At 37.1% G+C, this 69,811-nt stretch overlaps 6 protein-coding genes across 23 annotated transcripts; 4 read left to right on the top strand and 2 right to left on the bottom strand.

The window, feature by feature from the left end:
* Positions 1-2,324: 2,324 nt before the first annotated feature.
* On the top strand, positions 2,325-7,284 carry LOC112287426 (uncharacterized). 5 transcript variants are annotated; one of them, XM_090253549.1, is made up of 11 exons: positions 2,325-2,677; positions 3,101-3,335; positions 3,663-3,823; positions 4,327-4,406; positions 4,575-4,637; positions 4,756-4,848; positions 5,173-5,334; positions 5,635-5,759; positions 5,842-5,904; positions 6,304-6,458; positions 6,669-7,284. In XM_090253549.1, the coding sequence occupies exons 1-11, from the start codon at positions 2,560-2,562 to the stop codon at positions 6,989-6,991; spliced, it is 1,578 nt and encodes a 525-aa protein (XP_090109675.1). In that variant the 5' UTR covers positions 2,325-2,559; the 3' UTR covers positions 6,992-7,284. The 5 variants fall into 5 exon arrangements, with proteins under 5 accessions (XP_090109675.1, XP_024386150.1, XP_024386149.1 ...); XM_024530382.3 differs by having other exon boundaries at positions 2,410-2,677; positions 6,657-7,284; XM_024530381.3 differs by lacking the exon at positions 4,327-4,406 and adding an exon at positions 4,117-4,262 and having other exon boundaries at positions 2,410-2,677.
* A 1,392-nt stretch (positions 7,285-8,676) lies between these two features.
* Positions 8,677-10,349, top strand: LOC112287939 (26S proteasome non-ATPase regulatory subunit 6 homolog). Its single transcript, XM_024531593.3, has one exon. It carries the CDS (start codon positions 8,921-8,923, stop codon positions 10,079-10,081), a length of 1,161 nt encoding a protein of 386 aa, XP_024387361.1. The 5' UTR covers positions 8,677-8,920; the 3' UTR covers positions 10,082-10,349.
* A 9,166-nt stretch (positions 10,350-19,515) lies between these two features.
* LOC112287796 (uncharacterized) lies at positions 19,516-28,102 on the top strand. 10 transcript variants are annotated; one of them, XM_090253542.1, is made up of 11 exons: positions 19,520-20,007; positions 20,219-20,273; positions 20,525-20,647; positions 22,179-22,373; positions 22,619-22,762; positions 23,508-23,679; positions 24,265-25,464; positions 25,580-26,079; positions 26,318-26,719; positions 26,963-27,174; positions 27,479-28,102. In XM_090253542.1, the coding sequence occupies exons 7-11, from the start codon at positions 24,914-24,916 to the stop codon at positions 27,644-27,646; spliced, it is 1,833 nt and encodes a 610-aa protein (XP_090109668.1). In that variant the 5' UTR covers positions 19,520-20,007; positions 20,219-20,273; positions 20,525-20,647; positions 22,179-22,373; positions 22,619-22,762; positions 23,508-23,679; positions 24,265-24,913; the 3' UTR covers positions 27,647-28,102. The 10 variants fall into 10 exon arrangements, 9 of the variants coding, with proteins under 9 accessions (XP_090109674.1, XP_090109671.1, XP_090109668.1 ...); XM_090253544.1 differs by having other exon boundaries at positions 22,165-22,373; XR_016505033.1 differs by lacking the exon at positions 20,219-20,273 and having other exon boundaries at positions 19,516-20,007; positions 26,952-27,174; positions 27,479-27,616.
* An 8,150-nt stretch (positions 28,103-36,252) lies between these two features.
* Positions 36,253-38,447, bottom strand: LOC112287316 (large ribosomal subunit protein eL13z). The gene is made up of 5 exons (XM_024530213.3): positions 38,406-38,447; positions 37,955-38,073; positions 37,534-37,667; positions 36,980-37,138; positions 36,253-36,597 (listed from the first exon to the last, which is right to left on the bottom strand). Exons 2-5 carry the CDS (start codon positions 38,061-38,063, stop codon positions 36,376-36,378), a joined length of 624 nt encoding a protein of 207 aa, XP_024385981.1. The 5' UTR covers positions 38,064-38,073; positions 38,406-38,447; the 3' UTR covers positions 36,253-36,375.
* Positions 38,448-47,946: 9,499 nt separating this feature from the next.
* Positions 47,947-54,513, bottom strand: LOC112287775 (protein DETOXIFICATION 46, chloroplastic). 5 transcript variants are annotated; one of them, XM_090253536.1, is made up of 16 exons: positions 54,011-54,500; positions 53,404-53,518; positions 53,102-53,241; positions 51,805-52,912; positions 51,385-51,479; positions 51,139-51,247; positions 50,927-50,982; positions 50,574-50,768; positions 50,217-50,354; positions 49,919-49,987; positions 49,560-49,670; positions 49,244-49,372; positions 48,925-49,002; positions 48,744-48,815; positions 48,439-48,501; positions 47,947-48,315 (listed from the first exon to the last, which is right to left on the bottom strand). In XM_090253536.1, exons 4-16 carry the CDS (start codon positions 52,886-52,888, stop codon positions 48,232-48,234), a joined length of 2,283 nt encoding a protein of 760 aa, XP_090109662.1. In that variant the 5' UTR covers positions 52,889-52,912; positions 53,102-53,241; positions 53,404-53,518; positions 54,011-54,500; the 3' UTR covers positions 47,947-48,231. The 5 variants fall into 5 exon arrangements, with proteins under 5 accessions (XP_090109662.1, XP_090109663.1, XP_090109665.1 ...); XM_090253537.1 differs by having other exon boundaries at positions 54,032-54,270; XM_090253539.1 differs by lacking the exon at positions 53,404-53,518 and having other exon boundaries at positions 54,167-54,513.
* A 3,793-nt stretch (positions 54,514-58,306) lies between these two features.
* LOC112287773 (DExH-box ATP-dependent RNA helicase DExH10) lies at positions 58,307-66,712 on the top strand. Its single transcript, XM_024531153.3, has 18 exons — positions 58,307-58,488; positions 58,607-58,795; positions 59,789-60,666; positions 61,078-61,392; positions 61,732-61,836; positions 62,101-62,169; positions 62,371-62,538; positions 62,697-62,768; positions 63,026-63,142; positions 63,467-63,691; positions 64,031-64,189; positions 64,424-64,513; positions 64,834-64,929; positions 65,107-65,260; positions 65,348-65,496; positions 65,630-65,722; positions 65,940-66,032; positions 66,209-66,712. Exons 2-18 carry the CDS (start codon positions 58,639-58,641, stop codon positions 66,317-66,319), a joined length of 3,051 nt encoding a protein of 1,016 aa, XP_024386921.1. The 5' UTR covers positions 58,307-58,488; positions 58,607-58,638; the 3' UTR covers positions 66,320-66,712.
* Positions 66,713-69,811: the final 3,099 nt, after the last annotated feature.

Below are 69,811 nucleotides of genomic sequence, written 5' to 3'. Positions count from 1 at the left end.
CTGCTGATTTTTGGATCAGTTTCTTTATCAAGCCCTGTTTGCGTATATCGTCATCTTGATCGTCACGATGTTCAGTCCTCGACAAGTCTAGGTCTCGTTATGTTTGAACTCACCAGGTTGTAGAATTGAAGAGTTGCGTGGATATCAATTGGTAACCGTTTTCCAGAGCTGGATGCTGCGTGCAACGTTTTAACTCACGCTCGTAATGTTGTCTATGTGAAGCTCTTAGGAGGTCCCTGTAGCATTATCTTTTGCAGTACCGTAGTGCTTGTTTGGACCATTATGATAGAGATACGGGACTTCACCTGCGAATCTTGGCAATGGACAAGGATGGATGGTGCCAAGTGTGATCGTAACACGTTACCGACATTGGCGGTTGAGGGGTAAACATGAGGCTTGTCATGTTGGTGCTCTTTGATGACCTTGGTTGATGAATAGAACTTCTTACGAACCTGTTGCGCAACAACGTTCACATACGAAAGACGTGCAGTGATATGAATCCAACGGGGAAGGGCTCTGCTTGAGGGAAACTGGTCCCTTCACATTATGTCCAAAGTCTGTGTGCAGCCTGTTCCCGACAATCCTACGAGAAGGCGTCAGCAAAGACTGCTAGGATCCATAGTTGTCGGTCGAAAGCCTTTCACATCGAAGGCTTGAACACAAAATCCTACTGTTTTGGTGATTGCGCTCTCTTTTTTTTTCTTTCTTTCTTGGTATTGGTTGTTGTAGAAATAATTCTTACTTTTCATGTACTGTGCTTTTTAAAACTTCCAATGCATGTTTTTTAATTGATGAGAATTGACAAGGTTAAAGGTTGCACCTTGTTAATGACTCTGTTGGGCTAAAAAATGAGAAACATGATGTATGGTGTGAATTTTAGTACTAGAAACATGAAAAGTCATTGACCTTTGCTCCACTTGTTAATGTAATTGGGTTTTCACCCTTGACCCATTTTATTCATTAAAAAGTATACCAATTTAAGAATTGTTATACATGTTTTAAATCACATATCACTACAATTTTATATGAGCATTGCTAAATAAACAACTCATTGTTTTAGATTCAAAGTTTTATTTCGAAAATAAATTTTATGTCATATTTATTAATCTTACAATAGCATTTAAATTTTTATTATTGCAATAATTATTCATATTATCAATTCATAAATTTTCTTTTCTCTTTTTTATCTGTAGTTGTTGTTCTAAGGTCAAAATCTACCCTATATAATTTTAAATCTCATTAATGCCATAAAAAAATCATCGGATTTATTTTATTTTTATATAACCATGTATATTTATTGATATATAAAAAGGAGTTTTACATCTCCTAAGTTTTTTTTAATTTTTTTAATTTTTTTAATGGTTTCATCATTTAATACAGCCTAATTAAATATTCTTTCTATCATTCCATTCATCTACACCTACAGTTTTTAAAGAACTGATTTTGAGCATTCAAAAACTAAATATTGTATAATGTTCATTCTTATCCTCATATCCACAAAGTAAGTGTTTTAATTTCTGTGAACAGAATGATTTTTAGAAGTACAATAAAGATTATTTAATACGAACACTATGACAACTTATGAATAATTGTGGATGTTATATTCAACTACTTTTATCTATATTTTGTTGGTATTTTAGTTGTTTTTAAATAATAATAAAAAAACATTCGAGACTATAAATCTTACAAGGTTATTCATAATAGCTCTTAAATTTTTAACTAAAAAAATAAGAAATTTATCTAATAAATTATTTTTTCATTTCAAGAATAAACAGCTGCTTCAATAAAATAAAATAAAGTAAAAAACACTTCAAATTAATTTTTTGAATAATAATTTACAATTGAAATTATGCATATCATTAAATAAGCCTTCAAAAAATTCTCTATATATATGTACACACACACACACATGTATACATGTATGTTTATAACTAAATAATTGTGTTTAATATTTATTATATATTGTTTTTCATATTTTAAAATGACAGATTCTCTTTGAATTTAAATAAATAAATAAATAATGATTATAATATAGGAGAAATGATAATATTTAAAAATAATTTAAAAAATAAAATGTACAAGTAATTATTTAACAAAGACTCCATTAGAACAAACTGCAACGTTTTAAAGTGGATGGAAGTTTGAAAAGACGGTAACCACGAAGCAACATAGCATCCGGCATTCGTAAGGCGGCGTCCGGAGGACGGCGTGATAACGACGCGGACGACCCAGGGCCTTCACCGCTCGCGGCCTCGCGCCGTGGAGGCTACTCGCGCTCGCAATGACGAGGCCTTGCATCTCACGGACCCAGCAATTCCCCTCACCTGCTGTTTATTTGCACTCGCACTCAATTCTTCTCTCCATAAATAACCCCGCGGTGGCGCGAGACGTCGGTTTTGATAGCATATTCGGTCAGTTCAAACTCTCGGTGCAGGAGAATGAGTTGCACTGCGAGAGGTTGAACTTGGAGATGATGCAGGAGGAGGTGATGCAGGAGTGAGATTAAAGTGAGGAGTTGATGGATGCGCGAAGAGGTTGTGCTTAGAAGCGCTGGAGATCATGAGGATCGCTTATAGCTTCGTGTGGACCTGGCTGCTGCTGTTGTTCTTGTTAAAGTCTTTTGAAGGAATTGTTGTCGCCAGTGCAATTGACACACCCAGTATCAACCCTTTTCAAGGTACATTGGCGAGAGGAAGTTGAGAGATTCTGTTTCATTTTATCGAATTGTCACTGTGGTTTGGAGATCTTGGTTTGTGTTGAGAGAGAGAGCGAGAGCGGTTGTCAGAATTCGTGTTCGAGAGAATTTTGATTTTTGCTGGGGCTTGAATTTGGTGGGAAGGTTTTTATGGATTTGAGCGTACTGATCAGAGCATAGTTCTTTGTAGCCGATCTTGAATCTTGCCTGGGTTTTTTGAATTTTGTAGTGGCGAAAAGGGTTTAGGGGCGATGGTGGGGCTCACGGGAAGCTTAATTTGGAATGTAGTTTGGGATTTTCGTCTTTGAATGGATCGGTTAATTGGTCTTCATGGTAGGACTCACATGGTTTTCAGGAGGACAAAAATAGGCTGTTAATTACAATTGTTGGTGTGTTGTATGGCAGATGTCTCGGTGGGTCAGTCTCTCACGCTACGTCCCTTGGTCGACGGCGTTTTTGTGGAAACATCACCAGGAGTGAAACCAGGGGGTCTTGTGGCGTGCATGCGAGTTCGAATTCAAGGCATTCCTCGGTTTTCAAATGTTAAAAAAATTTCCGTCATTACTCGAGTCAAGGTGCAATATGCAACTGATTCTTTGTACTGGCCTGCCGTTCCCAAGGTCGAGGTCTGCTTGCATCGGTGAGTAAAATGCTTGTTCTACGCTAAAGTTTAGCCTAATAGTTATGGAATTATGATTTGGTGGAAAAAACTCTATAATTTTAGACTCTTGCGTCAGCGTGTGACGGTATGATTGCTCTTGTATCCAAAACGGATTACATCTTTATCAAGGACATCATACTCATTCAATGCGGCATTCTTCTGGTGAGGTTTACGTAATATCGCAGGAGAGATTGTGCTTTACCACTGTGATTCTTTTTCTCGCTGCTGTTTTTGTTCAGTCTCACAGCGTGCGACCAGTAACTCTTGCTACAGCTGCAAAATATACATATGATCCATTTTTTACAGGAATGGTTCAATGGAAGTGGCGCAGTGCTCCCAGAAGAGTTGGCGATCTCTTGAGAATGGATTTTGGTCTGGGCCTACGTCTCCTTTTCTGACCAACTATGTTGATATTCGAACGAGTGAATCATTTTCGGACGTTGCTATCAGTATATCCGCTGAAGAAGGTGCAGTTGATTGATATTTCCCTCATGCCCCTGTATTCTTGACTATTTATGCTCGATTTTGTAGCCGCGTCTTGTCTCTCTTTATGACCAAGTATTTTTCAAGAATAAGTATCTTTTAAACTGTGTATTAGTGTCATTGGAATTATTCGTCGCCATCAGTACTATCTAATATTTTATTTCCTACGATAGATTTCCAAGGCCAGTCTGGTGGATTTCGCTTAATTTTCAGGAAGTTGATCGGAGAGTGGTGCTTTAGCATTTCGTTACGACTAACTGTCATTTTATGTGTGCAGAGAGCCAGGGTTTCCGAATTGCTTTTCTTCTTTTGGGGATGCTGTTCCTGTTTATAGCTCCCGTAGTGAGTGATTGGGTGCCGTTTTACTACAGTAGTGCCATGACCTTGGGGGTGTTCTTAGTGATAATCATACTGTTGTATCAGGTACAGTGCTGAAAACCGGTGTGCCCTTTCTTACTTATTGACTCTCCCGTATTGTGTAATATAGGACCCTACCTTGAGGTGAACTGGTTTTTTAAGCTTCAGCAGATTGGCGAGTTTTGCAAATTTTTTGATGATTCTGCCAAGGCGAGTTGATGATAATAATGAATGTTAATTGGATTTTGAATTTTTCCGTGCTTATCTGATACTCAGTGGCTTACTTTGACGTATTTGTTGTTCAGATCTTGTTGTGTATTTATCTCTGTTTTGGAACGATTGCTAGTTAACATGAGATTTAATGTGTGGTTTTTTCAGGGGATGAAGCTGCTACCAACTGGACGAAAAAGCTCACTCTGGCTTCTAGTTTATAGTACTTTGGTATTCTTCTGTACATTAATCTGTTGTTTTAGCTATATTTTTTACATTATTACATGTGGTATAGTACAATGATCTTTTGGAACAATGGACTAAAGAATCTGTTGCTTGCATTTCTCAGCTAGGGTTGGGTTCTGCAGTCGTACATTATTTTGGTGGACTCGTTAGTACTTTTCTGAAGGATCTTGGACTTGGTGATGATATGTTCAACCCTGTAAGTCCTACAACCTCTTATTACGTGTCTGAAACGCGTCTCAAGTTTTTCTCCGTCGTATAGATCTCTTTGCCCAGGTGCTGACATTTGGAAATGTGCTGTCCCCCATCCTGTATGGATTTCTGGATATTCCATCACACGCAATTCATTTCGGTTAGTTGTATTGAAATATAACATGGGAAGTTCGATAACGACTAATAGTAGGAGAAACCTGGATTTCTGTTTATGAATAGCTATTTGCTGCCGATTTCATCATCAAACTTCATGTTGTTTTCTGCGTTATGATTTATCTGATTTATGCTTTGTGTTTTTTCTGGCGGGCAGGTGGCGGTGTTCTTAGGGCTTGGTGTTCTCCTGATTGGTGCCTGGCTTGGGTTTTGGGGAGTACGGAAGTTTGTCCTTGCAGAGGATGGAAGTGTTGATTTTGGTGTAGCCAATTTTGTGAAATGGGCAATTCGCCTAATCGGTTGTACAATGCTTCTCCAGGTATTAATTTACTCAGTTCACTGAAAGGAGTACAGTTATTAATCCAGCTAATATGATATCCTTCTGTAGTAATTATCATAATCTTTTCATGTAGATATTAAGTGGAACAAATCATTCCACTGCACAGATATACATGTTTCATGCATCATCCCCCCCCAATAAATACCCCAATAAACATCAATTTATTGTTTCATATTAATATTAGGCATTGGCTGTCACCATTGCACGCCCATGGTCATCTTGTGCGATGTCGTGTGGTCCGTGATTTATTTCGCTGACACATATTGTTGTATATGGCAGGCTTCCTATGACGTCACCTTTTCGGTTTTGGCACTTGCACTTGGATCAGCAGTTGTGTGGCTTATGGGGAAGCTCGACCTACAGAACTTCGAAGTTTCGGAGTCTATTAAACATCAGTGGATGGAGTGAGTACGATGTCTCTGCACTTTCTTCATACCTTGGTTCATTATTGAAGGATTCAGTATTGACTAATCTGCCGTTGCATAGGTACTGGAATTCAAGAGGAGTTCTTGCCTGGATAGAAGAAATACTACACGAATTCCGGTTCAAGTAAGTTTCTTACACCATTTCTTACCAATGTCAGCTGAAGTGCATATATCATGTGATTAACTTCAGCATTAGTTGAGCTTTTTCATGAGCAATATCTACTGTTGTTAGACTATGCTGGCATGGTGGTGGCCACTGCGCTGATGTTCCAGCTAAAAGCTACAGGAGTGTTAACCAAACACCCTTGGTTTCTTCAGCAGAACAATTTTAAGATGTGGGCGATTTTTCAGCAATCTAGTAGATTCTTCAGCAATCTAGTAGATTCTTTGGTTGTGAAGCACCAGACTTCATTTAACAAAAGAATCTGGGTCTAATTCCTTCCTGATGAAAGAGGTGAAGCGGTTTGAAATTTCTAACGTGTTGGGAAGTTTTTGTAACTAATTTCTTGTGTTTGGAGGATAGGTCACTTCGGAACGCCTCCCGGCCCTCTTTGACGCGAGGTGCCATCAAGAAGCCATTCACTAGAACTCAGGCAAATTCTCTGCAGAATCTCCCTGGTAAGGAGGCTCTGACTAGGTGGGAGCAAGTCAATGCATTGTCAAGAAGACACTTAAAAGGTAATACGCATGTAACTATATCTGGAATGACACAGTATTGTCCATAATTTTCATCGCCAAACGTTTAAGATTAGAATAATGCAGTAGAGAACGATTTTACTTCTTGTGCTGTAGTTTTGCGTTCGGAACATTTTATTCTGTTTTTATATCACAATTGTTAGTATTCTTTTGTCAAGATTGTTTCACTGATGAATGCAGCACCTGCAGCAGATCTGGCATCTCCATCTCCACCTCGTCGGAAAGAATTTCCATCCACGTTTCACAAGACCCCAGATCGTACCCCATTGAGCAGCACCGAGTACAAAGCTACGGACATCACTGAAGAGGCAGTTGGTGAACTGGTCAGATCCAAAGATTTCCAACTGTGGTGGGCTACGAATGTTGTCAGCAATGACCGTGTTTCCATTGCTCCCAATGAACACAGGGAGGAGAGACCAGAACACGAGGTTGAGGCTACAGCATATTTGCCCCAAGATAAAATTCTCTTGAGCAGGAATCCTGATTATTTAAGAAGGTATCAAGGCCCCACTTAATTAATTTTTTTGTACATAGTATTATACTGGAGTCATTCCTAGCCCCACGGAAGAGTGGTGATGCAGTGACCTGTAGCTTTTTGTTCATTTTTGCTCAGACGATACAGTTTCATTTCTGGCTTCCTTTTTGATAAGCTAGGAGTTTTTACAATATTTTCAGTTTATAGCATGGATCAGTCTCAAGGTTCCTTCACACACCTTTTCCAGTTTATGATTCAGGTTAGGATTTGTCATTTTTGTAATTGCTACATCAATCAATCTAAGCATTGACAGTTTTAGAATTTATAGATAAACCACTTGATAAAGGTTTAAAAAATTTGGTGGTTGGATTGAAGAAAGGTTAGAAAATTGATGGAGACATTAAAATCAGGTTGGAATTTATTCTTTCGCAAATTAATTTTATTGGAAAATGATATCATGGTTCTGAGTTCTTGATTTTGCTAGAGTTGTATGATTATGGTCAAAAGATATATGCAATATTAATTGTGTAAAATCAATATAAAAGTGTTGACAAAAGTTTGCAGCATATTAATCTAGGGCTTTAAAGTAATTCTAACAATGTAAATGGATTATAAATATCAAAGCTACCTATTTATATAATTTTTTACAATTTAATTTTATTTATTTTATTTGATTTTATTTTTTGACTTGGTGCATACTCATTGGTCAAAATTGTCACTCCTTTAGCTCATTTGAAATAATTTATATGTATATATATAAATTATTTTTTGATATCCACATAAAGGATATTGTAACTTGGACCTTTTAACACCAAAGATTTAAGGTGCACTCCTACTAATAAAAAAAATTAATTAAAATAGAAAAAATATTCTAATTATATTCTAATATTCTATGTTTCAAAAGAACATTTTGTGACCTAATGGCTTACATACCAACCAAAGCAATATAATATTTTTTTTAATCTAAGTGAAGATTAATAAAGTGTTTTTTAGTTCTTTTATTATACAAGGACCCAAATAAGTAAAAAAAAATTTATCTTTACAATTTGTTTGTTAAAACAATTTTGAACATTTTTTTTCATCACGTGTTAGAATATTTTTAAAACTTTTATGGAAAAAAAATAAATTTCTATAATAATAATATTTTTTATTTTTTATTTTTTTAAAAAAAATCTTTTGCAAGTTGAACCTTGTAGGGTGAATAATAGTATGTCCATTACTATTTTTCTAATAGAATATAAAACGATAAGTACATAGGATTCAATCATAGTACATAGTACAGATTACTTTTTAAAAAAAGAGATCAGGCCCGTTTTAAAAATTGATCTATACTCTAAACCGCATTATTCAAATACATCGTTTTATTTATTTTATTTTATTTTACTTGACCAATGTATATATCAAACACACCTTCAAATTTTCAAATTTTTTTTAAAAAATAAAATATGATAATTTTCTAAAACCTAAATAAATTTTTAAATTTTTTTAAAAATATAAGTTTGAGAGACATACAAAAAAAAAAAAAAAAAAAAAAAAAAAAAAACTCAAGTGCAACCTAAGGTGGACTCTTTTACGCTTTGATATGAGCCTTGGACGACTTCATGTAGTTTTCAACGTAGCGTTCCGTTTTCGTCCACTTATCGTCTCGAGGAAATGTTTTCGTCGAATTGGGCGACGAAGAAACGGGGGCCCTCCTCTGCAAAACAAGGGGGAGGTACTCTCCGCTTTACGGAGCCTCGTCTCCCAGCGCATCGCATTGCTCGCTCGTTAATCTTTGCTTGCTGGAGTGGGATTACAAAGAGCTCTTTGTAATCAGACTTGGAAAGCAGTAGAGCCGCTGTTTGTTGGCTGGTTTCCAATCTGTTTTTGCGGAGTTATGAAGTGTCAATTGCACTGAAAGTAGTTTCATAGCTCTTCGGTTGTAAGCCCTAAGCGTCGGTGGAGGGTGGTGGTGAAGCAGGATTTAGGGATGGAGGAGAGAGTGGCAACGCAGGATCCCAAGCTAGTGCTGGCGCACAAGCTATTTCTTCTGCGCTCGTCGGATGTTGAGGACATTGAGAAGGCGTCGTTGAAGGATGAGGTCATGACGATCATCAAGTCCGACAACATGGCGGGTTTGTACCAGTCTTGCTCTCAGGAGCTTGGCTGGGAGCTCGATCAGACGCTGCTGGATTCGATTAACAGTAGCAACGCCAACGAGCTGAAGACTCTCGATGATAAGATTGCGGATGCGGAAGAAAATCTCGGCGAGAGCGAGGTGCGGGAGGCGCTCTTGGCGAAGGCGCTTTTCTACATCCGCATTGGCGATAAGGAGAATTCGTTGGAGCAGTTGAAGGTGACGGAAGCGAAGACGGTGGCTGTGGGGCAGAAGATGGACCTCGTGTTTCATACCCTTCGCCTTGGTTTCTTTCACCTTGACTTTAACCTAATTTCACGCAACATCGATAAGGCGAAGAGTTTATTTGCTGATGGCGGTGATTGGGAGCGGAAGAATAGATTGAAGGTTTACGAGGGGCTGTATTGCTTGGCAACACGGAACTTCAAGCAAGCAGCTACTCTGTTCTTAGACTCAATTTCGACCTTCACTACTTACGAGCTTTTCTCTTATGACATCTTCATCTTCTACTCTGTCCTGACCAGCATCATCTCGCTAGACCGTGTTGCATTGCGGCAGAAAGTGGTGGATGCTCCAGAGATACTTTCTATCATAGGGAAGATTAACCATCTTTCGGACTTTCTGAATGCCCTCTACGAATGTCGTTATCAGACCATGTTTGTGGCATTTGCGGGACTGACTGAGCAAATCAGACTTGACCGCTACTTGCTACCGCATTTTAGGTTCTACATGCGTGAAGTTCGATCTGTAGCTTACACACAGTTTCTTGAATCCTACAAGAGCGTCACCATGGAGGCCATGGCGAAGGCTTTTGGTGTGAGCGTGAATTTTCTGGACTTGGAACTATCAAGGTTTATTGCTGCCGGGAGTTTGAACTGCAAGATTGACAAAGTGGCTGGCGTCCTTGAAACCAATCGACCCGATGCGAAGAACGCTCTGTATCAGTCTACAATCAAGCAGGGAGATCTCTTGCTGAATCGCATACAGAAGTTGTCCAGAGTCATTGACTTGTAAATCATTGAAAGATATGACAGGCAACCACCTTTCTTCCGTGAGATAAGCATAGGTGAGGGACTAGAGGCTAGTAGGAATCATTCAGTCATCATTACGCAATGCTTCAATTTTGATGCTTCTCCTCAAGATTGTAGGTATTCATATTCCATGGTTATCGTCCAGTTATTCAAAATTGCATTAAACTGGAGCTGGTTGTATCCGGTTTGGATGCCCATAGCCCTGCTTGGATTGTGGAATGGGGTTCGGTGTTATTTATCTCAGTTTGTAAGACGTGAGCCAGCCAATGATGTGCGTGAAAGCTTGAAATTTTTCGTATTCATATGCACCAGAAATTTGTGAATAATTTGTCAAAGTTTCGCCGCTTTTTTGGGTACTCTTCTCTTTTATCTTGCTTGGTGTATGTATAAAATATACAGATTGGTAAATTCTCTGATGTTGTTGCTTTGTCTATTTAAAGCAAAGAATCTGTATTGAAGCTGTAGGAGGCTTGCATTGCATAAGTGCGCATAAATCATGGATAGATGTTAGGCTTCTGTTACCGATAGTAGCAGTGATTGTATGGAGATGTTTACGATTGGTCGGGTTTGTACCCACCTCGCGTTAGCCCCAAGAGTATCTGCTTGCTTCCAAAAGCAATGTCATGGACTCTGTTTTTGGATCAATCTTCCGTTCACTTCTTAGGCGCTGCCAGGATAGATGCGTCGAATTCTAGTCTGGGAAGAGGAGAGAGATTGATTAGCTTGAAAGCCTTCGGAAATTTTTCTAGATTGTGGTGCTTTTAGTCTTTCACTACCATTAGAATAACAATTAGGCCTCGAAACTGTTTCTTGGAGCGATTGGAGTATGGTAATCCTGACCCTGTACTTAAGCAGTGCGAATGGAGGTAACGTAGTGGTGATAGCCTGCAGAACTATTGTAGAAGTTTGTGTTAATGAAGATGCAAGGAAGTTAGCTTTTCTGCTTTGTTGTGGAAATTCTGTTATGTATTTCCTGCTGTTGTGGACGATGTTCATACAGATCAGTGTAGGTCTTTCTTTCCCAGCTTTCAAATTTGTCATGAGCAGCTTGAATTTTCCCCCTCTAACTTTGAAACTCCTCGTATAATTTTTCAGTGTGAATTGTAACTCGAGAACTTTTGAATTGACAGATTTGTTGGTGGTCTTGTTGAATGTACGTGACTTAAATTTTTCCAGTTTGAAATATTTCGAAGCTGGTAGTGATGGTCTGAGTGAGTACGTAGATGAGACAGGACAGGAAATAGCTGAGACTTCTTTTCATGAAAAAGAGACTGCCATGTGGTGCTTTAAGTCTTTCACTACCATGATGAATTAAATTATATCAAATGGAATAAACCACATAATGTCAGGCTAGGTGATACCCTAGAACATCAACTGAGACTGGTATAGGATGATCATGTCTTGTATCAGGATCAATTGTAAGGCAATGAACCCTCTATAAGTGATAGCATGAACTGATATATTGCAGATATCTGTTAGGCATGAACACGTGTCCATGGTGTCTGGTATGATACTTATTGGTAAATGTTTATCAATATATTGTGAAACAGCATTAATTTTGTTCCAGTATGATGGAAATTGGTTTTCTCAAGAAGATTCCATAGATTCCAAGTGAAAAGCCAAAGAATCATGTTAGTTTTTTGTGAATTTTAGATATATTCAGATGTGTTGGAAATATATCATGTCTGGAATATCAAACTTCAACCCATAACTATTGATGTACATACTAGGTAGGTGGTATTGCTTCAGTAGTTTAACTTTTAAATAATTGTGATAACTTTCTTTCTTCTGATGTGGTGGTTAGGTTCATGCATGGACTTCTCTTGATGATTTTGACATGCATTCTTTTTCTTTCTTTTAAAAGTTGAAACTGTCTAGGAATTTTTCTCTGTTTATTTATTTAAAAAATAAATAAAAGGATGTGAGGATTTGGTTTCTAAATAACTGACACATTGTGTCAATCATTTTTCTGAATTTAATTATGGATTTGTTTTGAAAGTCTGGCCAATGAATTTTAAAATCTCCAAATACAACATGCTTTTTGCAGCATTGGGACTTGTACAAACTCTCCTTCAGTTGTCCTATCCACTCACTGCATAAGCACATGGTTTTCTTTTGTGTTGTACATATCATTCCTGAACCCCAAAAAAACATACTTCTTACAAAATTCACATCAACATCTTTGAAGAGCATACACACCTTGCATGTGATCAAAACATTTGAATCTGCATTATTATTTCATTCACACCATTCACATCATCACATCATCCACAAGGTTTTGCATATTATGCAGTGATTATGGAAATGGACAAACACAAACTCAGAACAACCACAAATTCCTTCACAAAGACACACACACTTATATATATATATATATATATATATTCAATCAACTCTCCGAATTCCTGTAAAAAAAGATTAACCTCCAAAAAAGGAGAAGGTTTGAACACACACACATGTGCACTCATTCAAGCATGCAAGGCTGGATCCATGGCTCACCCAAGTACAAAGCTATGCCACAATCCACAGCCTTGAAGTACAAAAAGGCTGAGAATGGTGATCTGCTTCCACAAATTGTTTGTCATGCACAGGGCAAGAGCCAGCAGCAGCAATAACAAAAGGCATGCAAGGCTTTCCAGAACAGTTTTTAAGTTAGGGAGGGAGGGAAGGAAGGCAAGGAAGGCAAAGAAGGCCTGGGGGTTGTGCTGTGCCAGGGCTACTGGAAGGCTCAACCCCCACCTCCCTTTCATTTTTCCATTCTCACTCACTTCAACAGACACTGAATCCAAGGCAAAATGGCCCTGCCTCACTGCCAGTGCCTCTCTCTGCTCTGCCCTGTCTGTCTGGACTGCTGCTCCCCTGCTTCTGCTTCTGCCTGCCATGGAATGCCATGGTGGAGAGAGGCTTGGCCCTTTTGGTTCACACTCAGTGGTGTGGGAGTCAGGACAGAGGGCAAGAGAGAGCATGGATGAGCAGATTCACAAATCTTCTTGTGGTACTTACTGCCCACCTGATTGCTTGCTTGTTTCATCTCTCTCTCTCTCTCTCTCTCTCTCTATATATATATATATATATATGTGTATCCTCTACTGATTGCAGCATGCTCATGAACCATGCCTTCTCTCTCTGTCTCTGATTCTTCTTTGCTATTGTACCACCACTACTACCACCAGGTGCTGGAATATATGGGATCTGCCCAGATCAAGCTTCCCGTGCTTGAATCCTCCATCTCTTGATTGGGGGCAAGCAAAGAGGAGATACAATCCATCCATCAATCAAGTGGCTGTGGCTGGCTTTGACAGGTGGGCTCACTCCAGGATTGCTTGCTTGCTCAGATCAGGCCACACAAGTGTCTCCAAATCAAGCTTCACCAGGCTGTATCAATGCCACTGCTTTATGACCACCTTGGCTTGGCTTGTGAGAGTGAGCTTCAAGGCTTGGGTTCCATGGGGTATAATCATGATGTTGTGGGGGGAGGGAGGGAGGAAGGTTTTTCACTAACCTTCGAAGCACTACTCAAGTGAAGAGGTCAGTAGGGGAAGGGTGATGGATGACCGTTACAGACAGAACAAGGGCCTACCTACCTTAAGAGCAAATAATAAGTTTGAAAGGCTTTGATTACTGTACCCAGCAAAAGACCCCAACTTTCCAGCTTGCTATCAACACAAAAATGTACTTCCATTGGTGGAAGTATATTATGCATTTCACGAACCCCCCAAAAAACCCTTAAGGTAAAGGTGTAAGCAACACTGTCAAAATGTAGATTTATCTGTACTATTCAAGTTTTTTTCATCCATCACTCTCCTACAAAAAACATAGAAAAATGAAAATTACACAACAATTATATATATATATATATATAGTATGAATGTTTATGCTTAAAACCCCACCTTCTAGATACTTGTACCATACTCCTACAACAATTATTTGGGGGCCTGTGTAATCTGCACTGAATGGTGAAGTACCCATTGGAGTGATTTTTACAGTATTACTTACTCAGAGTGGTGTTGATCAAAACCTCTATTATTCTTTCTACATGGCTTCTGTTCAAAGATATGGATCTTCATGGTTACTGTATCAGAGAAGTTGCTTTGTCTTAAGCCATGTTCTTTCAACTCCAGTCTGCTGGAGTTGAAAAGCTAGCCAGCCAGCCAGCCAGCCACAGGAACAAAGGATTCATTACAAAGGAATTTTTGTGGGCAGGCTTTATCTGTTGGCTTAAGCAAATGAGATGTGATTTGCACATGCTAGTGGAGGCACCCCACATGCCTCCATGCTTCTTCCCCTGACTGACACTCGGTTACTTGTGGACTTGGATTGATTGAGAGTATTATGCTTGCCAGCCTGCTTTGCTAATCAAACAGAGCAACTTATTCACAGTGCCCAACAACCAGATTCTAGTTTTACAGTTTGATCCCTGTAGTCCTCTATATTTATATATATATATATATATACACACACAGAAAAGTGGAAACATGTGCCATGGAAAATACAGACATTGTAGATCTTTTGAGAAAAGTGTATTTGCAAAAATAATGGATCTAAATCTCTAAGAATGAATTAGTCAGTCCTTTTTTAAACTTGAATGAACATTGATTGATTTTGTACATCAGTTCTTAAATTAGCTTTTGCAGTTTATCAGAACCTAAAACATGGTCCAGTTCTCAGCTAATCTCCCAACTAATGAGTTTAGTTGGCAGAGTTAATGCCCTTTCAATACTAGTGAGTGGGTAGCTTGCAATGACACAAAACAGCATGCTGGTCATTTTTTGTAGGCACAAGAGATGTGTAAGTGATCACATAGTTGTAAGTTTTAGGTACTGTGCATTTTAAGCAACATTCTTCATGAAGATGGGCCTAAGAAATTTTGTATTAAAAAAAGAAAAATCTATTTTTGTATTAAAAAATAATATGACATAACATAGTTAGGCAATTCTGATGCACAGGTGTTGTTAAAAAATTTAAAATGCAAAATAAATTTTTTTTAACAATTGTGTACATGAACAGAACTTTTCTTCACACATTATTGTACATTGGCATTGTACATCACTGTGCTCATAAGCAGGCACACATAACTTGTAAATTTCCCCAAACAGTTTTACATTTGATTTATTTATTTATTTATTTTGTCTTTCTTCTTTTTGTTGAATTGAAAGGAAATGAATAAAAATAGTTGAAAATTATGTATATCTGTGTATGAAAATATGTATGAAAGTAGTTGAAAAATATGTGGTTGAAAAATACATTGTGGTGCTTCCAAGATCTGTGCCTAGTGATCTTGGAGTGCTACTCTTTGCAATCTACAGCAATAGCAAACAGATTTTGATCTCTAATTAATCAAAAGTTGAGTTATTACTTCACTTTTGATGAAAACATTGAGATATGTAGCCAATTAGAGATGGTTTTTTATCTCCTCTAATTTATCCAATTAGTTTATCCCCTAAGATGTTTTATATAAGAAATATATTAGATATATGTATAACATTCGACAAGAGCAAATGGGAAGAAAAGGGCTACTCAACGAAGCACTCATTTCTCATCCACTTCATTCACATCATCCACGAGGATGAAAAACTGCGCCTCGCCTCCAAACACTGACTCTGTACTCACATTAGGGTACAAGAAGCTGCAGGACAGGGGCAGGGCAGAGCAGAGCAGGGGAGGCCAGGCAGTGGCTTGCAAAACACCCCCCGTATCAGGAGGAGATCGCCCACCCCCATGAGGATCCCCCTCCCCTCAACGGAGGTTCTTGCTGACCTGGCACCCTTCCCTTCCTACCTCCCTCCCTCCCTCTCTTCCCGTGGCAGCCCCCTGCGCTCGTCCCCCAACCTGCCAACCTACTCCAAACTGCTACCACTTGTAGTAGGAGAAGTAGAAGATGAAGAAGAAGAAGAAGAAGAAGTAGTGCACATGCCTGCTGCACCCTGTCTGTCCCTGTAGCAGCAGCTCGGACTCCATTATCCTCCTGCTGTGCTGTGCAGTGCAGTAGGGAACCATTTGCAAGCAAACCCCCCCCCCCCTCCCTTTTGCCCTGGAGCCTTCTTACACCCCCCACCCCACTCCCCTCCCCTCCCCACCTTGGCTGCTCTCACTCTCCCCCCAACCCCCCTCTTCCTGGAGAGCAGAACATCACATCCTTCATCCGCACGGAATCCGGCTTCCAAGTACATGGTGGTGCCCGCCTGATCCCATCCATCCATTCCAGCCAGCTCCATCCATCCCCTCCATCTATTCTAGGGAGGAGAGGACCAGTCTTCATAGAATTGGATTTGGATTTGGCAGCGACTGGGGGAGTGGGTCCCCCACTCCCCCCCCCCAATACACACCCAATCCATCACTTCTCGGGTTTGGTCAAAGTAATGGTTTTCTAATTCCCAGCGTCTACTCTACTCTAGTAGAAGTAGTAGTTCATAGGCTTAGCTCAGTCTTCAATACCCGCCCTCTCCCTCTTCATCCATGGGTTCATCCATCCACAAATACATCCATCCATCTGGAGCTCTCTCTCGATTGTAGTTGGTTTACGGTGCACGGCTTCCTTTACAGAAGGACTCCACTGCAATGAAGGTTAAGTTTTGCAACTTTTACTGTTTGATATCTATATAGTTTACACTCAAATTTTAAGCATTGTTTTATGTTTGAAAATTAAACATAAAACGTTGTATTTTTAGTAGTATACTATAAAAATCAAACATGTATATGTATATGTACATGTTTAGAATCACACACACTCACTGATTGTTTTTAGTTGTTAATTACAAATATAGTGAAACTTTTGTTGGCTGGAGTGGATGTTTCTTTTTCATCATTATTTCATCTCGATCTTTTATTTATCTAAATATCCCTTTTAGTGTGAGTTAGTTGATAATTGGATGCAATTTCAAAGAAACTTGTCCATTTTTTAAAACATTTATATTTGCTAAATGATAATGGTATAAATAATGATAATAATAACTCATCAATTCTTTTTAGATGAAGTAAATATAGAATTATGATGAACCATGAGCATTAAGAAAGTTATCAAATAAAATTAATATTACCATTTTATCATTTGTATTAAAACTTAACACTTTTATTAATATGAATAAATAAATAAAACTAGACAACAACAGTTGCCAGTCTATTTAAAAACATATTTGCAAACTCCAAATCAAAACTTTAGTACCAAATATGATATACAAACTAACAGTAAAATAAAAGGAAAAGTTTGGATGTTTTTAGTCAAATAATATGTAAAGAAAACTGGATTTTTTTCAGTAACTGACATGTGACATCTACTTATGGTTTGATTTTATGTAACATACAACATGTGTCCTCAAAAAAATCACTCATTTATTTTTTATTTATTTTCATTCTAAGTTAAGATTTTTTCATTATTTATTTATACCCTTGATAAAATAATCCAGTAACTAATCATAGTGAAAAATATTTTATAAAACATTTCGTAAAATATTTTAATGAAAGCTGCATGTATTTATTGTTACAAGGGTATTCAACATTTAATTTAAAGTATAGAAATAGACACATCCACTTGAGTCTGATGTAAAAGAATGCAAATGCAAACATGAACTTGATGGTCATACCTGCAAATGGTTATTCATTTGTTGGATTTTAACTTTACATGCTGTTTAAACATAAGTTCCAGCATCACTGAATGAATGGGAAATGGACACTTGTGCATCGCAAACCATCCAAACATGTATTCGAATTCTATCCCCCTGTCCCTATTGTTACAATAATTTAATATAATTGCACGAGAGCGTTGGAAATATCAAGAGGAGAGAAAGAGAGAATACAAATGATACTAGTATGCTGTGAACATGTCCAAGGGAACGAAGCAAAGTTCCCATGCAGCAGGGAACGTAGTTCCAATGGTGGGATGGACCCAGTCTGCCAGCTGGAGACAAAGTCGGCGGTGTGAAAAGGATCCCCTCTCCCCTAACCGGGGACTCATACAATGGGGATGGAAGGAAGGAATGTCTGTCTGTCAGTGGGGCCAAGCCCAGCAGCAGCAGCATCAAAGGAGAAAAAGGGAAAGGTGTGCCGTTCTATGGAGGAAAGGCCCGGCATCGGAGAGAGGGAAGGAGGGAGGAGGATGCCAGGGAGGGGTTTGTTCACATTTCTCTCTCATGGAATTTGAAGCTGGCCCGGCAGGGCACAAAGGGGAAGGGAAATGAAAGGGGAGTGGCACTACTTTTGTAGATTCGCTCTGTCTGTCATCAAGGTTGGTGACACGGAGAGAGGGGCTTATGATCTCCCTGCAACTGCCTCTTTCCAGAAGAAGAAGAATAAGAAGCCGAAGAAGTGGCAGAGGCACGGGCATCAGCCAGTAGCCACGGGGGCAGGAGGAGGGGGGTGGCTATTGCAGTAAAAAAGCAACAAGGCAACGATGTGCCGTGCTGCTGCTGCTCCATGCTTTTACCAAGCAAGCTCTTTCGCCTTGCCACGGTGACCCACACGATAACCCCCCACGAATATCATAGTATTCCGCAATGGCATATGGGTTGGGCTCTTCGTTCCCTACCCTACGAGCAGAAGAGCATAATGTATTATTATTATTCTTATTATTCTTATTATTATTGTTGTTGTTGTTGTTGTTATCTTTACCTCTTATTAATTGTACGCATTTTGGATCTATGCAGTACTGTGTTCAAAAGAATTCAGATTTCAATGAATCGTTAGTATCATTATATGTTGAAAAAGTGTGAACGCAATTTTTTGCAAGTCTTATCAAATTCTATTTTTAAACACATAAAAGTAAAGTTTATAATTGAAGAAAGAGATAATGCCCATATATTTATGCGCAGCAGTAGAAATCACGAAACAACGCAAATGCTAAGTTTGGTGCAAACTCTGTGAGAACTTTGAAGAATGGAGTTGGCAATAATTATTCTTTTTCGTGGTGGGTTTGGCCATATCTGAAAATTTAATGCAAAAATTAAATCCTTTACGCAATCGCCGTTACTGTTATTACCCTGAAGAGTCTATATTCGAATTAATAACAACAATAATATTATTGGCATCGCTTTTTCGAGGAAATGCCGTGAGATCAAGCTCCAAGAATCATTTCAGCAAGTTTGGTGCGGCGCACAAGCTCTGTTTTTTGTTTTTATCGGTCGCTGCGGTGATGAAGTTATTATGGTGTGGTGGGGTGTCGCTGCCCTAGCTAAGTCAGGAAGAAAACCAACGCGAGAAGCGGCAACAAACGAACAGTTATCGTCCACATCCACTCAAACGGGCGATGGAAAGGGTAGGGTGATGGGCGTGTGATGCTGGGAGTCGTCCGATCGGGTATGCACGTTAAAGCGGGATCGTCCGTGGTGCCGCGTTGCGGGTGGGGTCTCTTCCTTTGCTGCGACCTACTACCTGCTACCTGCTGCCTTCCATAGCCAGCATCTCAAACAAACGAACAAAAGGGGAAAAAAAAACCCATTGGCGGGGGGTTATTTTGAGGGGCTGTGTGTGTTGTTTCAAGTGGTGGTCCAAGGTACCGCGGAGAAGTGACCTCGCTCGCGCAGGAGATCAGTGGGAGATGCTTGTTTGAGCGGGCAGCATTGGTATCGAAGGGTGGCAGCGGGAGAAGAGAATCTGGGCTGGGAAAAAAAGGAAACTTCAAATCGAAAAAAAGGGAGTGCGGGTCGGGGAAGAGGGTGACAGTGAGTGAGTGAGAGTGAGAGAGAGGGAGGGCGAGAGATTGAGAGACGGGCTGATTTGTATGCCACGCTTCGGCTCCTTGACGGGGACGGATGTGACTGGGCCACACCACAGAAGGACAGGCCAGGCCGAAGGAATTTATTCAGCTCACCGTTTGCTGGAGAGGATGTTTTGTGATCGCGTCCTATTTCCTGATCTCGCTTGATCTTGCGGGTGTCGTGTGTCGAGGGAGACAGAGAGAGAAGCGACTGAGTTGAGGTGAGTTGAGAGAGGGTGATCGTGGCATAGGGGACGAGGAGCCATGAATTTCTTTGTTTGTGGTTCAGTTATTTATTTTATTAATTGGTTAAATTTAAATTTAAATTTAAATTTTTTTTGGTCTTTTTGAGTTTGCTGTGTAAACGGGAATTCTTTTTGTCGTTGGAGGGGCGATTTGAAACGAACTGGTTTTGGTTTGGGTTCATGGAAGGGGACACACCGTGTATTAGTTTTGCAGTTATTCGACAAGATTTTTCTTTCTTTTGGTACCCCCCCCCCCTCTCCTTCTCTTGAATTTGAATCCTTCACTTCAATGTTTGAGGTGTCTCCAGAGGAGTTATGATTCTGTGTAAGGTCTTGCATTGTGGTTTTCTTTGGACAGCGCTTCGAATTTGGCTGGGTGTTGGAACCTCTTCGTGGTTTGGGTGTTTGGACATTGGTGTGCTGATTGGAAGCGGAGCTGAAATTGCGCCCGCGTTCCTAATTTCCCGAGCTTGATCGGTTTGCATGGACGCAGAACACTTCGCAGCTGCCTTGGATAATGGAGATTGCAATTAGACCTCCTGGTAAAGGTCCATGATTGCGTTTTGCTGGGAGCCAGAAGAGCAGGCTTATTCACTTCTCAAGTTCTTTCTGCCAGGTACACGCCAGTTGTTTGTCTGTTCATATCCCTTTTTTACATTCACCCATCATAATTCGATTGAAGCTTCAAAGTTTTCCCTTGAGCCTCTAAATACAATCGCCTCTAATGTCATTCGTTCTATATACACTTGCGGCTCAGATCTTGGACCTCACAGTTTGAACTTTTTTATTTATTCTTTTTCGTTCAAGAAATTGACCTAATAGTGTCGGTTTGTTGAAGCAATTTGAACCCGAAGGTTTTGTGAGTTCCTGCTTCTGTGCATTTTTCGGTGTCAGAATATAAACTAGTTGAATATTCTTCTATGAGATTTTTCCAATGTTTTCTCGTTCGAAAGTCAGGATACTAGAGTTGAATCACACGTCATTACAACCCTTTTTTGCTTAGAATATTTCTCCAGTCTGGTGCTAGCACGTATTGAAAAATGTAAAGAATTGCAGTTTGGCCAGGTTTCAACTGTCATTGCAGAGTCTTGTCATCGACACTTCTCGCTACTTTATGTAATTTATTCAGATCATGAAGTATCAAAGTTGCATTAGAATGTGGTCAGTTGCTGACCCATTCCTACACAATTCTATTGTTTTGAAGTAGATTTCTGAAAGTGTTGCTGTCCCTGTTCCTAGCTAAGCCCCTACACCTAATAATATAACAGATTTGTCATCGTTCAAACATCCAGCGAACTCAGCACTGGATGTTCTAGTTCGCCGTAAAAGTGATGTAGAGCCTCTGGTCTTTGAAGACTATTTTTCTCTTTTGTACTTGATTCAAACGAGAGTATGGGTCATTCTCCACAGCATTTAGAAACTTCAGCAAGATTTATCTCCTGAGCGATGTTTCCTGTGTCACATTTCCTGAAGGTGGAAATGTATAATTATTTTCTACGTAGAGTTTCAGAGATAGCCTTACTTTTGGACGTTGCATAACTTGGGAACCTTGTGCTTCAAATCCTTGTGTGTACACGTTTTGCCGATCATCTTACACCCGTATTAACCATTATGTCTGTAAAAGAGGACCGACACAAAGGCTCCGTCTTTTCTCTTTGAGTCCATTGAAAATGGTAAAAGCGTCAGTACGGTGCGCCTTAGTAGATAGCTGTCACACGAATGTCTTGATGATATGCCTTGAGTTAAGAGTGTCTCAAAAACGAGGTCATATTTTTGAGTCCTCGTTTCCTACAACTACTATGACTTTTAACAAATGTTTCCATTTTTATATAATCGTTACATCTTTTGCTACGGTCTTGAGTGCTAAGCTTCTAATTTTCTTGTAATCAAGAAGCTTTTTCCTTTCCTTTTCTTTTCTTTTCCGCATACTCTATTTTCTGTAACATCTATACATCTCATAGTAAATGAAGGCGGATTTTATTGCTCAGGCCTCATAATCTAGTTCCCGAGTTAGTAGTTCTACACGATGACTTTCTTTTCACCATCTTGTCTGAAGTTCATGAGCATTTTTGCAAGAACAGTATGGATCGGTCTGTGAGTGAATATTCATTAAAAGTGATGTCCTGAAATCAGCGGGTGGTTCACAGGTGTTACTGCATGGTCGGAGGCAATCCCTTATTGAAGATCATTGCAAAAGAGGACCGCGTAACTATAGTGAACCACGAGGAAGGCAGCCGTGTGGAGAAGTCATCTGACGATCCTCTGAATGAGTCTAAACAAATTGTACCAAGATGGGAACTTGTGAAGATTGATAGCCTTCTTGATGTTTTCTTTTATTTGTGGTATGATCTAACACAGTGACAAGTTCTTGTCCGTTTGCGTATGGATTGGCGGTTGCATGATGTTCGATTTCCTTTATTCATGCATTTTTGATGTAATTTTCCCATTTGGCACTTTTTTGAGGAGTATTGCGTTTTATTTGTAGGTGTATCTTGATGTTTATTTAGGCACAGAATCTCAATCTGTTTTCTGCTTAGTTTTAGCATAAATGTGCCGAAGCTGATAGGTTCTCAGGGACATCTTCTAGGTTGGATATTTTCTGGAAGACACAGTGAGACACGTGGAGAATAAGAAGCTACCAGTTTCTTTGGCACGGGAAGATCTCCGAGATTTATCTGACGTTCACTCCGGGCTTTACAACGATGTGATGTCTTTCCATCATGTAACCAAGGTAATTCATTTCCCCAATACTTCCTATCTCATGTTTTATGCACTACGTTGCCTTGCTCACATCAGACATACTCATGTTTCCTTAGTGCCGGGCGACAGTAATTTGATGACCTGACCTTTTGGAATAAAATGCCTACTTTGTGCGTTCCTTCGTGTGGTTATGAATGTTATTATCCTGGGGCTTTTGCTTCTTCAATCAGTAGTACATGCCGTCTTTGTGTGCCAACAATGGAGCATTCGATTCACTGGTAGAACCAGAGCATAGTGATTGTTGGCGTGAACTTCATTGCATCAATTGGCGCATGTATCTGAAAGAAATTTATGAGTCAAGAGTATTCAGCTTTAACCGGTCTTTGTTGCCCTTAAGATGATCCTGAGAATTTCCTCTGCTGTCACATGTTTATTGATGGGGCCTGTCTTCAGTATGATCAATCGTTTGCTAGCAATAATTGAAACTTTAACTAGAAGAATACAGCATGATCTGGTCGAAGGAGAACAAGAATGTTGAACCATCAGCACAAGAGATCATGTTAAACCACGCTTCTGTGTCTATTTCCAATCTGATAAGCTCACTTTTATACTAAGCTATCAGAAGAACAGGAGTTAGATGTTTTATACATGATCGAGGAATGATGTTGCAGAAGATGCATTTCTTGATGAACTGTATCAGTTGAATCTTTTTGATATTTTGTAAGTCCTTTAGTTCGGTCCCATGTAATCATGTGAGGCAAACTGTGCTGTAACAGAGTCAGTTACTCGGAGTTCTTTTCAGGCATGGATCTGTACTAAGCACATGCCTTGGTCACGAAATCAAGGGACTGAGTGGGAGGCAACATCACAGCAGTTCAGAGCAATGGATTTCTGTGAGAAGATATCTTCTACAGCTTCCTGCTTAACGATTCAATGTTGGCCGCAGCGGTAACTCATCCACCATCATGTTGTTTATTATGTTGTGTACTCAATCTCTTTGCAGGTGATTGTTGCGACGTGGGTATAATAATCATGCTAATTTTGGTAGTGAAGAATGGCAACCAGGGAACTAAAACTGGAGCTTGTAAATTGGATTGCATGTGACTGTTTGTGAGAACCTCCGCTGTTGCAGTTTAAGTATTGATGTTATTCAGCTAGGGCTGCTTAGGCATCTGTAGGGAGCGTTATAGAGAATGCTGGTTATCATTCCTTGATTGTTTGAGTGTCATTGAAAATGTCGCTGCCTAATTTATGTTGGGGAAATTCCCCAGTAACTTTATTTGAAATTTAGTACTGAACGAAGTTTTTTTAATTTTTACTTTTTAAATCAAAGCAACTGATTTTGTTATGATCACTTCGATGGGGCAAGTTGTAAGTTTTAAACTTCTTATCCGGTGGTCAGGTAATGTGGTTAGTCTGTATTGCATGGCGTTCGTCCTACAGTGGATGGAGCTAAATTTCTTGTGAGTAGTGTATGCGTATGTGTTAAGCAGGACACAAGACGTCAATTGGATTGACGTGGATGGGTTGCAGGTATGTGTGTCGGAGATCTTTCAAGGAGGTTCAAGATGGAAAAAGCTGGAAATTTATACCGAGCAGTGCTACTTAGTGAAGCTAATTGTGTTCATGTATAGTCTTAAGGTTTAACAACTCGTGAAGTGATTACGTAGTCAACAGTTAAAATGAAGGGATTAGAGGTTGAGAGACATTACGTTGGGAGAAGGCTGGATCCTACCAGCGAATCCAACTGATGACAAGTCTCCCTCTGGATGCCACAAAAGTATTGGTCCTCACAACTTTCAGTTGCACCTTTATCAAGGAACAAGCTTGTTTTCTCAGCTTAAACGAGCAGGCGAGGGAGGTCTGGTTTGATCACTGAAGCTTTTATCTCAAAACTGAGTCTCCATTGGAAGGGTGCGGAAGAAGTGTTTGCCTCTATGTTTGAAGGAGTGCTTGATTTTCAAGCAAGATGCTGAGGGCGTGTAAAGATTCTTTTTCGCGTTTTTTCTTTTACACATTTTCCAACTGTGGTCATCTGGAGAGTGCAGAATTCACATCAATAATAGGATCGTTTAGGAAGGAATCAAAAAAATATTCTATGAAGAGTGCTGGAGACAATTTAAGTTTTATGTATCTTTAGGGTCACTGTAGAACACCTACTTGTTTTAAGGGCTTTGTGTGTATGGGTGCTATGGCAGCACCGGGCATTACATCCCCAGCCCGTATTAAGCTGACGGACTTGATTGGTATTGATGGGCTTCCTTCGGAGAATTATAAGCATGCTGTGGGCAGTCTCGCCCAGTCGCTCAGAAATTTTAATGCGGCCATCATCCAAATTCCTGAGTCTGATAACGTGCTGCTACGTTGTGTACTGGACTCAGTCCGTATGTTCTTCCATTCGAAGCCTATGGTGGGAGCAGATGCTCTTCATTCGGAAGACCCTCAGAATTGGAATGGTGCTGTTGGTTACTACGTTGATCCTCAACATTTCAGAGAGATTTTTGATTTTCGTCCTGGGAGGATGAATGTGGAGGGGCCTGCTATGGCCGAGCTGACTCCTACGGGTCTGCCCGAGCTGTTTGCTTCATTGGGCAGAGCCACCCGCATCATCCTGGATGCCATTGCTTGCTCTCTGGAGCTTCGGAGTTATTCGTTCACAGATCTCTTGGATAATGTTCCTCTGAAAGCGGGAGAAACGGCCACTTCAGTCATATCAAGTTGTTGCCACAACAGGTATATTGATTTTTCTGGTTTAAATTGCATTCGTCACTGAGGAAAATGGATCTGCCACTTTAATCGCAAATTGAACCAAGATTCTCCATTAGCTCAAGTTCCTGAATGTATGCAGGCCCGGAGCTCATCTTTCAGCAAACGTATTGAATCCTGAGCAAGCTGCTCTCTCATTCTACGAAGAGGATGCCGATAAAGGGCTGCTGACCCTACTTAAGTCTGACAAGCCAGGCCTTCAAATACGTGATATACAAGGTCGGTGGTTTGTTGCGGACGCAGACTTGGGTCCCCAAGACATGGTCCTCTTTACTGGATTGTCACTTTATCAAGCGACTGGAGGCTACCTTAACCCGTCGATGCATCGAACAGACAACAATACAAACCTTGGTCAGGCACAAGGTTCTATGTCGTATGGTCGGTGCACCGTGGCTTTCAAACTAATGCCCCGTGCAACTGCCATTCTACATTGTTCAGCTATGACTGCTGCGGGTCACCTTGTAGGAGGTCCATTTCAGCAGCCAATAGCTGTGCATGATTTTATGCAGCGAAACCATACCATAGACCAGCTTTCGGGTCGACCTAGTGTTCCTCCTTTCTCTTTTGCAGCTCCACTTGAAGGTAACTTTCCACATGACTGAGTTTTTGCCTAAAACTGTGTGTCGCAGGTACTGAAGGTTTTAGTGACCTTCCTGCAAAAGATACGATTCTGAAATTCTGTGTTACTGGTTGCGTTCGGAACTTTCGAGTCTTGATTGAGGTTGCTCGAGTTGCTTCATGTATTGTTGAAGAATATCTACGTTATAGAGATAAACTTACATGCAACTGGTCTTGTAAGGCTAACTAAACTACTTCGTAGTTTTTGTTCCTGCCACAGCTCAATCCAAAGCAACAATTAAACGGAAGAAGCAAGTATCTCGTGGGAAGCCCCTTGCTCCTTCAAAACGGTTACGACTTGAAGCCCAGCGCGTGCTTAAGGAACGAGTTCAAGAAATTGCAGACAACAAAGGTTTGAAGATCCGATACTGCAACTTGAAGGAATGCGAGGAGCAACATCTGAACTCAATGGTCAGTCCCTGTGCAGAGTTGCGAGCACAGATGGGTTGGCCCGCTGGTGTTCCGTTTGTTCATCCTCACGACCTGCCTAACAAAGCAAAGCAGGCTTTCTTAGAAGCATATGAACCTGGCTGGACAGCAGCTCAGGATGGTGACCTTCATTTGGTAGACGCAAGCCAAGCTCAACAAGGCCACATGCTTGCTTGTAAGATTTTAAACTCGTTGCTTTTCGATTCTTCTTTCCATATTTAGAAAATTTGACAGACATCCGACTTATCAAGTCTTGTTAAGAATGAGGAACTCATATCTAGAATGTTGAAACGATGTATTTATATTAAGTGCGAGGCATGCCTGTCCTCCAAGAGGAGCCTGATGGTGGATACGCGCTACTGAAACACTCAGGGAGAATGCGCATTGCTCGAATTAATGTGGCATAGTTCTCATGAAGTGGCAGGAGCACCGCATGCTGGTGGCGAGGACCAACGATATCCCCCCAAACCGACGATTATGGAGGATCAACGGTTCGCTGTGAAGACGGTGTTTGATTATTTGCGAGCAAAAGGAAAGCCCGTTCCGACTGGAAAGCCGCAGGTGGTCGGACACAAGGTGGATATTAGTTGTTTGGCGAAAGCGTCCTTCGAAGCAGGTGGACGAGCTCAGGTATCTTAGATTCTGCCTCTATTGTAAGATGTTTCTTTGAATAATTTTAGATACACAAAAATAATATACCCTGGTCATGTTGGAAGCATTCTTTTTTGGGAACTTTCTTGTGTTTGGATCTCGAGTTAGTGTTAGGTTGTAAAACCTTGAACTCCTTGCTTCACGGAGTTCGAAAGTTTTATTTCTGATGTGAAGTAAAGTTATGACTCCTACCACCATATGTCAGACTTTTGAGATAAAATACTTTGAACTACGAAAGGATTTATATTGCTAAACCCATCATGAATTCGTTTGGATGTCTCAGTTCGATGCAGAGGGTGGCTTTCAGCGTTTCATCGGGGATCAATTCCAGCTAGAAACTGCGTCAGAGCGTGACAAGGAGCGGGCTCTGGAGAGACTAAAAAAATTATACGACCAAGTTTTGTCTGATTACGTAGAAGACTTAGTTGCCAGCAGTCAGCAAGTTGGATAATCCAGAAAGCTCCAACAGTTGGAAGGGATCTCGCCTCTAATTTTAGCTGCCTTGATGACATCTTGAGCCACTTATCATTATGGCTATGATGCTCCCGTAGCTCAACTTTTGCTCTAGAATCTGAGGCGTAGTTCATCGTCCTCTTCTTTTTGCCCTTCGTTATCCCATCACTCTCCTCAATTGACAGTATATCAATGATTCCGATTGCTGTCTAGTGATGTCCTCACAGTCGAGAAACCTCCGCTAAATCATGCTAGCGAATGTAGAGACAACCTTAGCTGAAATCTCATGCCACTTCACTATCATTGTAGTGCATAGTTGGCCCAGCGTTGTATTAGCACATTGTTATGAATCTCTGTACAGACGGGCTTTCGGATGAGAAGTCAAACGATGTTGATACCCTTAAGAAATTTGAGGCTCGGGTCGCTAGATTGGCAGGCCTGTTTTTTCTTCTTCTCCATGTTCTTTATGTCGTTGTCCGTCTTCTTGTTCGTCTTCTCTTAGTATGTCATCAAAGTCGGATGCATGAATACTTATAATTGGTTATCGAAGACCTAATCACTTTATAAATGAGTGGTACATTTTAATCAGAGAAAGTCCTACTTTATGATGAGTTTTTGAACCAAGCTTCTAATATCGAGTTGTTCTAGCGAGTTTTTGAGTTCCTTCGGTTCTTCCTGTTTGGTATCTTAAGAGAGTCTAAGGTGGCTGGAGCAGGATGTGTAGTTGGGGATGGTGACATGAGAGTTGGTTTCATTTCATGTAGGTGTTAAAGTTTATGAATACTTTCAAAGTATCGTTCTACAAGATATACACATTTACACACAAAGTTACAAGTAGGATTATCTATATATTAATTTGTTAAAATTCTCTTCTGCTTGGATGGAACCTTATTTTACAGAAAACAAGAGTCACTTCAAAATCTGGATTTTGTCTATAATTGTCTATAAACCTGGGTTTTGTTAACACTTCAATATCTATCTCCTCTTCTTTCCTCTTGTTATTGCATGAATTCTAAACTCTAAATTATTTTTCTAAAAAATTGATAATCATGTACACTTTTAATCCAGAACTCAATATTGTTTCAAATTTAATTTCTGACCAAACTTTTGAGATCTCATGATTGACATATTTTCAAGAATTGATAGGTTTCCTGAAACTAAATGTCCACCCTTTGGTCATTCTTAAGGTATGTTAATCAATTTTTGTAGTTACAACAAGTATATATTTTACAAAAATGAATGCATTCATATTTTCGTTTCTTTTTAATATTTTTTTTATATAACTTTTTTTGTTTTTTAATAATTTTTAATCCCTATAATTTTATCAAGCAAATATCTCCAACCAAGAAGGCTTGGTTCCGTATCAATATATCTGCTTGCAAGTTCCCAAGGAAGCATTTGGAATGACGCAACCTGTACGAATCTGCAAGTCGGAGGTGATGGGGCTGAGAATGTTGGTAGAATGCACAGTTGCACAAATATCCGCCAGGAGCCAAACTGTTGCGGGAAGGATACTTTTTGTATGTGTAAAAGATCCCCCACCTCCCCACCCTCAGGCTTTCACTGTTTCACTCCAGTTGCTGCAGCAAATGTGTCCGTGGTTGTTGCGGTGGCTGGGACTTCATCTACCTTCGTTGAGTTCGGTATCAACTCCACCGACTTTAGCTCTGTGAAAGTATTCTCCGGCCTCAAGAGCGCTACCTTGTTCAAGAGCAAGACCCTGTGGTTGAGCGGCGCCGCCGAGAAAAGGCAGTCGTGTGGTGTGCATGCAGGTTTAGAATCCTTCAACAACATGTTCGAGTCGCTGTGCTACTTGTCACTAGTGTCTAAGGACGACATTGCTTAGCAGTTGGAATACATGATCCAGCATATGCTGATCTCGTGCCTAGAATTCAATCCCCTGATCACGGTATCCAGGACTCAAACAACTCCAGCGGTGTGGAAACCGCCGAACGACTCTTCTTGAGTCTTGAGGGAGATCAACGAGTGCAAGCTAGCTTACCCGCAGTACTATTTTTGCGTGCTGGATTTTGGCAACGTGAAGCAGGTGCAGATCGTCGGATTCTTGGTTTGTATCCCTCTCTTTATAGATTTGCGGACAACTTCGGGAGAACAATTGACTCAACCATGAACCCAATGTTGTAGGACTTAAGTGTTGGAACAAGAAAATTCAATCCACATCTCAATCATCGTTCATTACTTACAAATGGTACAATTGGTCCACGTCACACTGTTGCAGTTGAGAGTTCCGGATCTCAATCCATGTATTTATACCCTGTTGTATCACATTGGTTTCAAGTTGATTATATATTATGTTATTCCTCTGTTCCTCATGTTACTATTCTTAATTTGTTTAGTTTGTTCATCTTGTGTTTATTTTCTCATAGTATCAAAGCAATGTTCCTGGCATAGCCTATTTTTTGAAACTTTGAGTTCTTTTATCATTGAATCAAAGTTTTTCCTCTCTTTCATTTCTCCTTGTAAGAGTGTGCTATCTAAGTTCTACATCTAACTCTTATTTTATGATAAAACTAGCATCAATAGACATTGTTTTGTTTCTTTTTGCAAACTATATATTCTAATAATACAATAGCACTTAAGTTTCTTCTTCTCTTCTATTCCCTTGTCTCTTTTTGCATAAAACATATAGTATATCACCACTTACAAATACAAAACACCATGAGTACTCACAAAAGTATTTGTTCTAAAGAAACAATGCTAATATGACCCAAAAATTATAAACATTGGACTATGATGATGCAAAGCATTTTCAAGAAAGATCTATGGCGCATTATCAAACCTAAAGACAATCTTACTATGGAACAAGACAAGAAAGATAAGAGAATGGCAGCCAAGGATATTACCCCTACATTTGGAACCTTAGATGTTAATTACAATTACAAACAATACACTAAAGCCTTCCTCCAACTATCACTTATTCTTGATTTTGCCACACCATCATTGTCATCTAAGATCCATGAACTGCTTGGAATCATCTTAAGAAAGTAATCTTCATCAATACTATATTTGATACTATGGTTGTACTCAATCTCTAAGAATACTTACAAATGAGTGAACACTAAGATGTTACTTCTTTTATGCAACATGTAAATGATGTTATTAGAGATCTAAAAGTTGTTTTAGATTAACAACTTTTAGAAGTCATAGTTTAAAGGATATTAGATGGTTTATCAAAATATTTTGAAAAACTTATGATACACATGAAAAAAGAAAAAGACTTACCATCTTTAGATGAATTGTAGAATCAACTTCACACAATAGAAACTAATGCGCAGTTCAAAAAATCTCAAGAACCTATTAGTGAGGCATTTCTTATAAGGATTTGAAATATCTATCACAATTGACTTTATAAGGGCTCTTCATATTATCAAAGGTAGAATTAAGATCTAGTAAATAGACTTTAAGGACCTTGCCATCATCAAGTCCTTCCGTAAGAGCCTCTTATTTGTTGACAATGCAAAAAAAAAAGGTCATAGTTTGAATATATGCCATGAACTTACTAACATAATTCTTCATCAAGACTACACCAAGAATTGTCCAATTGCTAGAAACTCAAATGGAATCTCTTCCACATCACCAACATATAATAATTATAGAATTAATGTTATTAAAGAAAACTATGGTGATCCAAATCTAATTCATCTACCAAATGATGGAGCTATTGTAGAAACCTTTAAGCTACTAGCATTTAGAAGCAAAGTCAATATTGACTAGATTTTAGATTTTTATACTTCAAAGCATTTCATTGGTGACTATTCTATCTTTGATAAGATAAACCACTTCTATAGTAGCACAATCATATTGGTTGGAGGCAATGTTGATGTAATTTTAAGCAAACAATTAATCAACCTATCCATATGCATTAGAGAAATAAAGACTCTTAAAGAAGTTTGCTACATTCTTGGACTAAAGAAAAATATACTATCTGTTGGTCAAATAAAAAATAATTGCAAATTTTTCATTTTTTGATCTAAATAATATCTGCTACTAAATCACATAAGATTATAAGTAGAAGTAGACAGAATCTTCACAATAGAGTATACAAATTAGAATAACTATCTATTCACAATTTCAATACTAATACTAGTATAGCAACATCACTTACTTAGAATATAGAACTTTATAGATTAGAAGCACTTAGAAAAACTACAAATTCTCTTACATATCTTTAGCACTTATATTTGGATCACTTAAACTATAAAAGCCTTAAATGCTTACAAATATATTATCTAGTTTTAGGACTTCTTTCTTTTCCTACATAGACTCAGTATTGTAGTCATTGCTACCAAAGAAAACAAATCAAATATAGAATTCTTAAACAAACCAAGAATAGGACTATAAAACCACTAAAATTCATACACATAGATGTATGTAAGTCCTTTTCAATTTAATCCTTGATTCACTTACGTTACTTTATTTTGTTTACAAATGACTTCTCAAAGAAATTTTGGATCTACTTTATGATCTCAAAAGATTAATTTCTTCACATGTTCAAGAAATTCCATATGATAGTTGAAAAACAAATCTCTAAATACATCTTACTTCAATCTAATCAAAAAAGAGAATTCATTTTGCAAGATTTTTCTAAGTACTTACAAGAATGTAGCATCACTTATCAACTATCAATTGTCTATATATTTAACATAATGGTATTTTACAATAAAAAAATAGAACTATCTTCAACAAAGTCAAAAGTATGCTTATAAGTGAAATCAAATCTTTATTTCTATAAACTAAAGTGGCTTATATTGTTGTTCAACTCATTAATTATACTCCTACCTATATAAACCAAGGTATGTCATTTGATTATCTTTCCTATGGCATAAAACTAAATATTAGTTTAATAAAAGTGTTTGGATGTTTTTTCTTCATAGAAAAATTCAACACACAACAACATAAGATTGAATTGAGATAAGAATTTAAAATCTATCTAGAAATTGATAACAAGTTTAGAAGTTATAAAGTGTACCTTCTTGCTCATTGCAAAATCCAAATTACTTGGGATGACTTCTTTGATAAAAATATTTTTTTTCAACTTAGATCTTGCCATGACAACTCTCATTGCTAAAGAGCTTCAATCATTCTACTTCTAAAAAAATATTCTTAAAGACAATAACAATGATAAGAAAGAATTGGAGACCACACCTATCTCTAATACTACTATACATCTACTAATAGTCTAGATACCCTAAACTCCTTCATGCTCATCTTGACCTCAATTTTACCAATTTAATCTCCATTAATTCTAGAATTCTTACTAGTTTCTAAAAAAATACATACATCAGCCTCTATATCAAATTTTATGTCCTACCATACAGACTTTGATGACATTGATACTTAGCAATTTCATAACATCAATGACATCTTTTCTACTAAATTTGATTGTGTTGATAATTCAACACCAAGTCCATGACAACTCAAATGCTTAGTAGCCAATTCCGTGATATCACCTTGTATATTTTATTCCAACAAACATATTGTCAAGCCACCAAAATGGATGCAAGATTATTTTTGTGGGTTTATTACTTTGTCCATATTGAAACCATCATCCTATTTCAAAGCTATTAAAGATGCTAGTTAGAGGACCTCTATAGAAAGAAAAATGAAATCTATGTATGAGAATAACATCTAAATACTAACATCCCTTTGATTCAACAAACAATCTATCTCTATGATGTGGGTCTTCAAGGCCAAGCTCAAAGTAGATAATACCTTCTAAAAGAAAAATGCAAGGTTAGTAGCTTGCAGTTTTGAGCAATAACTTAGAATAGATTATGAAGAATATTTTGCTTTAGTAATAAAATTGAGTACAATTTGCATGATAATAGCCTTAGTAGAACAATAGAAATTGAAACCTTATCATATGGATGTTAAGATTACATTTTTCTATGGCAATTTGAAGAAGGAAGTATACATCACCCAATTATAAGGTTTTATTATAATTGGACAAGAACATCTTATATAAAAACTTTAAAAAACTTTCTATGGATTAAAATAAACATCTAAAACATGGTATGATAAAATTAATTCTTTCTTACACAAAGAAGGTTTTTCAAAAGGAAAAGGTGATTACAACCTATACTTTGCTAAATAAACAAAAAAAAAATACTACTAATGGTCTTCTATATAGATAATTTATCATTCATTAGAAATTATCAAAATTTTGTAATTTAGTTTAAATATTAGCTTATATCAAAATTTGACATGTCAAAATTGGGTGAAGGAGACATGACACTCTATTTGAAGGCAAAATGTATCAAACTTCTTGGAAGTATCTTCATGACTTAAAGTAGCTATCTACTTTAAGTATTGAAATACTTTGGTATAGAAAATTTTAGGCTTGCTACAATACAAATGCAAGAATGATTGAAGCTAATAGTTAAGATAAATGCAAAAACATATGACCTTACATATTATTATTCAATGGATGAGAAATTAAATCATCTTACATACACCGACTTTGATATCTCTATAGAAATTGGAATCTATTTAAGATTTTTTGCTTATCCTCAACAATTACGTCTAAAAATAGCCAAATAAAACATTGGATACATTAAACATATTTTAGACTATAGCATTCTCTACCTATCAAAATCCAATATAATTATCACATAATTTGTTGATACAAACTGGACAAGAGATATGGCTGATGGTTGATCTACAATGGACTTTATTTTCATATTGAATTCTAATTCTATAACTTGGCTTTTAAAAAAGCAACCTACAATAGCCATGAGCTTCTCTAAAACTAAGTATATGGAGATTATCCACTACTTCAAAAGAGGCGACTTGGCTAACTAAGCTCATCAAAGACTTTAGCCTTGAAATCACAAGACCTACTCCCATCTATTATAATAATGAAGGTAACATTCACATAGTAGTGAATCTTGTCATAAATCCCAAAACAAAATATATTAGTACTCATCATCACTTTATACAAGAAAAAATCCAAAGTGGAAAAATTATATTCAAATATATTCTTACATTAGAATAAGTTGTTGACATTTTTATAAAGGCTTTGGAAAAAAGACTATTTGAAAAGCATAGAACAAAATTGAATCTCATGACTTATTCTAAAGCTCTATACTTTTAGCTCCAACATCTACAATCTCTTATTTATAATTCCTAACTTTTGGAAATTTAAAGACACTCTCACCTTTGGAAAATTGCTTTGCATCTACTTGAAGCTATAATGAATAGGCCTAGATCATAGCATCCCACTCATTAGGATTTTCTACCATTCTTTGTACGTCTAATCTTTCAAGTCTATCTTCTTCAATCAATTTTCTCTTCTAATCTTCAACTATCATTTGCAATGAATACAAGACTCTTTGAATTCTATCACCATACTTGTGCTCTATTATCAATCTAAGTATTAATACTTCTATTATAAATAACTTTGGCACTAAAATCAAAAAATGAGTCGTTTTCTTCAATTATCTAATAGTCTCCAATAATATATGTTCTTCTTTTACAAATATTTCTATCTCTTAATAAATTTCCTTTTTCAATTAGCTACCTTCAATGCAATTGTTTTTATCAAAACAACTAATTCCAAAATTCAATGAGCTGGTATCTCTTCTTGTCTTTCCATATTCCAACACAAAATTAACTAGACACCTATAAAGACCTACAATCCTTAAAGAATCTCCATCAACCTCCTCTAAACCACTACAACTTAAATAAGAATCCAATTGTACAATATCAATAATTCATTCATTTCAAAATTCAATCAACTCTCTCTGGCATACAAAACTGTAATCTTTGTCACTCTCATACTCTTCTAAAGAATAAAGCACAATTATTAACCATGACCATAGCGCCTAACATATCAAATCAAAACACAAGTAATCAATATGGTTTGGACATATTCAATTCAATATGAAAGGAAATAAGACAACACAACACAAAACTCATAAAATTCCATCTATACTAACCTCACCAATTTTTCAAGAAAATCAAGAAGGTAAGCATCAATTCACCTTTTATAAGAGCTCTTCATTGAAAATCTTGCTTCATGTAGAAGTGACCCTATTTAGTAAGATGTAATGGAAAGGATTGTTTAGCAAGATGTAATGGAATCACCAACCCACTTCGTTGAGCTCTCTCCTTGACTTGACAAGATCAATGTAGACACAAGATTTCTCAAAATTATTACAAAAACATCTCAACTTCACTTCTAGGACGACTCACCCTTGAAGTGATGTTTGCAATAAGAAAGAGAGTTGGGACAATGATTTCAATCCACATCTCACTTCTCATTCATTACTTACAAATAGTACAATTGGTCCATGTCACATTGTTGCAATTGAAATCCAATAGTTCCAGATCTCAGTCCATGTATTTATACCTTGTATCAGTGGTTTCAAGTTGATTATATATTATGTTATTCCTCTGTTCCTCATGTTACTATTCTTGATTTGTTTAGTTTGTTCATCTTGTGTTTGTTTTCTCATCAAGATGTGAATATGGGTTACCAATATGCAACCGCGTAAAGAACAAGACGCTATAAAATTGATGATGGCAACTCTCATGAACAGCAATCTGAAAATACATACAATAGGAACACAGTGCCCACACCAGTTGCAATAAGAAGCGATACTCATTCAACTTTAACAAGCCAAAAAGCTGGCAAATTGCGGCGAACACTTCGCGCTTTTACAATCATCCATCCTCAATCAATTGAATAATCCTGGCACTGAAAAGTTACTTCTTCTCATCCTTTTCAGCCTGTTCGGCCTTCTTCTTCCGAACACCCACCAACCTCTCGTTCATCCTTTCCAGGCGGAGTTTGTAGTATCCCTTCTGAGACTTCATCTCGTCAGTGATAGATACAATCTCGGCGGTAGGTTGGGGCTTCACTATGGGCAAGACTGGTCTAGTCAGCTGGGTCACGCTCGACAGCTCTTCAGCGGTCGCGTCTCCGGCCTGAACAGCACAAAGGTAACATCCAAGCTTAAGAACAACAAATCGTGAAGTTCTTCGATTGAGACGACACAATTTCTCGAGTATTACAGATGCGGACCATTTGGAGAGCCAAGAAAAAGTAATCAGCACTAAAGCTATTCCAAAATAAACTCGTCGGCACAGGAGAATGAGGGAAAGATATACATATATGGGAAGCTCCGTAATCTGATGTAAGAAAATCCATATAGAGAATATATGTAGAATGACCATAAGAAAGTAGTAGTCCCAGTACGCTGTTTATCAAGTTCGACAAACGAATAAATTTATGCAGCATCAATCTTCTGGCAACGAGCACTAAAAAACAGATAAAATCCAGTAGTGAGGATTCAAATGATTAACGTACCTTGGTCTTCTTCGAGCGTCTAGGGAACACAACCAGCTTAGCCCTGTAAGTGTTGAGCCGATTGATGTTCTCCTGAAGACTCTCCAAACATCGATTCTTGCGGCGATGGTCAACAGCAATACCAATAGTGGGAGCAAGCTTCTTCGGGATGCCAGCAGCCTAGTAAAATTCAATTTGATTGTCGTCAGAACAACCCAGACAAAAAAAACCATAAATCATCGTACCAAGAAAGGTGGAACCCTACACCAAGTTCATCATGCACTTCGAGCGGAAACATTTCTGCGACATGAATAGAACTACGACGTTATTTCGCCGCGCGAGACCTGATTATGTCCAACCAATGATCTACGACGAGACTCTGTAAGAGATGGACTTCGACGCACACTGCTCAGAAACTAAACCATTTTGATAGGCTGAGCACCAAACTCTAAAAATTTCATTATCTGAATATTGCCTCAAATACTGCAAGTGGAGTTCAAGATTGTATGGCATGCATTGAATAAACTAGGAAGCCTCTGTTTTCCCTCAGAGTGATAAGTAAAGAACTGAACTACCTTCAACTCTTCCAAGGTGAACCCGCGTCCAGAACGGATCTTAGAGTTGTACTTCAAGGTCTGAGAGTGCACGACTGGTCGGAGTGGTCCAGCAGTAGGGCGTGGAAACACAGCGACAGCCTTCTTTTGACGTGCTGCAAAACCAGTCCATTGCAACAGTATCAGTAAGATGATCGAAACCGAAACATCAGTGTCGGTTACGTTTCTGAGTCAAGCTTTCGAAATAGTACATTGAAATCATCCCGCAGTAACATACTTTCAAAGAAAGAAGCCATTACTGCAGATTCACAGAGGTGTTCCTACAATACATTGGCTTCACAAAATTCATAGGGTTTGAGATGTTCCAGACAAAAAAATTACACTTCCGTAATAAGGGAAAGCTAACAACCAATTCAGGAAGATCCGAAAAAACTATAGTTACCCGTTCTTCTTCTTTTCTTGCGGGCGGGCTGGTTGAACCAGGTCCTCACATAGTTCTGCCAGTCCTTCTTGAAGTGACCATTGGGGATAACATTATTATGCTTCACCATGGTGCCAACCCTGAAAATAGACCGACTCCGACATCGTTATGTCATAAACCCTTAAACCCTATATGAGGAATGCGAGACAAGAACAACATCGGCACGCCACTCCATCACAATTTCACCATAGAAGTCCAACAGGTAAGTGCCTCCAATTCCAGTGAGAATCCGGCGATCGAGAATTACCCAGAACCGAATGCAGTATCGAAGACTAAACAAAAACAGTCCAAGGCAAGCAATAGCGCAAAAATTTCCAGACGCGCACACATTCCAGCGTTCCTGAACGCTACAGATCATTCTACTTGGACCAAAAACTGCAAATTTCTGGCAAGGTTATCTGATTCGATGTACCTTGAGGAGCTTGCGAGGCAGCGACGCACGATCTAGCGGGACCAGGAGAGAGAGGAATGAGCTCTCGCTTGAGGTTTCTCTATCCCAAAACTCAGCCCTAATTTTGACGGCCAGGATGGTCATTTATCCAACGGTTGAAGATAGCAGGGGAGAAGGATGGACCCTCCGCAGACCCGGCCCTTCATTTAGGATTCTGGGAGAGTACGTCCAGGGAATTATTTTTAAATATTTGGGTAGATTTTTAATGATTGTCTATTTAAAAGCATCGTGCGAATACAAAATATTTGGAGGAAAAATAATTAGTTACTTTGATACTTTAAAATTCATTATTTTATCAATTTGGCGGAATTTTTTTATTTTTGATAGATTAAAACATTTTGGAGACTCAATATATGATTAAGATTAAAACCCAGGTTACAATCTAAGATCCAAAATTAGAACAGAAATGGACGCAACTTGAATATAAATATTTTCTGAGGAAGTTTCATCTATAATTGTGCATATAATCACCAATCGGTGTTAGGCTACTTACCCACAAACTTTAAGACAACATTCATAGAAAATAAACAAACAAACAAAAAGGCATTAACAATTAGCCTTAATTCCTTCCAAAAAAAAGTCTTCAACATTGGGATTATTTTTTAAAACATAAATTAAAAAAACAAACCATTGTATGCTTTTTTTAAAACATATATATATATATATATATATATATATATATATTACTTTACTTTTGGCATTTAAATGCATTCCAATTAATACACTTACATACAGTTTTATGAAGCTTGGCTTTGATTTTTGAGTAAAAGCCTGCAAGTGAACTCAAACAATTTCTATCAATGAGCAGTGTATAAATTTATTTTTTTATTTTGAATTTTGAATTTTCTCAAACTAACATCAATTCTTTGTTATATTTGTAAAGGTATTCATCATTCACAAAGACTTGTGAAGGCTACTTAAATAATTAATTGGAGTTTTATTATCCAAAAAATTACTATTTATATTTTTATTAATATATATATATATATATATATATATACATACACATACACACACCATACATATAGTAAGACAATATCAACATTTTACACATTTTAATTAATTGGTTTCATAAAATGGGGTGAAAATTTTCACTCTTAAAAATTAAAAAAGAAAAAGAAAAGAACCAAATATTTGTATAAATAAATTTATTTTTTTGGTCATAGATATAAGTATGTATCACTTTATATATGATCGAGTGAAAATTAACTTTTGGTTAATTATAAGCTTTGAAATGTTACAAATGTAGTTATGAATTCTTCATTTTGGATCTTTAATGATCTTATTTTAAAAGTCGATTGATTGAAATTATACTTACAGGAAAATACAAGATAATTTCATTTTAAAATTTCCATCAATTTATTGCACTTATGAATAAATTTAAAGATTTAGTATGATATATCAAGAATAACTATTTAATGATTCCATACTAAAAAAATGTTGACCAATAATTTATAAAAAATCATCCAAATTTATCTTTTTATTTTGCCTTTATCTTTAAAACATAAGAATATATTTGTAAACTTCTAAAAATTAAATTTACACTAGTTTTATTTTAGAATAATTATTAAATATCTTATTTTATACTTTAAATTTTGGTACTTATTATATTTAGGTTTTTTAATTTAAAGTATGATAGTAAATTTTGTGAATATAATTTATTAAAAATAAAAATTATAAATTAGATTTGTGTAGTGTGTAAATTTCTATTATCTAGAATCTTGTATACATCAAAACCATCACAAATTAAAAATATGTAGTAAATATCACACCTTCTTTGTTACATCTATTTATTCTAAATTGTTTCTAAATTGTTCCTAAACTTTTTTCTTTAAAATTCATTCTTAAAATATGCAGCTAAAATGCATTGTACATGAGACAAGCATGAGTTTACATTTCAAAATTTATACATACAATCAATTGTTATACCTATATTCAAGTATCCAAATTTTTTAATACATATTTTGATTTTGTGTCTTAACAACCCATTAGAAACCTTGTCTCAATGATTTTACATGGAAATTGTTGAAACCTTTCTTATGCAAATAAAGAGTTGTACAACTCATTAAGTTATAGATTTGTTGTAGAAAAAATCCAAAGATTAGTTCAAGTAAATAAATTACGTTTGTGACATAAGTTCACATGGCCGCTATTTGCAAATCGCATATGAGTTCCTGATGCGGTTGTCGGGAAGGATTCCAAACTGGCCAAAGTTCCGGACGTGGTGGTGGCGAAGGGCCTAGAATCAAAGCTGGGGGGAGGCCATGCAAACAATGAGCCTCAGAGCTGGGTGACGCAAGAGATGACGATGTCAGGTATACGAAATCTATGAAGTAGAAAGCCCAACAACAACCTTGATGTGCTAAGAACAGTAACCGAGAACACATCTTAGTACAACTAGGTCTGTGAGGAGGATCCTAGACCACGCCTCTCATGGGGATCGATGATACAGTGGAGCAGAGGACGATGGAGCTCGACAATTGTGCTCAACAACGAGGTCTGACAGAAAACAAAAAGAGAGCGACTGCAAGGGTGTCAACATCCACAGCAGGAGCTTGAGGGAGCTCATTTGCCAGGAGGTATCTATTTGGGAGAAGGCACAGAGGTAGCAGATTTTGTATGAAGAGGAGAGCGGAGGCCGTCCTTCAGATTTTGTTTTGGTCTTTTGTTGTTGGCGCAAGCTCTGTTTTGAATAGTACACAAGTAGAGGTCACGAGGTTGAGCAGGTAGGAGAGGACTGAGCAGTGGCTCTGGAATCTTTTGAAATCTGGTTTGGAGTAGCAGTTGCGGTTCTAGTGTCGTTCGAAACCCCCGACACTCATGATTCTAGTTGTAATATGCATGTACTTGTTAGATCAGCATGAACTTTATACTATACTATGCACAAGTTGAATATACTATACTATGCACAAGTGAAATGCCGCGTGAGCTCACTACCCTTTGAGTCCTTGATGTGAACGGCGCTAGTTGTTCTCCAGAGCCTCCGTAGGATTCTGTGCGCATGCTCAATATTGTTTGAATACGCCATACAGTTAGAATACGCCATTAGTTGTGAGTCAGCTCATGGTTGGAGGGCCTCGGATTTTCTTTGATTATTCTTTTGAATTAACAAATTTTGGGCTGGAATCTCCCAGTTAGAAGCCGCCTGACGGAAGCTCCCAGATAAGCTTAGAGACATCAAAATCAGAGCGAAGACAAATGTTTGGTAACAACCGTGTGGTCTTCCTGGGCAATTTGGATCAGCTTTCTTTGGAGGAGCAACCATTAGAATTTTGAATATGTTTAGGATTTTTTGGATTAACATTTGGTTCCTTAGATTCTACTCATGTTCTTATCATCATTTATTAATAACTAGGATCTATTAGTGTTGTTGAAGGTGCTTTAGATTATAATTTATATTATTCAAAGCAAATCTAATGTAAAATTGTAAATTCGTGCAAACATATTGCAATCAAAATATTTGTAAGTGAATAATCATTACATTATTTTGAAAATCTATCAAAAAGTGTATGATTATGATATGAAGATCTTTTTCTTATTTTTGGAAATAAGCATTTACAATGAAGATGAAGAAATATAATTATAAGTTGCAAGATTTTATTGCAATACCAAACATGCAAGACATTAGTGAAGATATGTAGATAGAATATCAAATGTGTGTTGGAGAATTGAAGCATTTATTAAAAGAAGAAGAGTTATTAAACAAAAACCAATGTTCAAATCTATGCAAGAATATTGATTGTGTTATGAAGGTATTTGGCTATCTAATATCTTGTAGCAATGATGCATCACAATATGAGCTTTTATTGAGTGAGTTATTTCTTGTGTTAAAGAAAGTCTTTTCTTTAGTTAAGAGTTGTGCACAAGCAATTTTCAGTAAAGCAGTTATCTTTCAAATGAAGAACAAAGAGAGTTTTAGACAATTACTTTGGAATTTAAAGTATTGTTGTGATATAGCAAGTGATATGCTTTTAAAATACAATTTCAAAAATGTGAAGACAACATGTTGGCTTCTTTTTATATAGCAAGTTATGATGAAGTTGAAGGTAATGATAAATACCTCCATGAAAGGTTGATTCTTGCAAATAAAAAAAATCATTCTCAAAATTATGGATTAGTAAAGCATCTATTACAAAGGTTGGAAGACAAACATGCTATAGAAGGTGGAGAATTAGAAGATTTGAAATTATTATCAAACATGAAAAGTCTTGAACTTATTAAACTTTTGAATGAAGAAGCTTATAGAAAGGTTTATAAGTTAAAGTAATTGGAGCTTGTATGTATGACTAAAAAGATAGATGTTGGATTTGATAAACTTTTTATCAAAGAGGTGAGAATTCTAGCAATGTATACCATTCCAACTTAATAAAATATCATTTTGAAATAAAAAATAATATAAATAAAATGTATATATCTTATATATCTATAAAGAAAAAAAATACTTGTATTTCGGAATGAAATTGATGCAAACGAATTTAATCAAGATACTTGAAAAGAATGGACAAGAAACTAACATTTTTTTATTTTCTTATTTTTATTGATATTATGTCTCAAATTACAAAAGGGATGTATTATTTACATGACATGTATATTATACATTGCGATCTAAAGCCTAAAAATATCTTACTTTATATCATGGAAGAAAGTATCATGAATAAGATAATTTGACATATAATTGTTAAAATAATTAATTTTAAAATATCTAAGATTGAAGTTGAAAGCAAACCAAAAGCTACAAAGAATAAGCAAGTTTATGGTACAAAAAATATATGGCTTCTAAGATATTATAGAATAAATTTTAAATAATAACAATGAGCCATTTTGAAGCAAATATTTACTCATTTTCAATGATATGTTCAAAGATTCTTTCTAATAAAGATCCATTTTCTGATGAAAAGAAATCAAACAAGATATTAAAAAAAAATAGAAAAAAAATAATAGACTATGCTTACCTTCAAATTGTAATGAATTAACTAAGTTTATTGAAGAGTGTTGGAACTTAAATCCTTTGCAATGGCCAAAGTTTGCAAGTATTTGTAAAAGATTGATTAAGTTGAAGAAAATATTTTTTGCTAGATTTATTATTGAAAAAATACTATTTTTTTTGTGTATCAAGGACCAAAAGACATCAAACCATAGAATTCCAAAAACAATTATAATAAATTACCATTAGTAAAGCTTGTATTTAAAAATGAGATAACAATATGTTGAATTAATCAAATTGATTAGAATTGATTAGATTAGATTTGAATTTATTTTTTTGTATATATACTAAATGATACAATGATGGATGTATAATTAAATATAATATATTTTTTATAAAATTTAATTATAATATAATTTGAATATTATGTATTTTTTTAAAAAAATCATGGCTTAATTTCTAATTTTAAATTAATATACTTAAAGAAGAAATATTTCATAGATAACAATATTTTTTGCAAATATCACAACTATGTAAAAGTGATGTTAAGACATTGTGTCTTCTTGAAATAGTTGGAATAGATAAGACCACAATAACAAATATCACATTTAATAATGTGAAAGATATATATGATGTCTCATGCTTTTTTAATTGCAATGAAAGTATTACAAATATACATATTTATTCCAATAATTATCTAAATAATATGAGTAGATAAAAGTAGATTAAAGTAAAAGCTTCATAGATATGACTTTGACTTTAGATGTGTTTGTAGTTAATTGGTAGGTTAGAAACTTGGCCAATAAGATAGCCACATGTTGCACTTGTTGATAGCTTATGGTATAAGCTAATTATATAGTACATGTATTGAAAACTTGCCTTGCAAGTTAAAACATATGTCTTGCATGTTGGACACATGTCAAAGGTCCTATAGAACATCGTTACGTAGCTCTTAGTTAAATATTATTTATAGAGGCAAGAATGAAGCCTTCTTCACTCTTGTCAATGTCTTTCTAGTCTTTAGTTTTGTTTCAAGACTTTCTAGTCTTGTTGTCTTTGACAAGAGCCATTTTAGTCTAATATAATCCATTATTAAGTGATTATCTAGTATTTTCAAGTAACACAAGAGTGTATTAATCTTTTAATTCTTTGAAATTTATGTCCTTGACAAAAAATGGTGGTGACTGTTATAAAATTTCATGTTATATTTTAGAATAATTCAAAGACAAATCAAAACCAAAGGATTTGGAGGAAGCTTAAAAAATATTGAAATTATTCTTAACTAAAAACAAAGTCATTATAGTCTTTGATTATGTAAGGAATCAAAAACATATTAAAGGTGTTTTACCTATAGATAATTTAATTGCTAGCAATAGTAGCACATTAATTATGATAAGTCAAAATTGAAAAGTTACAAAGGATTTAGATACAAAAATATGTAAAATAAATGTTGAAGAACTTGATGAAGAAACAAGTATAAAGTTATTTATTACTTATTTTTGTAAATACAAAGATAAGTTGTTTAATGAACTTGTTGAAGTAAACAAAAATATTATAAAAGCTTATAATCATTTATCATTGAGTCTAAAAATTATAGGTGCATTTTTAAGTAAGAAAAAGAAATTGAAATATTGGAAGTAAACTTTATGAAGGTTAAAAAGAAGAAGTGAGTTGGATGGAGATGGAAAAAATAGTGACTATAAGATTTGGAATACATTAAAAATAAGTTTTGACAACTTGAAAGTTGAAGAAATGAATAAGTTCTTAGACACATGTTATTTCTTTTGTAATGATGTGTATCTTGATTGCATGTTGAAAGAAAAGACATTGAAAATATGGACTAACAACAAGAAAAAGATATTAGAAGAAGAAGTGGAATTTATATTGGATATATTGATAAATAAATCATTAGTAAAAATAGACAATGATAGAATTATGAGAGCTCATGTTCAACTATAAGAGATAGGTAGAAAGATTGTTGAAACCAAAATGAATTTTAAAGAAATACAATTGAGGACCATGAAAGTAGAGTCATTTCATAAAATTTTAAAAAAGATAATGCATGTAATTATTATTGAAATAAAAAGTAGATAATTTATAATGATATAAAAACTTTTTGAAATTTAAAAGATAGAAATATGGCATTTTCATATCATTTAGATATTATTATTATTTTAATAAGTATATTGATATAAAAATAATTTTAATAGATTTATTTTATTTTATTATTATAAAATTTAACATTTCTTAAGTTTTTTGTTAGTATAAATATTCTAAATGTTTTGTAGGTAAAATATGTTGTTTTATAGTTAGAAAGGTTGTATTATAAAAATTTAAATAAAAATCTATATATCAAATTTAATAAAACTAAAAGTACTTATTTTTCATCACTTCAATTATTAAGCTATAATATTGATGATTTTATATCAAAAAATGGCTTAAAAAGATTACATATGTTTTTTAAGTTGACAAAATATTTTATCAATTTAAAAGATTTCTTGCTATATATATCATTTATATGCAAGGTACAAAAAATATTAGACAGAATAATACATATGCTAATTGACAAAGATATTTTCAAAAATTTTAAAACCTTAAATGAGTAATAATTAAAAATTTGTATTTTCATTAAAAAAATAATAAAAATCCAAAATCATTCTTTGAAATGGATACATTATTGAATTTTATTTAGAAGGATGTTTAAACTTAATTATATTACTAAATAAATTAGAAAATTTAAAATCATTGAAAGTGCTCAATTTAAACAATTGCAGGAAGTTTGCAACATTGCCAAAGGCAATAAGTAGTCTAATATCTTTGAGAAATCTTAATATTTGTCAGCGTTCAAGGTTGACATCCTTGCCAAGTAAAATAGGTAATTTCATAACTATAACTACCTTGTTTATGACGGAATGCTTAAGTTTGATATCATTGCCAAATGCATTAGGCAACCTCATAGCTTTGACTAACTTAGATATATTAAAGAGCTCAAGTTTGACATCATTGCCAAATAAATTAAACCACCTCACATCTTTAATTACCTTAGACATATTGTGGTGCTCAAGCTTGATAATATTGCCAAATGAATTGAGCCACCTTACATCCTTAACTACCTTAAATGTAAAGGAGTGCTCAAGTTTGACATCATTACTAAATGAATTGGACCACCTTTCATCTTTGATTACCTTAAATGTAAAGAAGTGCTCAAGTTTGACATCATTGCCAAATGAATTAAGCCACTTCACATCTTTAATTACCTTAGATATATTGTGGTGCTCAAGCTTGATATTATTACCAAAAGAATTCAACTTTACATTTTTGACTATCTTGGACATGTTGGATTACTTAAGCTTCATATCATTCCTAAAGAAATTCAGCAATTTCACATCCTTGACTACCTTAGATATGTTGGAGTGCTCAACTTTGATATCATTACTAAACAAATTGGACAACTTCGTATTTTTGGCTAACTTAGGTTTATTAAGATATATCAACCTTGACATAATTGCCATATAAATTAAGCAATTTCATATTTTTTATTACTTTATAATGATTGTAAATTTTAATTTGAGTTTGATTATTTATTTATTTATGATTAGATTTCTTTCTAAATCATGTTTTAAATTTGTATAAATATTTTTTTTATAGAAATACTTTATTATTATTATTATTATTATTATTATTCTTTGTTTTTGAAATTTTAAACTTTTTTATAAGATTTGAATTTTTATTTATTATTATTTTTTGATCATATACTTAAATATAATTTATTATAATTTTTGATTAATAATTATTTTTATTATTTTTCCAACTACATTCTTTTGATAGTATATTATATTCTCTTTTTTTATTATATACGGATATCATTAATTATATTGAAGATAAATAGATATCTATATTATTTAAATAAATAAAAATAAATAGAGATAGATTAACTATAAAATATCTTCTTTAAAAAAACATCAGAGAAGATTTTTAAATACAAATCCAATCAAAACATGTCTTTGGATGTATTGTATAGCTTTAGAAATTTAGTATAAAAAAATAATGTCTAAAAAGTTACAAAAAAAAGTTATTACAAAATAGACACTTAGAAAACTTTATGATTATTTTAAAACCTCTACATAGTATTTTTGTATGCTAGTATACAAAAAAGGAAGATTAAGACTACTTTAGTCTTAGCAAACCTTTTCTTAAATTTTAATACTTATTCAAGTTTCTTTAGTTTCTAAATAATTATTCACAAATATGTTTAATTAACACTATGATAAATATAGGTACATTGTTTTATTTTTTTAACTCAAAAGCCTTTTATTAAAATTATTTTGTAGAACAATGATTTTATCAAAAATGTTCGTTAAAACTTAAAATAAAATTTGTTAATTTATTTAACAAGTAAAAAACAATCGTCACATTAATTACTAATTTTTAGATTTATATTGCATATCTTTAACTTTTTTTTGTAGCTAGTTCTAATGATGAATCATTATTTTTTACTTTTACAAAGTCACTAACAATGCTACAATTACAATGCTACAAGTCTAATTGAGCTGAAATCCACCAGATGTAAACACAATGTTGAGATTCCAATAGCTGCCGTGATGGCTTCAATTGCATGCAAGAATCTTTAAAATGAGTGTACAAACATAAAGAACATCATGCTAACCGCATTGCTGATCGCTAGTGCCTAACAACACTGAAAATACATGCGTTTATAGCATATAAATACATCAGCTTCACTATATACATTTAATAGCTCAGAGATTTAATGAACAAGCCGAGTTGAGTATGTTTTGTTGAGAAGTGCCCTCGAAGTTAATGATATCATTTCATTAGAAATGTTGCAATAATAAGAGTTTGTCTTCAAGCTGCTACTTGCAGGGGAGAATTGTCACTCAAAATGCTTTTTGCAGACTTGAGGCGAATGTAGGCGAAGATGAAGCGTGCCTGCCAGTTGAAAGTATTGCGACCGTTAGCGCACTTCTTTACACGAAGAGTTTCTCAGATAACACAATCAATTTAGCTAGGAGACATTCTTGCTCCACATCAATAGTAGATGGAACAACTTACCCATTGGAAGGAAGCTAGTGTCCACCAACTTCCTAGAAGTCCAAATCCTAGCGATTTAGCGGCCTGCATACACGAATCGTACTCCATGGTACATTAAATTTGTCACCAGGGCTTTACTGGTTCGCAAGTGTGTTGTTTTAATACACATGAAATAGAATATTGAGACATTCCAATATTGAGAATTCCTTGACCAAGAAGAAATGTAGTGTCTGTAGACCCATGTTGAAAAGGCGAGCGTATGTAAATTAGGTATGTTATAAGACAGTTAAGCTGGATATTAGAAGTGGAAAAGAAATCCTACGCACCAGGAGCATGATGGTGCCGCCGATGAAGCAAGAGGTCATACTAAGACTCAAGAATCTAAAGTCCCTACCAGCCTGCAAAACAGTTTGTGATTCAGTTTGTCAAATTTGTACAGTTCTCATCACAGAACTGAAGTATAAGTATGCGTGAGGTATAAAGAAGCCAGGAAGCAAGGAACATTACCAGTAGAGTTCCTTCCAAAGACAAAGTTGGGGGACATGAAATCGTGCTGACTATGAAAGGTATTGTTATTCCTCGCATCTGGACAATAATTTTAAAAAATTAACACAATTAAGTATTTTTACTTCAGAAGCGGCACATGGATGTGAAAATGCAAAGAGAAATCATGCAGAAGTGTAGAATATTGTGTTTTTTCTTGTTTCATTCGTCTGTATTACCTTGACGTCTTCAAATAGACAAAGTAGCCTCAAACACGAAATCATGGTTTGATCAAAACACATCCATAACTCGAAACAAATTAAAGCAGTAATAGACATCAAACCTGTGATATGATTGCAGTGTCTTTGGTAAAGACTTGGGGACAAATCCAGGGTATAGAAACTGCTATTAGACCAACGACGGTTCCAACAACCAGTCCTATAGTCATGAGCTGTTTGAGAAGCTTCCGTGCCTGATGTGAAGAGCAAAAACCAAAAAAAATGTCAATCTTCACTTGAAATAAAATACAATGCAACCAGGTAGGCTGCGGAGGAAAAGAAAAAAGCTTATGAATTGGAATTAGTAGGAACTATTGATATGCCAATGACACTGGCAAATTACCCAACTTCCCTAAGAAAGCTGTAGAGCAGATGAATCACCTGCTTCAAATTCTTCTGCGAACCATACATGAGACGAGGCATGAAGGACTGCGCAGTTTGAGCAAGAGGTTCTCCCCACACAGCACAAAGGCCATAAATTCCAACCATAACCTGTTAGACCATATGCAACAGAGATCCGCTTATTAGTGTGCTAGTTCTCAGTATCCTTGGCACGGGTAGAATATGAAAAGCAAGATCATTTTAAGTGTTTGTTGCTTTCAACTGGACAAAAGAAACAGAAACCAATATAAAAAAATTTTAAATAAAAATAAAATGTAAAAATGAAATGAATAAAGTAAGAAAATTCAGAAGTAAAATCAACTCCATGCCGTGGCAGTTGAGCGAGAATCGGCAGTCACCTGATGAGCCGCAATCGTAACAGCTCCTAGAGAAGTAGCCAAAAATGTGACCAATGTGTAAAATGCCACCTGCAAGAAAAAATTCAAATACAAATATATATATATATATATATATATATATATATTGAAGTTAAAAAAAACCATAAACTGCAAGAGATTTAAGCACCTGACAGAAGGATTTACAACTTTAATTGCTGTCAACATTCTTGTGCGTTTCAACCTAAAGAAAACAAACACAATGAAGGCAAAACTGAATTGGAATAACATCTGCTGAATGGCATCAAGATTTGCCGCCTACCTTCGATATCATGGATAGAAGTAGCGGGGCGGTAAGTTTTGCAACGTCAACTAGCTCTTTAAGAGAAGGTGCTTTTATATCAAAAGGGCTGTAGCCCTTGTTACTAAGTGACAGAGCCATCAGAATTCCTGCCACATACTGGAATACAAACCCACTGATGTATTTTGAGTGGGTGCACAACTTAGGCTTTATATGCCAACTTGCTCACTAGGGATAATCTCCTCGTTAAAATCTTCCTTACATTTTGAAGAAGTTAAAAGGGGTAATAAACCTTGAATAACATGTATATTTGGACAAACAATTCATAAAAAACGAGAAGAAAATATTTTGTACACATCTGCAAAAGTTAGAACGAACCTGAGAAGCAATAGTAGCCCATGCTGCCCCTGCGATACCATAGCCTAGGAATGAGCAAAGTGCGATATCTCCGACCAGGTTGCACATACTTCCGATTACCAGCACCTTCAGCGGGGTTTTTGAATCCATCATTCCAAGGCTGGCACTCTGAGCCACCAAACTAACAAGCACTGCAGGCCATGCCAGAGCTCGAATCTGCATAATTAAATGCTCACAATAAGATTTAAATGTTCACGATGAGAGAACTTCAAGTGGACTAGAAACGTGTATGTTAACCCACAACTATTTGGCTCTACCTGGCATACCTGCCCCTAGCGAAGTTCATAAATTCTCAAGTGTGACTTGTTTATTACCTGAACATACACTTTTGCTGCTGGTATCAAATCGTAATTCTGAGCCCCAACAAAAGCTGGACAATGTTCCAAATACTCAGTCACTAATGGGACAAAGATGGCCTTCCAAACCAACTTTTATTGTTCCACCTCATAATGCTGCAAATACGAATTCAAAGATCACCACAATGGACCAAAAAGTGATGACATGCGAGTGATAAGAAGCTACTCACCTTGTAGTAATTGCGTGACAAAAACTTCTGTAGCAACAAGCAAGCCCATTCCGAAGGCCAAGGCTAAAAACAGCATCCTTGATAGATGGTGCTTTGCCTCCTCTTTGTTCTACAAGAAATCCAAAAGTCAGGGATTTAATGTATTGTATCGTCACACAGTATAGCTAAGAAATGAGCAAACTTTTAAGTTATCTCAATCTAGAGAAGAACAGCACGAGTGAACTGAAAGGTTCGGGAAAATGTTACTTTCTGAGCTAGAGACGTGGCGATCAAATTGGAGGTCGCCACCGAGAGGAACATGAATATGTAACATACTTGATCACAAAGAACTGTACCTGGACCTGCAAACAAACCCCAAGAGCCCATGTAACCAAACTTTCACTAGAGGACTTGAATACCACAACACCAATCTGCGAGCATAACGATCCTCTCAAACAGCTCTACTTTGAAAGCTTCAATTTAAACTGTGCACGCAAACATTTACAAGAATGTTGTGTTCTCTCCTGCGGGAAGTAACTTGGTAAGCTTTCATTTAGAACTGGAGGTAATGTTACGTAATGCCATTAATTATACTGCAAAGAACTTTCAAACGCATGTCTCCAGACAAGAGCAGGAAATTCGGTCAATGCTCGACAAGCAGAAGAATATTTCCATCCTTATACTTACCAAGAGCAGCAAGCTCCAAAGAACTACTGTTACCAATTACGGACGTGTCGATAATTCCCATAATCGGGCCTGATAGCCAAATACCGAGAGCAGGCCCAGCAAATACAATAATTTCTTTCAGCTGCTCCATTAGCGATTTTTCTTCGGGGTCTTGAACTGCAACGTTATCAGACTCCTTTTCATGAACAGGAGCTAACAATTTATCTCCTTCCACAGTTTTCAAAGCGTCTGCTACTTCTTTGACCATAAGAGCTGATGCAACTGCTCCAGGTTCTAGCAAGTGCTCCTCTTCTTCAGGTATCACAACCTCCGGCTGCTTGACGTCTACCGCAGCATTTATAGACCCTTCTTCCAGAACAGAAGGTTCGGGAGGGGCGATATACTCTTTTTCTTCTACATGAGTCATAAATCCTACCACTTCCTCTTCATCGTCCGACGATTCTATCGTCTCACTGAAATCTCTGATCATAACAGGGGCTGCTACAGGAGAGGCAGGCTCCAGCATGTGGAAATACATTTGACCTGGTTGATCCTCCTCCTCTTTTTCCAAGGCTTCTGCAACCTTAGCGGCAGCGGCCATGAGTACCTCTGGCTCCATAGAGCAAAGTTGGTCATTTTTTGTATCTTCCTCAGTCCATATCCCTTCAAGTGCCGTTGAGACAGAACTAACAATGGTCCCAGCTTCAAGAGTAGACGTCTCGTGCTTCTTTGGTTGTGATTCTCCTCCTTGCACCGCCTTGAGAGACTGATTTTCAGCTTCTTCAAGACATTTTACGACTTCAATTGGAACGTCACTAAAAACATTGGTATAATTGGACTCAGAGCTGCAGGCAATACGACTCTCTCGTAGCGAGCTTGTCAAATTCCTACCCTGAGGCCTTCTCCTAAGATTTGCTTGCGCAAGCCTAGGATTATTACTGACGCTAACTCTCCCAGTAGAAAAATCGTCATGATATTGGCAGAGCCGTAAGAATCCGTATAACGGCTTTGAAGAAGAATCTTTTCGTAAAAATCGATGTTGGACTTGACTACCTACCCCTGCAAGCCCCACTGCTTGAGGATTCTTCCTTCCTGCTCCTAACATCTTGAACCCTCGGAAGAGAAATACCTGAAATGAAAAATTGCGCTAAATTATTTCATGAAATAACTATAAAAGGCAATCATCGATGTGACTGTAGAACGAAATGAGCTACAACATTGTAACTATTCTCAACAAATGCAGCACCAAAATCATTCTTGTAACATAAATTCTTTACATTCACGTAAATTTAGTCCCTAAATGTATCCTCAAACCCACCCTAAATCAGCTCGATTTTTTTCAAAAATTGCTCCGAAGACACCAGTGCTCTTACAAACACTCGAAGTAACAGAAGCTCAATGCTCGCTGCTGAGAGTTCGATCCACTTTCGTACACCTTTAAACTTCAATGAGCATTTCCTGTCAATAAAAGGCAACGATCATCAATGAGTTCCACAGAATCATGTACTGGAGTTTCTTATGGTACTGGATGCCGGGCAGCAGTTGGATTCATCTACAATTCATGCGAAGGATGGGCTGTTAAGTTTAGGGTTCGTAGACGGTAGGAAGGAAGGCAATTACATCAGTGAACCTTGTTGCGACGGCCGAGAATAAATCCAAACGTCTCTGACATTACTTAGGCCCTCCACCATGTACCACACAGTCGAACGAGCGAGTGGCGGACAGCAATAGAGTTCTGTATTACAAGAACTCCATCAAATTTCTTTACTATCTCTACGTAAGTTCGTGCATACAGAATTGTGTAAAAGTACGAACTCTTGGTGTAAAACTACTGCCCTTTCGTCTTCCGACCGTGGAAAATGAAAAATGCACGTGCCTCGTAACGACTGTCGAATCACTAGCACACGCTCTCAGAAAACATTCCAGGGAGACAACAATTAACACACCTAATTTTTGTTTTATTTTCATTTTTTGACGTACGTAGTACTCTATCAGAGAAAACTAGCTCCAAAGGGACACCAAATAGCCATCAAATTGCTACCAAAATTGCTATTAAGTAAACGAACACGCCAACCCCAAGAAAAACCTCGCCTAAACAAAAACAAAACAAAAATTGGAGCTCAACCCAACATGAGAGTGCCTCCTCTCAAAGTAAATGCAGTCAATGAACTCCACAGAATCAGCAAAAAAACACCATCCGGCAGCTTCCTCCAAACCAAACTCTTACCTGATCATCAAATTCTCTTACCGAGTGTTCACAAATAGCCCATCCCTCGAGCTCTTTCTCTATCTCTCTCTCTCTCTCGCTCTCCGCGTCAAAGTTTGCACCCAGTAGCAGAAACACCACTAAAATCTAATACGCCTGGTCACCAAAACTACTAACCAGAGTTCGTCATCCACACTCTTCCACTCCCACCACCACAGGATAGCCCGGCCCCATCAAACCCGAACCCAGGAGAGTATACATGTGACCACCACGATGCATCAACATCACAACTACGCAGCCAGCTTTTAAACATCTGGCATATGATCTCGACCACTTGTGAGATACTGTGCTGTCGAACGCAGTTGACTGATTCTCCTTTTTTTCTTTCTTGTGTTCGTCTTTTTCGCCAACCCTGCCACACTCTTTCCGACGCCCCTCAGCAATGCGTTGCGACGCACCCACTGGCCGTCTTGATACGCGCCACGCACTTTTCTTCCCAATTGTTGGCTGAATTCTCGAGCTGTCTGTCGAATTCATGAGGCCATTCTTCTTCTTCTTGTTCGTCTTCTTCGCTCTTCGACGACAACAAAAAGGGATTTGGCCACTGCCGCCGTGCCACTTGGACTTGCCACTGCGTTGCCCAAGTGGCCGCCGCCGGTTGGCTGCGACCCCCCCTCATGGTTGCCATTTCATCTTGCTTTGTGGCTCACCACCATCGCTCGACGCGTGTCCTTATCGATATTTCTGGATCATGAAGTTAGTTGTGTCGTTACTTTAAAGTATTCGACTACTCAGCTCTTCGAGTTAAATGGATGCACATACTATATATATGTTTAAATATAGATGAATAATTAGTTTTATTTTTCAAACTCGAGTTTGATTCAGAAATTGTTATATAAATGAATTTCTTTCTATTAAAATTAGCAGACGTTTTAAAGTTAATCAGCAAGAACAGAAGAAAATAAATAAAAATATCTCTGGAAGTAACCTTGATTAATATATCATAAGTTGTGTATAGATTCTATTTTATGCAATATAATTAGAATCATAACCATGTAAGTGTCAACAAAGACCTTTGTTATTGAATACATAAATAGCAAACATCTTTATAATTTTTATTTTCATTTTTCTTTATTACAGTTAAAGTTGTTTACAACTATGTTTTTTTATCCTTCAAAAAGACAAATATCCATTCATCACCAACTTTCATTCAAAAAATGTATTAGATCAATATATAAGTGTTAATATAAGCTTTCATTTTAGATGCTTGTTTAATTGCTTCCTTATTCATTTATATCAAACCAAAAATAAAATCACAAGTATTACAGAGTTGTATCAATAATGCATATTTTTACAATTTCTTAAATAGTGTCATGGTATTGCAATTGTTGTGTTTTTTTAATAGTCTTTTTAGTTAGATTTTTTATAGATATTATTAATATTTGAGATTTGCATATAAGAATTAATAATAGACCATGCATCTACTCCATTACATATTGTTCATAATGTGAATTATCAATTGGTAGGTGGAAATAATAGTTGCAAAAAATTATAATAAGCTTGTGACTGCAAAGCACATTACCACATGGAAGAAGATGAGGAGCAACAAGTAGAAGAATAATGTTTTTTTTTTAAAGGTTTCAAATTCTTGTATTAAATCTTAAACATTAACTCTGTCACAATCTCTACAATATACATTACATTATTGTTGATGATTTTTTTGTGCAAACTCTTTTTAATTTTCTACATTTAGAAGACAAACATTTAACATTTTGAAATAAAAAATAAAAAAAAGTGTAATGAGTGTAATAGTAAGAAATGGTTTTTTCAAAGAGTTAAATAATTATTGTCATAAATACAAAATAAAATTAGTTTTATTACCATATATTATTTTGAGCAAATAAAGACTAATCAACAATTTTATTAGCAACAATAAATATTTTATTCACTAGATCTATTTGTATTTGTATTTTTTCTTTTTGTTTTCAATAGCAAAATAAAAAAAAATGTTAGCAAATATTCATAAAGATATTTATGTTTTTTTATTCAATAATTATTCCTTATGATATATATATGATCCCTTAGTATATTCTATTTTATGTCTACATAAAAAATATGACCAAAATTTAACTATGTGCTATAAAAGAATTAAAATTATAGAGGATATTGACACTAACAACTAAGAAAAATAAAAGAATAGATAGAGATTCCTAACCTAATAAAACAATATAGACATGTGCAATGGATCACACATTGTATTTCTTACTTTTTTGTGAACTTGACGATGGCTATATTAATTATTGTGGAATATTGTGGGATATTTTGGAAATACAGATTGTTGCATGATTACTTCTTTATAGACATATGCCAAGATAATAAATCTAAAAATATATCTTGTTATAAACTTTTTATTTCAAATTTTTTTCCAATTTTGAGACTCACGCCAACATCTGTACTGTAGTAACAAATTGCAGAGTATACAAGTCGTGCTAACATCTTAAGTTAGTTAATTTATACATAAAAGACCACAGATGTTAAAATTGACAATTTTAAGAATTTTAAGACAATGCTTCAAAATTTAGAAATAAAAATCTATTTTACTACAAAAAATAATGAAAATAATATAAAAGTAGAATAAACTATAAACAAATGATAGATAATTCATTATACTTCTATTTTTAAAGAAATATTTAATTGCCATGTAAATTTTGAGCTTTTTTTTATAATGAATATTGTGAAATACCTTTACAAGTATATCTATAATGAGCATAAATACATGATTTTTTCTTTATAAAATCTCTCACAAGAAAAAAAATAGTACAATTTTGAGAAATAATATCAGACAATATTTATGCGTTGTGGTAAAGATTATATTGTTGAATAAATGTATAATTTTAATTTTTTCTGAGAAAATTATCATCTTTGTACTTACTTTTAATCTATGTTTAATGTTCTATTATCTTTAAAGGTCTTTAAAATTATTATAATGTATATTACTCCTCAATTTATATTCCAATTCTTGCTTGTAGATACTTAGAAGATGACATAAAGGAGCTTTGTGCAATGTAATGTATTATTAATAAAGAAATACCAAGTGTATTAAGATTGTGTTCTGCAAAAACTTTAGTTTTTAGAAATCTATTAGATATTCAATGTTTACATTATGGAAATGCTAATATCATAATTTAATATTTTTTTAAAAAATCGGGATTTACGTAGAATTTGTTTTACATTTAATTATTAATTTTTCATTACCATAGAATTGTTACTAAAACTTTATTCGACACTTAATTCAAATTTTACAAAAATAAAAATAAATTGAATGCTTTTCTAAGTCTATCTTAATTAAATAATAATATTTTTAATGAATTGATATAACAATAATAACAACAAGAGAAGAATTCTGCTTATTGATGGACTTGGCATTACATGAAAAATATTTTTGAACAAGTTTTTTTAGAAAAATTTAGTGAAAAGAGAATTTTTTTTGCAGCAACTTTATTACTTCCAACTAGAATTTATCTCATTCTACTTTTAAGTATATAGTTTTTAAGTACGGATGTACAACTAAAAGCAGCATCATGAGTACATAATGTAGGAATACAAAACTCATCAGCAGTGTAATGGTTGCTCATTTCACCTTTGCCACCATGTCCTCTCAGTTTTAGTCATCTATTTTGTTTATAAATGTTGATTTGGTGAAACTTTGACATTGGAAGGTGGTGTACATATATATATATATATATATATGCGAGAATCTTCACCATGAGTGAGTTCAGAGATTTAATTTTTTTTTTGTCGACCTCAACTTATGAAGACTACAGTTTGCCATTACTCTCATATTTAAAAAAACATTTTACGTCAGAATTCATGACTTTAATTTTAGTTTGAGTTGAATTTTACTTTTAGTTGACTTGACTAATAAGCATACGAAGCATCAACTTGGCTGTTAAAATCAGATCTATTAAAGCTTTTGTGTTTCAAGCACGGTTCAATGCAATTTAAAGAATCAAATTTCAAGAAATTAATTTTTTCATGAAAGGTCGTAAAAATTAAATTTACGTAGTAGTATAAAATCACCAACTTGTGAGAAATTAATCTCGTAATTTGGATTGTTTTGTTAGCCAAGTAAAGGAAGCACCTGGGATTGAAACAAACTGGACCTGGCATGCATGTGAGAACATTGGTTTGATATCCACGATCCCGACCTGAAAATTACCACCGGTCGACGCGGGTAAAACGAGGGCCGGTTCTCAATCGAGACGCGGTGGTATCTTGTTGTTCCCAAACTGCAGTCACGTCTGAGCGAATGCGCGGAGAGAAGCTTAAGCCCTAATTTCCGTCTTCAGCGCTTCCGGAGCTCCGAGGTTGGCTCGGTTTCATGGTGTGCTGGGATCGTATAGGTGTGTAGTTGTTTGGCGGTCCGGAGGTTTGAATGATTGGCAGCAACGACTGTCTTCCTGAGGTGGATTTTTCCGGAGACATTTCATGATTTTCAGGTGAGTTGTAGCTTTTGCGATGCTTTTGGTTGCGATGCTTTTGGTTGTAGAGAGGGTAGAACGCGTATGGTTTCGTTTCGGGTATTCAGCTGGATGTTGCATGGTTGTTTGCACGTAGAATAATTCGGAATCGAGAGGCGGACGTTTTAAATGGCGGGCGCGGTAGAGGCTGAGAATGATACGGCGAAGAGAAAAAATCCTGAGCCGGTGACTAATGGCGCAGCTCAAGCAACGGACGAAGAAGCCCCTGAAGCGAAGCGACGTAGTGTTATTAGGTCGTGTATTCACGAGGTTGCCCTTCCGCCAGGTCAGTACATGTGGACACCGGTTGTGTTTCGCTCTGAGTTTTCTTTGATTGTTTGGTTTTTGATTATTTTTTCTGTGATCTCCACACTAGTTTTAGCCATGATGGCGAAATTAACTCCTAGCAGCTTTGTGCTGGCATACTTCTACATTTTGAAAGGATTTAAGCTTTCATGAGAATCTTTAAACCTTGCTGGACGGTGAGGTCTTTTGACATGAGTACTGTTTTCCTGTTACGGTCAGTGGCGATTCCGCTATCTGAGCTCTTCCTGTTACCCCGTCTTCAAGGTTCCTTACTTAGAACATATATGTTAAAACCTTGGGTTTAAGGTATGACAGTTTGTTCTCATTTTACTTCAGTGCTCTGCTTGTTTCACAACTATCACTGTTTAACTTGTCAAGACAATCCTTCTTGCTTACTACAGTATTATTTTCCCTTGTGTAGCTTGGTAATTGAAAAGAGTCACAAACTCAGTATCAATTGTCTCTTCCCAGCTCATTCCTGACATTTGATGTTTAAACCTGGCCTTAGCTCCTGTTTTCAGATCATGCTGTTGCCTAGTAACACAAATTTTACATTTTCCACCCAGGGTGCTTTGTGTTTTCTTCGGTTAAAGAGCTTAATAATTCCCTGGTGCTTTGCATGTTCTTGAATTTATTCCTCTATCAATATTTCAATGTAAACTTATTCACATATCGACTGTCGTTCTGTTCTTCTTTTTCCGTCCTGCAAGCAATTTGTGTCAAGGGTACAGTTTAAGTCCGAGGTTTCTTAGCGGCAATGTAGGTTCGTTGTTCAGTTCTCGCGTTACAGTGCGTGGTCAGAAACATCGGCACCCCCCCCCCCCTTTTTTTTTTCTTTTTTCCGAGTTGTGTGTTGGTAATTCTACATTTACTTGTTTGAAATGGTCCATATGTGCAGCATTCTTAGGTACAGAGGGTGCTAGTTTGGAACAGATTTGTTTCTCTATTGACTTCTTACTGTATCATGCCTTAGGGTTTACGCCTTCTAAAGATGAGAGCATCCATGGCACAATCGACAATCCTGTCTACACAGGTCCAAGAGCGAAGAGCTATCCTTTTACACTCGACCCTTTTCAGGAGATTTCAGTTGCTTGTTTGGAGCGAGATGAATCAGTATTGGTGTCAGCTCATACCTCTGCAGGAAAAACAGCTGTTGCTGAGTATGCGATTGCAATGGCTTTTCGTGATAAGCAAAGAGTTATTTACACTTCTCCACTGAAAGCTCTGAGCAACCAGAAATTCAGGGAGTTGAGCGAGGAATTTACTGATGTAGGCCTAATGACAGGAGATGTAACAATCTCGCCAAATGCTTCCTGCATCGTTATGACAACAGAAATCCTCCGAGGAATGCTCTACAAAGGTTCAGAAGTTTTGAGGGAGGTTGCATGGGTTATTTTTGATGAGATTCATTACATGCGTGATCGAGAGCGAGGAGTCGTGTGGGAAGAGAGCATTATTTTTCTTCCTCCCGCTATTAAAATGGTTTTCCTCTCCGCCACAATGTCTAATGCCACAGAATTCGCGGAATGGATATGTTACTTGCACAAACAGCCATGTCATGTAGTATATACAGATTTTCGTCCTACGCCCTTGCAGCATTATGCTTTTCCTATGGGCGGTTCAGGTCTCTATCTTGTTGTGGATGAGAAAGGGGATTTTAAAGAAGAAAATTTTAATAAACTAAAGGCGACCTTTGAGAGGAAAGAAGTTGGTGGAAATGAAATAGATCCTCCCAGCACTCGTGGTGGCCGTGGAGGGCGTGGAGCACGAGGGCGTGGGGTTGGTGGAAGAGGTGGCAGAGGAGGAGACAAAGGATCTGGCTCAAGTCAAGACATCGGCAAAATTGTTAAGGTATCACAACTCGTCTGAGTCTGTGAAGGTATTCCAGTAAATTTTCTTTGAGCTGTTTGTTTTTCACAAACTTGTAAATCTGTTCAAATGGTTGAGGAACGCACACGAGGTTTGTGCTACAAGCGTATTCCTCAGTTTCAATGATTGCTCATTGGCACTACGATGAGTTGGAAGGAAACGCTAAACTTGCGTTGTTGGTGCTGTCTGAATTGGTTGGAGTTGCTCTCAAGGTTGGAATTACTTATCTGACCTACAATAGTTCTGGCAGGCAAGGTGCATACTATGTTGTCGCGCCCCTCTATTGTCAATGTAAAGTTTTAGTAGAAGGGATCTGGTTTTCAGCCGCTTATTATCTTTTCTGTAATAATAAATTACAAATATCCTACTTCGTTCGTTGGCTTCGCTTTTCAGATGATAATGGAGAGGAAATTTCAGCCAGTGATTGTCTTCAGTTTCAGTCGGCGAGAATGTGAACAATATGCAACCGCCATGTCAAAGCTGGATTTTAATAATGATGAAGAGAAAGAGGCCGTCGAAGACATCTTTAAGAAAGCTATTGAGGTGCTTAGTGAGGAAGATCGAAGTCTTCCGGCAATCGATCTTCTTTTGCCACTGTTGAAACGAGGCATTGGTGTTCATCATTCTGGTCTTCTTCCTATTCTCAAGGAGGTTGTTGAACTTATGTTTCAGGAGGGCCTCTGCAAGGCATTGTTTGCTACAGAAACTGTAAGTGCTTCACTTTGTATTCGTATACTTCATAATGTTGCTGATATTCGTGTACATTACGCTTATGTTAGTTTGGAATTGTAAAATCTCTTGACTATTGTGCTCACTGTTATTTTTTGAATCATGAATTCCTTGGTGTCAGTCATGGAGACAACATGATTGTGCATCATTCTATAATTGAACTCTACTATGTTCATCATATATGGCCCACTGCTCTAGCCTTTGTTGCAATACTTTCTACACCTGGGTGATGGTAGCCTGTATACTTGTACGCTTGTCACTGTTCAGGTTAGCTTTCATGCTGATGCTTTCTAATGTTGACCTACCTCAATGTATCAGTTTGCTATGGGATTAAATATGCCAGCTAAGACAGTTGTGTTCACGAATGTTCGCAAATGGGATGGGCAAAGCCATCGATGGATGTCATCGGGAGAATACATTCAGGTCCTTTCGATTCTGTGTAACTTACGATGATATGTACTATGGGTCGTTGGTGATATATAAGATACAGTTCTACGTGGAGGTTAAAACCCTGGGTAGGAAAAGATTTGTTTTTTCTCGTATGTTACTTCTGCGAAAACTTTTGGTTTCGTTTCACTCTTCATGTGGAAATATTGTGTGCTTTACTAAATTTTTTTCATGTTCTATGTTTGGTTCCAGTTGGATGTTTGTGTGCGTATTCATCGTATGCTGATTGTGTTGGAACAGATGAGTGGTCGAGCAGGACGACGAGGCAAGGATTTGCGTGGAATTTGTATAATCATGATAGACAGTCAGGTATGACTTGTCATTGTTAGCTTCTTGCATGTCATGGATCCAGTTATTTTGTCACAGTAGGTTGGAGAGCTTTCCTAAAACGACCTCTGCGGTTTTGGTGGTTTTGTTCCTGATTTGTCCGTAGTATATCTTTCACTGGCATCTTGGAATTATTATCTAGAACTTTCTACTGGGACCTAAAGTTTGTGGTTAATTGTGCAGATGGAAATGAAAACATGTCAAGAGATGATACAAGGGACTGCAGCTCCTTTAGTTAGCACATTCCGTCTCAGTTACTACTCACTTCTTAATCTCATGAGTCGGGCTGAAGGACAGTTTAATTCTGAGCATGTGATTCGTCATTCATTTCACCAGTTCCAGCATGACAAGGTAATCCTTGATTTTGATTTAGTTGTATGTTAGGCCTTTCTGTTGGCTGTAGTTTTTCCTTCGTGCAGCAGTGTGTTAACTGTTACGATTGAAATCTCTGGTCATGGCGTACGTGATGCTTCAAAATGATGTACTTACCTGTAATGTTTGGTTTGTAGGCATTGCCCAAGGTTGAAGAGAACATAAAAACTCTGGAAGCTGAAGTCGCGAAAATCGATTCTGCGGGAGAGGTATGTCAAATAAGGAAGTGCGAATGTGTACAGTTTTCCATGTGTGGAATATGTTAGTCCAGCAGTCTTGCTTTCTATCTGTCTATCTGGTTTGGGCAAAATTCTGTCCTGGTGCTCTATCGTAGGGAATACTTTCTGTGATAAAAGATTGCCTTAATGAAGTTGCAAGGAGTCCATGAAGCCTTCAAGGTACATGGATCAAGAATTTGACATGTTATGTAGAGTGAGGTTGTTTGATCTGGTTATTATGACTGCAGTCATCGATGGCAGAGTACCATTCTTTAAGATTAAAACTTGCTCAACTGGAAAAGAAAATGATGGCAGAGGTTCTGCGCCCTGAGCGTGTTCTGCTGTTCATGAAACCTGGACGATTGGTACTACTTCATCTCCTTTTTTAGATCCATTCTTCTCTCTTTAAAATTTAAAAATAAAATTTATTTATTTATTTATTTTATTCACATGTTTTTGCCCATGCATTCTGTACATCTCAATAAACACTCTAGATGATTCAAGTTACTGAATCTAAAGTTTTTAGTTTTGGTCGTTAATCAAGCATTGTGAGTTATGTACTGTTTTGGTTGTGCATACATTTTAGCGGTATGAACCTATGTGTTTTTGACTTACTTTGCTTGCAAACATTTTGATAGCGCTTGGTCAGGCTTCGAAGCGAAATTTAATCCTGCATGTTTTGTGTGTAGGTTAAAATTAGGGATGGAAGTGATGAGTGGGGTTGGGGAGTGGTCGTACATGTAGTGAAAAAACCTACATCCAATCAAGGAACAATTTCTTCTGCGTTGGCAACCGATCCAGCTAGTTCCTATATAGTAGATATTCTCCTGCACTGCGCGTCAGGAGTAATTCAAGAAGGGAAACGGCCCAGACCGAGACCATGTCCTCCAGGAGAAAAAGGGGAAATGCATGTGGTAAGAGCTTCTAGTTGTGTCACAAGATAACTTTCTCAGGCTCTTGCGAGTTACGGCTTGCTGCTTTCACTAGCATTGATGTTGGTATGAGAGTTTTTGTTGCTTCCTGCTACAATAATAACTTATTTGAAGTCGTCATTGATGTTGAATATGTTGTGTGTGCATACAATATAATTTTAATAATGAAGTAAAATCTTTTTTTGGGTGTGTGCTTTAGTGTCTTCTTATTTGTTTTAGTTTGCTTGCCTCAGTGAAACCTATAAGTCGTCTATTTAGAGTTTGTTATTCCACGGATGGCAATTAATGCCAATCTAAATGTTCGCACGGGTGGTTATGAAGGTCCCAGTACGCATGCCGCTGATATGTGCAATAAGTACTCTAAGAGTTGCAGCTCCACGGGATCTAAGGCCTCCAGAGGCTCGACAAAGTGTTCTAATGGCTGTTCAGGAACTCGAACGTCGTTTTCCTGATGGTTTTCCCAAGCTTGATCCTGTTGAGGTGAGATTTCGTCCCGAAAAAGGGGTTGACATAGTGTGAGTCGTTTTTTAGGATGGAATAAATGCTTATAATTTTAGCATTTTTGTAATTTAACTAACCCTTAAGTTTTTTATCTGTCCACCCGTAGTTACATCTGGATGGACTTCGGAAATTTATTTGGTTCAAAACCTCCTCGTTTGCCTTGCTCCAAGGGATCCTTATCACTTATCTGTAATATGTGGTTCTGACTTATAGGATATGGGCATTGATGATGAAGACTTTCTGAAGATTGTTAAGGAAATTGAGGTGGAAGAAAAGAAGCTGGTCTCTCACCCTCTTTTCCAGGTGTGTTATCTACTGAGCTTATGGAAATGCTTAAAGAAGACATTTTTATATGTTGACCACTTGTATTGTTGCCTTAAGTCAAAAACTGGTCGTTATCTACAAAACATTCATTACAAATTCACATATGTATGGATTGAAAACCATAGGAATTATTGTGTACAAGTTTTATTGGTTTCTTGCGATGATCACAAATGGGATGTTCCGTGTTTGCAGATGTGGTAGTGATGTAGTTGGGAGGACGAATAATGTAATTTCGTTTTTATTTCGGTGTTTCTGTTATGGCTATCTGTTGGTAACGTTGAGGTTTTTGAATCCTGTAGTCAGAGAAAGAGGCAGATTGTTTTGCTTCTTTTCAAAGGAAGGCGGAACTTATGGTCGAGATTGACGCGTTGAAACTTAGGATGCGAGAATCCCAGGTTTGCACACAGAAAATATTTACTCTTGTAAATGGCAAGCAGTTTGTCCTGTTGGAGAAGTTGTTTCACGTAGTTTGTACAGTTCTTTTGGTTCTAATAGCCTCAAAGCACTGTATTGTGTTGAGAACAATGAATGTATTATGAAGTTATCTTACACATAGATTCCTACTTTCACAGCTGCAAAAATTTAGGGAAGAATTGAAGAATAGGTCAAGGGTATTGAAACGACTTGGCCATATAAATGGTGATGGCGTGGTGCAAACAAAGGGTCGTGCAGCCTGTCTTATAGATACTGCCGATGAGCTACTTGTAACCGAGCTTATGTTCAATGGTAACATCTTTTCGCCTTGCACCTTTTGATTGATTATTTTGTTTCTCTAGTGTTCATTTCCTAAAAACGTTGCATTTTTTGGAGCAGGTTTGTTTAATGACATAGATCATCATCAAGTTGTTGCTATAGCAAGCTGTTTTCTTCCAGTTGAGAAATCGAATGAACAAGTACGATTGACGAATGAGCTTGCACATCCGCTAGAAAAGCTTAAGGAAACAGCTAAACAACTTGCTGAGGTATGTGTATTTTGCTAATGTGCTTTTGATAGGCTTTTTGAAGCTTTTGGTATCTGATTTCGCTACTCTTATTAGTGTCTGTCAATCGTGCAAATGTAATACGACGATTTAATTCTGTTTGGTGATTTGTCAGATTCAAAAAGAGTGCAAGCTGGAGATTGATGTTGAAGAATATGCGGAATCATTCAAGCCATATTTGATGGATGTCATCTATAGCTGGTCAAAGGTTTGCAATCCTATTTGTGACCATATTCCAGCATTTCGACTCTAGAACAAGAATTTTCATGTCTCATCCATCAGTTTGCACGTTGTCATTAATTTCTTGGTACTTGATCTGTTTGTTAAGCCGAATTTGGACTGCAGGTAATGCATTTTTCAATCGACTACGGTGTAGCTTTTGTTTGTAGGTTGGTTTCTAACTTGTATTTATTGTGACATTGAAGGGTTCCTCGTTCTCTGAAATTTGTGAGATGACCGACATTTTTGAAGGTAGCATCATACGTGCTGCTCGCAGGCTTGACGAGTTCCTGAACCAGGTATGTCTCTGAAAACTGCTGCTATGCAGTTCCAACAGTCGAACTGTACTGTTTGGAACGTCGTTTTAGTTCTTGTACTTAAGACTGGTTTCAAGTTTGAGTCCCCGTCTTCCACCCTCTTCTAATTTGTGGCTAAACATGGTTCCTAAATTTTAATTATGGCTTGAATCTTTCAGCTACGCAGTGCTGCCCAAGCAATTGGAAATCCAGACTTAGAAAATAAATTTGCGCTTGGAAGTGAAAGTATACGACGCGGTATTGTCTTCGCCAACTCACTCTACATTTAAAGCCATTGCCCTGATTTTTTCGAAGTAACTCTGCTTCAGGGAGTCAATGGGAAAGTGTACATTATAGATGAGTTTGTTGGGTGCTTCTCCATTTTCGCACCTTGTATATCAGGTCACATCACTTCTCATAGAAGACGCAGAATAGTCAATTTTGGATACCCACATGGTTTACTGCCCCTTTCCTGCACTCTGAACCGCATTCTCAGTCTGAAATTCTATGTGGAAACGACGTAGGTCTTTCTCCTTTTAACAGCACCTTTGAACTCAGCTGTACACTACCGAAAATGATTATCTCGTCTCCACTGCCTGTTTTTATTCTTGATATGAAATTAACAGAAGGCAGGGCTGTAAAACTCAGCTCCTCCCTGCACAAAGACGTCCCATTCTTTTGCATCGTTTTGTCTCTCTGTGCTAATGTGGTAGGTTTCAGATGTTCACACTTACCTGTCTTCACGTAGATTTGCCTTCACCGCCTCACGTGTCTTCGCTGCAGTACACATGTGAAATGCTTTGTCCAGGAACTTAAGTAGGATAAGATTCGTTTATTAGGTAGCAGAGGCCATCGAGGAAGTAGTTGTGAGGTTGTGGAAGTTGTCTTTTCTTTCAGAAGCTGACGCTTCCGTGGCCAGCACGGATTTAGTCATTTTGAGATCACGAACCCAAATCGTATGCATGTTCGGTGGTAACGATTTTTCACATCGTCTGGGGATGTATCTCACGTACAGAAGCATATCAGAATTCGCCGACTCCCAAGCCGTCGCTGGCCGAATTTGTCCGCAGTGTCGATGAAGCCGTTAGTGACAGATTACAAGTGCTCGTCTTCAACACAGAAATTATCAAATTTTGAAAAAATATGTGATTTTAACGCTAGAGCTGCTGGAATTCTTGAGCAATAATCCATTTCTACTGCATACGTAGGATCGAAAGCATCGGAACCATCGCTCTCGACCGACAGAAGACTCTTTACTACCCTTTTCCAACATTTATGGTAACTGTGTACGCCTCATGTATATAGTCTCTTATTCGGTTCAATAATTTCAATTGACTTTAATGAGCGGCCTACACGGAACTCCGACATGTACGTTTTGCATCTGGTGCAACATCTGAAACCTATCTAGTGGTACATTAGAGATTGGGCGGATCAAAACATGCTGAAGTAGATGAGGGAGTCTTCAGAACTTACTGAACAATGTTTAGCTGACGGATGGATTCTCCAAGTTTTCCACGGTTAGAAAATTCTGATGTCAAAATAAGAAAGAGCAATCACTAGCAAGCATGCTTTTGTGCAACATACTGTACGTCTAAGAGCACCAAAACCATGGGTTGCCTTTGGTGCTACACAATATCAAACTATCCAATTGAAGCTATCCTCTGCATATCTTCACGGCAACTGCTTAAATCTATGATCACAAAGGAGCCGAAATACTGATCACAACTTGGGGCCAATACCCTTTAGCGTTACATGGTGTAAAATATCACACGCCAATTTGCAAATTGTGGTAAACTTGCAGGTGTCTTTCTCACATTGCAAACTTGATAAAACGAGCTCTCGTTGCTTTAGATGGCTAAAGTGATTCTGAAATGTTGGGAATTGCTACAGGTTCAGGCGGGTGAAAGGTCCAGTAATCGAAGTCAGGTGGTTTCTGAGTTTCTAAGTTTGAGGAGGTTTCTGAGTTCAGAGTGATTGGTATGGTACAGCGTTTCATATCCGAAACTTATCTAAAATCTAGTCTGGAGCTTTCAACATGATCTCGACCAGGTTTTGAATACCTTCACAAACTCTCGACGATTGTCAGCAACAAATGTGGTATTAAAGACATCGCTTCACTACGATAAGTGCTGATATAATGTAACTGTACCTGCCCATGCCATGGTCGATCCAAAGCCGCCGTCGTCGAAATAATTACCGCAGGAAACAGTCCTAAATGTCGCACACAGAGAAGCTTGAACACAAATCTCGGCCGATCAAAAGGGAAATAGAAAGGTTTAGAAGAGTATTTCGATCGATAAGGAATCTCAGGAGACATAGGAATGGAGAATTTCATTGGGTAGAACTAACTACTATCACAGAATGTCAGTTAGTAATGAGGTGTGAAATCAAATTTCACAATCTGTTGCAGCGCTAGGTTGTTCCCAAAGGAAGCATGTGAATTTAATACAGGTGGCGTGGATTGAACAATAAGGGTAAGGCTTTCATTCACAGCGGATGTATGGAATACGTACTTGAACTGCAATCAATTGAGTAGCTAGCGACTGAAGAAATAGTTTGAAGTGATGCAGAACACACTGCAAGAATCCGACCTTAGGAATCAGTCGAAGGCAGAGGTTTGGCAGCTAACTATTGCGACATTGTAACTGCATTGGCCTTGAGCATGACTCATCAGCCATCTATTCCACCAACTGCTGGGAACCGATGGACGAATAAGTTCTGGGACGACTTCACAGGATCAGGTTACACATTAGACACGAACTTTCGGCATCCTATGGGGAAGGGTAAGTGGAAATGGGATGCAGCGTCCAACAAAGAGATCCACTGGGATCCGGCATGTTCGTCGATAGTGCAAGACACGAGCCGCGGAAAATCAATTCTGCGTGTCAGCGTTTGGTCCGACTGGTTCCACAGAATTGATCGCTTGGCCACGAAGCAGCAATTTGGTTATGGTTATTACGAGTCGCGCTGCAGGTTCAAGGGAGCGTCGGGGATGCATAGCGCGTTTTGGCTGCTGCCGGAAGCGATGGTGTCCGACGCTGTACCGCCTGGAGAAATAGTCGGCGGGATTGAAGTGGACGTGGTGGAGCATCGGGCCAAAGACAGCGGAGGGAATGACATTTCTACGCAAGGGAGTACAGCGGTGCACTGGGGTGGATATGGCGCCAATCATCGCTCGAGTGCGTACAAATTGATGAATCTCCCTGTCGCCTCCTCAGCATGGGCGACTTTCGGAGTGTTGCATCAACCGGGGGGTTTGAAATGGTACTGGAATGGTAAAGAGGTGAATTCAGTCGCAATGTGGTCTCCAATGCCCAACTCACTATTCTTCTCAACAGAAGTGAACGAGAGCGGGGGATGGGCGGGGGATGATCTGTCAAGCTACGGTCCGATATCTAATCCAGAAGGCTACATTGAGATTGATTATTGCGGCTTCTGGCTTCAGTGTACAAGCCATTCATTAAGTTCCACAACCTCTTACGAAGATCCTACAATGTTAACGACTTTGAAGATCCATGCTACCACTACTGTACCAGTACATCAAGAGAAGCCATGTCCATCGCACACACCTACGCTCGACATCAACTTCAATCCACAAGATAGCATCGCTGCGAGAGAGAAAGATGTTCAGTCGTTCTCTAAGCTGCACAAAGTTGAAGAACAAGACGATGAGACAACAAACCTCGCGCGATTTTGCCACCTCAAGCTCCAGTCAGCCCACAACGAAATCGGCCCTGTCGAAGACGATCGCATAAAACTCGATGCCATGGCTGAACAGCATG

The sequence above is a fragment of the Physcomitrium patens genome, chromosome 10 (genome assembly GCF_059467195.1).
Source record: "Physcomitrium patens ecotype Gransden chromosome 10, ASM5946719v1, whole genome shotgun sequence".
Classification (NCBI taxonomy): Eukaryota; Viridiplantae; Streptophyta; class Bryopsida; order Funariales; family Funariaceae; genus Physcomitrium; species Physcomitrium patens.
This window is presented reverse-complemented; position numbering and strand designations above follow the sequence as displayed.

Excerpts from the sequence above, each read along its gene's own strand:
- LOC112287426 (XM_024530379.3), top strand. The coding sequence starts at position 2,560 with ATGAGGATCGCTTATAGCTTCGTGTGGACCTGGCTGCTGCTGTTGTTC. Across the intron at positions 5,905-6,303 it reads CTACACGAATTCCGGTTCAA|GTCACTTCGGAACGCCTCCC; the intron begins GTAAGTTTCTTA and ends TTTGGAGGATAG. Across the intron at positions 6,459-6,656 it reads GTCAAGAAGACACTTAAAAG|CACCTGCAGCAGATCTGGCA; the intron begins GTAATACGCATG and ends TGATGAATGCAG.
- LOC112287939 (XM_024531593.3), top strand. The coding sequence starts at position 8,921 with ATGGAGGAGAGAGTGGCAACGCAGGATCCCAAGCTAGTGCTGGCGCAC.
- LOC112287796 (XM_090253545.1), top strand. The coding sequence starts at position 24,914 with ATGGGTGCTATGGCAGCACCGGGCATTACATCCCCAGCCCGTATTAAG. Across the intron at positions 25,465-25,579 it reads TCAAGTTGTTGCCACAACAG|GCCCGGAGCTCATCTTTCAG; the intron begins GTATATTGATTT and ends GAATGTATGCAG. Across the intron at positions 26,080-26,317 it reads TTTTGCAGCTCCACTTGAAG|TTTTTGTTCCTGCCACAGCT; the intron begins GTAACTTTCCAC and ends ACTACTTCGTAG.
- LOC112287316 (XM_024530213.3), bottom strand. The coding sequence starts at position 38,063 with ATGGTGAAGCATAATAATGTTATCCCCAATGGTCACTTCAAGAAGGAC. Across the intron at positions 37,668-37,954 it reads CAAGAAAAGAAGAAGAACGG|CACGTCAAAAGAAGGCTGTC; the intron begins GTAACTATAGTT and ends CTGGTTTTGCAG. Across the intron at positions 36,598-36,979 it reads GACGCTCGAAGAAGACCAAG|GCCGGAGACGCGACCGCTGA; the intron begins GTACGTTAATCA and ends TGTGCTGTTCAG.
- LOC112287775 (XM_090253539.1), bottom strand. The coding sequence starts at position 52,888 with ATGTTAGGAGCAGGAAGGAAGAATCCTCAAGCAGTGGGGCTTGCAGGG. Across the intron at positions 49,003-49,243 it reads ACACTGCAATCATATCACAG|ATGCGAGGAATAACAATACC; the intron begins GTTTGATGTCTA and ends ATTATTGTCCAG. Across the intron at positions 48,816-48,924 it reads CTTTGGAAGGAACTCTACTG|GCTGGTAGGGACTTTAGATT; the intron begins GTAATGTTCCTT and ends ACTGTTTTGCAG.
- LOC112287773 (XM_024531153.3), top strand. The coding sequence starts at position 58,639 with ATGGCGGGCGCGGTAGAGGCTGAGAATGATACGGCGAAGAGAAAAAAT. Across the intron at positions 60,667-61,077 it reads ACATCGGCAAAATTGTTAAG|ATGATAATGGAGAGGAAATT; the intron begins GTATCACAACTC and ends TTCGCTTTTCAG. Across the intron at positions 65,723-65,939 it reads TCATCTATAGCTGGTCAAAG|GGTTCCTCGTTCTCTGAAAT; the intron begins GTTTGCAATCCT and ends GTGACATTGAAG.